We start from the raw sequence: 72,089 nt of genomic DNA on the forward strand, positions 1-72,089 counted from the left end.
TCTGGGGTATCTTCAACATCAATCAATAGAGAAGACATCCCCTCAGGCTATCATAGTTGGCCCATTTCTCAGGAACCCCATTTTTCAAAGATAGCCTTTCAGCAAGGGGGAATCTCTCTCCTTTTACCTCACCAGCATCCATATTCCCTCTGTCCCTTCAACTCTTCCATTCCCTGTTACAAAAATCTTCCTTATCCCCTGTACCTCTTCAATCCCTATAATTCCTTTAACTAAACAGTAGTCATGTGGATGGGAAAAAAGGGGATGACTGAGAATGATAATACTGACCCTTGTGTCTTTTTCTCAAGTGTGATGGAGACCATCAATCCCTCAGTTACTTTATCTCCAAATACCTCATCTGCTTCCTCCTCCTTGAAATGCCCACACAGGTCTCAGGTGTGATTTTTTTGCTTCTTTATATCTTCCATGGTACTAAGGGCTGATCATGCAGAGACTGTGACCTCTTCTCTCTTTACCAAAGAGGCCATTTATTCATTATTAGAGGAACTTACTTCCATCTCCACAACCAGTCCCTTCTGTCCAATCTGATACTTTCTGAATATTCTCATGAGTCTTTTCCTTTCCTTTCCTGAACTCTCTCTCATTTTCCCCTCCTCCCTACCCATCTAGTTTTAGACTCTGTTCTCCTGTTTAATCATATATTAATATAGTATCCTATAGTCCAATTCCTCCCACCCTTTTCTGTGCTCCTCTCTGATTCCATGTCTTTTCTTTATGGCTTGTTGAGCAGGAAATTTCTCAGTGATTGGACCTACAGAAACACTCAAGATTTCAGTGGTAGGAAAGGAAATATTATCATGTCACCTGTCCCCCTTTCAGAGTGCTGTAAGAGTTTAAATTTAGTTTTATGCTAAATATGAGGATTCTAAAGTAATATTGTGGTTGCTGATTTACAAAAAATATTATAGTTTAAGTCAAAATGACTTTTAGTAGCTTTATTTACAAAGAGGTGGAAAGAGTGAAAGTGGGAAAATGTAGATAAAGAGATAGATTCTAATAAGTCTACCAGTCCTTCTCCTGAGAAGCCAGGCTCAGGCTCAGCAAGGCTTCTGCAAGACTCTGTCTCCATGCAATAATCCTCAGTCAGAAGTCCAGGTGGTGTCTTCAGCCAGGGTTCCACCAAAGCAGCCTCCTCCAAAGCCAAGACAGGAATCTCACTCACTTACCCAGCAAGTAGACACAGGATCCAGGGAAAAGGTCTACTTCAAGCCAGAAAAGGCATCTCTGGAACCAATCTCTTCAGAAGTCAGGAAAGGAATGCCTTTAGACCATACTGGTTTCCTCTTTTATCCTCCTTTTTTTCCACGTCACTTCCTTCACTCCCCCTTTTTCACAAAAACTAATGGCAGTCTTTCAATTTGCCTAACACTTCCCAAGAAGGGGGGCAGTGGCCTTTGGAGTTATCACTTACTTAGTAAGTGACTTGTGAACTCTCAAACTTCATGGTAAGTAGGGATACTTTAAGTTCTTGATTTGATTAGCTAAAATAGGCCAGGAAAGAATTAATCCTATCTTCACAGTGCACAGCACATAGAAGTGATTTGGTCCAAATCCCAGAATGTAGGGCATCTCTATAAAAATGGAGAAGATCATTTTGAATACCAGGCACCTAATAACCAAGGGTGGACCAAGCTGGTGAAAGATATCATCACTGTGGGGAATGTCACATTGAGGATATGGAATGTGAAACCTTCAGATGCAGGACAATATGTCTTTTTAATGATTATTCTCATACAGCAGAAACATTCATGGAGTTGAAGGTTATAGGTAAGGCCCTTAATTGAGGCTTATTTTCATGAGATTTGTTTTAAATCATCAAAAAAACATGGCATGCCTACTCACTCTATTCAATAATAAAGATTTAGAAGGGACCAACTTCTTGCTAGGCTTCTGTCTAGGTGCAGGGGAAAGAAAGGTAAAAAATGAAATTATTCTTACCTTGAAAGAACCTGAGATCTAATAAGGATATCTATCATATAATAAAATATCTACAACATAATGTAGAATGTAATAAGAACAAAACTTTTTGAAGGAAGGCTTGAAAGAAGTGGGGAAGAAAAGAAGCATTTCATTGAGGATTTGATATGTATATAACTCAGCAGGACTAACCAGTTCAGTGATTCTTATCTTTGATGGCAAATTAAATCATGCCTCCTTCCCCCATCAGGAACCTTTGCACATTCACTGTTGTGTGTTCTATTTTTATTCCAACCTGGTGTCCTCACTTTCTTTCCCTTATAAGCAAGAGACCCCATCTGTTATTGGCTACTCTAACAAAGGGCCTTTTAGGGACATTTGGGGAATGACGGTATATTCTATTTTTAAGTTGTTGATGATTAGTAGCATCCAGTCTTGTGCCTTAGGCCTCAATGAATCTCATCAGTTTTCTGGGGTACCAGCTCCTTGGGACTGATCTAGAGGACTATCACTGCTAACTAAAACCCCAATTCCCTTCTCCATTGTGGCTCAAGAGTAGATAGATTCCTTTTTCTCCAAGTCTAGCTGAGACTAGTTTGGGGAATCTCCCAGAGTAATTTTAACTCAGAAATATACATAGATTGCCTATCTTGCAACAATTAATGCTTGGTCACAGGTGGTTCATCTCACATCATTCCCTTCCTTCAACTCTATCTGTGGAAGATCCTGGATCAAGCTCTCTAGTACCTAGTTTGAGAGATGACTGGAACTAACCCTTCCTCTGGGCAAATTAGGATTCTGTGAAGATGGGATTAACTTTCCCCTCACCTACTTTTAAATTTATTCCCCAAAAGCATATACACCCTATTTAATACATAAGTGGGGGAGGTCCGCAACCCACTTGCTAAAGTGGGTAACAACTCAGAAACAACTGACTTCCCCCTGGGCAGTCCTAAGCAAAGTTATAAACTGCCATTAGGCCCCATAAAGTGGGCGAAGGCACAGGAAGTGATGCAAAGAAGGGTCTTTAAAAGTGACAAAAACTTCCTGTGACAAGCTTTCTTCACCTTGAATCTGGATTGTGGAGGAGCTGGGACTTTGGCACTTGAACTGCATTTGGTAAGACAGTTCTTGAATTTTCCCCTTCAGACCACCAGGTGGGTGAGTGGAAAGGCTGACTCCTTTCCTGACTTCTGGAGAGATTAATTGTTGGAGCAGGCCAAGCATTCACCACAAACACCCTCCAGTTGAGGGTCCTCTGATGGAGGGTTAATGAGCTCTGCCTGGTTTGAACTGGGCCAAGTAATTATCTAGAGTGATAGGATAGATACCGTCTCTACCCTCTTTCTCATTTCTCTATTTTCCTCTTTCCCTCTATTTTGTAAATAAAGCCACTAAAAAGTCATTTCACTTGAGATATATTAATTTTGGTGACTACATTCTCTTATATTTAGTCTAACCTTAATTTTTAACCCTTACAATTCTCAACCTTTCACAGAATCTTCCTTCCAGGCTCCTAGGTCAGCACCTTTGGCCCCTGGCCCCTGACTGCCCTCTTCTGCCTTGCTCTTGTAATTGATACTTAAGTAACAGCAACAGACCTACTGGATCCAGTATGGTTCCCAAATTCTCCAACTGGTGATGAATTAACCCTTGGTGACACACAGGATGACAAAATAAAAGCTGACTGATTTGGATAAAAAGTCAACCTGGAGTAAATCCAAGTACTTGGAAGGCATTTAAATTGTGCTGTTTCTAGAGTGCAGAACTGAGGGTGTAAAAAATGAATTTTAACTCTGGACTTCAATCCCCAGAAGCCCTTGCTCCAGAATGCTTTGTAACCTCACGTGGGCCAAGAATGAGATGGGGTATTTAACCTGATTGCAAAGGCTTTTGGGCCTCTTTTCTTCCCTGTTTTCCGCTTGCAAGCAGACATGACTCTTTCACAATGTAGGTGAGGTTGTGTGTAGGCCTCTCTCTGGCCTAGTCACGTGCTTTCTTATCCTGTATTTTCTTTAATCCTTAACCTTTAATAAACCTCATAAAAATATAATACTCCTTGCAGAGAGAAACTAATTTCTACCTGCCTCAGTTTCCCCAAATTCCTAAATTTTAATCTTTACAAGGGTCAAGAAGGTCCTACCTATTCCAAATCCTGGATGGATTTGAATTCAGGTCCTCCTGACTCCAGGTCTGGAAATCTATTCATTGTGCTACCTGACTGCCCCCATAGTAAGCACTTAAAAAAATATTTGTTGGTTAATTGATAAGATAAACAAAGACCTGTTCAACAAATACCAGAATGAGAGGGCCACCTTTGAAACTTGAACTGAAGAAGTTTAAGACAAAGAAAAGGAATGTCCACTTCAGAATCAATAAATCTATAACAAAGGTGAATTTTCACTTTTTATAGACATTATTTACATAATCAAGACACTCTGGATTTTGCTCTCAATCCACATGTGAATTGAGAGGGTCTCCAGAGTTGTGTTGGCCTATTAGTGCAGAGGATACCACACACTGCACCTTAAAACTGATCCTCATTGGCTAGCCTCCCATTGCAACTCACCCATTACTTGCAGACTTTCATTCTGCTATCCCAGGTACTCATAATTTCTGCAACAGAAAGGAACCTACACTTCTTGGGAGAGAGAACAAAAACAAAAGATGAATTCAGGGAAAGCCTGAATGAGAGCGATCCCAGTTCTACCTGAAGTCTAGTGATGGGTTTGTACTGCAAAGGCACCAACCCTGTTCCAGAACTATCCAGTCTGGTGGAATGTGACTGGCATCCTAACACTGGTGCAGGCTGGTATCCTCTTTTACTACAGCTGGAAAACCTATCAGAACAGAAGTAACGCCTTGTTAGAAAAGTAGGAGGCAGGGCAGCCAGTCAAGCAGCATTTATTAAGTGCTATATGCCAGACACTGTGCTAGGTGTTAAGAATACAAATTTAAGTAGAAAGAAAGGCACTTCATGATCTCAAGGAATTTATGTTCTAAAGGGGAAAGACAACTAATAAAGCTGAAAATGGGGCTAGGATGGGGATACAGGGGTACTTGCTCAGGGGCATAACCAAAGGAAATTTAGGGTACATCCTGGAGAGGAATGAAACTGCTGACCTGGGCATATTCCTTAAATGGAAGAACTGGGAAGAACAATCCAATCAGAAGGAGAGGCCACAGGAGGGTACTGTACTTCCAATGTATGACTTCCAGGGTTGAAGTGAGGTTTCAGAATGAAGATCTAGGGCAATGTGAAGGAAGACCAGCACTCGGTTAAGAAAGGAAAGAGAAGAGAATAGGGGGAGACATGAACCCTAAAGTTCTTCACCAGAAACATTATGAAGCTTGCTATAGGTCCTCAGGGAACAGACACTGTGGCCTTCAGACTTGGTCAGGGACTTCAGGGATGTAGACATGGAGGCAAGGACTAGTTGAATTATCAGTTAGTTTTGAAAGCTGACTCAGAATCAGTCAATGACTGTCCCAGGCCTCGAGAAGGAAGTAGCCAGGATACCCTGATTTTATTGGTCTCTCTGACTGGAGTGAAGTGTTTAGAACCCTGGCAAGGAATCCACTGAGGGGTTCTGGGCCTGGGCATTCTGTTTCAGATAATTTCCTAGTTGAAAGGACCCATAAGTTGAGAATGGTGATCCTGGCAGTTTTGGGGGTTTTATTTTGATGATCATCCTAATTTACTACATTGTGGATATGCCTAACTGTAGAAGTAATGTTTGTGTTGTCTCTGCTGGATTTTGGAGGTTTCTGTCCCTCTGTGGTTCACCAGTCTTGGATTGGGCAGAAGGGGTAGGGATAGAGTTCAGAATCCTTAACCCCTCTCCCCCTAGTCTCATGCTGAATATCCTAGAAGAAGCAGGGAGTAGCATACCCCTGAATGCTACTGCTGGGCCTATGTATAAGTTGGGAGTGGGATGAAAGGTTAAAAAGAAGGACAATAGTCCAGGTATAAGGATCTGTGCTAGAGGGTGTGGGGGTCTTCTTTTTTGGAAAAAGGAAAGGAAGAGAAATCTCTGCTCTAGTTGGGAACATGAGTGGATGAGAGAGGTGGAAGCTCTGATAGGGGATGTAGAAGGTGGGAGTGCTTGGGGTTGCTTTGATTTTCAGGCATGGATGATCTGAAAGAGTGAGTGAAAAAAGGATCAGGTATATTTAAGATTGCTGCGTTCCTTCCTTTGACACCAATACTCGTGTTTATGACTGTTGAATTTGGATGCAAGCTCAAAGCAAGAGGTGACTAGGACTAGGGGATAGCTTTGTGTTCAGACTACATGAAGAAAGGCTACCCAGAAATCTAGGCAAGCTTCCTTCCTCTCAGCTGCCTCTTAGACATGGTACCAAAGGCCCACATGGCCTCAGAGATTGGGTTTTGGTGAGACCAAATCTCTGTATCTTCCCTCATTCCTCAGCAGATTGAAGGATCTAAGGCCTTGATAAGATCCTCTCTTCTGTCTTTCTCCCTTGTCCCATCCACCACACCCAGCTACATGTTAGACTTTAATATAATGGCTCTCTTGGACCCCCACACCAAAACTCCTCTAATGCTTTAGGTAGGCAGATCTAAAATGATACATAGCCTGAGGTCTCCCCATAACTCCCTACTCTGACATCCTTCTCCCTACTCTTTCTCAGTTGTTTACCCATGCTGTCACATTCCAGGGAAATATGCCAAGACCAACTCCAGGACCATCAAGGTAAGTATTTCTGAGCTCCTATCTCCTACTCCTGGGCTCCAAAAGTCAGGAACATTCTTAAAACAGCCAAGTTTTCAGAAAAGGAAGGCATCAGCTCACATTTTCAGTCTCCACGGAGCCCTGATCCTTCGTCCTATGCTCTCTCTACCCTACCTTTGCACTATTTATAGGGTCTTTTCCTAGGCCACAGGCCTGCTGAGGATATCAGTCTCTTTCTAGAATTATCTCAAGGGAAACTGTCCTTGGCCTAGGAATTGTTTCGCCTCTTATCAACACTAAATTGGTCACTATTCATGTTCAAGCTCCTTACCTTTCTGCTTTCCAAACTGATCCCTGAGCTTTGTAATCTCCCCAAGTTGCTATACTTTGTCTATGAAAAAATCATGAATTGATGGATAGACTGCTAAGTTTCAAATCTGAAAGACTGGGGTTTAAATCTTATCTCTGAACCTCAGTTTCTTCATTCCTAAAATGGTCATGGTAATACCTTCAGTATTTCAGAGTTGTTATGTGACTAAATCAAGTAACATATTTATAGTACTTTTTATATCCTTTAAGTGTTCACTCTAATTATCTTATCCATCTGAGATGCAGTAGTCACATTTTTTTCCTTTTTTTCCCCTTCTACCAAAATACCAGAGAGGTCATAGGATCGTAGCATCATAGATTTAGAGTTGGAATAGACTCATAGACCATCTCATCTGGTATTTTAGTTATAAATGTGAGGAAACACAGGCCTAGGGATGTCAAGGGATTTATCCAAGGTCATTCAGGTAGTAAATATAAAAATCATGTCTCAATACTCAAACCTACTGTCATTAGAGATAACGTTTCCCATCACAGTAGACCACTTATCTATCCTCATTAAAACCCCTCACAATTTTACCATTCCCCAAAGATTCTACATAAGATTTTAGCCATGTACAATAATAGATATCAACAGGAAGGAATAGGGCCATTGTTTCATGTTGATCCCCTCATGACCCATTATATGTTTGCATTTCTGTTCCTTCTCTAAATGGTCATTTAATTATTATTTCCAGTTATGGCTATATTTGAGGGGATGAGCTCTATGGGTTCACTGTTGTATGCAAAGACTTAAGGCTTCCTAGCCTGGTTTTCTTGGACTACCTAAAAGAGCCTGAATCTTTTAATTTCCTCATTTGATGCTTGCTATCCCCTGACTCACTTTTTTTTCTGGCTATATTCTCCTATGAATGGCCATGGCTCATATCCAGGACTGTGTGAGGGCCAAGAATTATTACTGAATCTGTCCCCAGCCCTCTCCTGATGGAGCCCAACATCTAGCAGCTTGCAGGCGGGCAACAAGCATTTGTTAAATTCTTCTTGTACTAAGGCCTGAGGATATACATTCACTGAAAAGTAATTAAGTACCTCTAAGTCTACCCCAATACCAAAATACTTATAGACAACCCCGGTATTTAGTATAATTGCTATCAAAATTTCTTATGGGGCACAGCTAGGTGGCTCAGTTCATTTAAAGCCAGACCTAGAGATGGGAGGTCCTGGGTTCGAATTTGAACTCAAACACTTCTTAGATGTGTGACCCTGGGAAAATTATTTAACCCCCATTGCCTAGCCCTTATTGTTCTTTTTCCTTGGAACCATTATACCATGGTGATTCCAAAATGGAAGGTAAGAGTTTAAAAAAAAATAAGGTTTGTCCTATGACCCTACCCAAAACAGCTCAACTTTTTTTTTTAATGTTTTATGCAGAAGGTACACCTCTGGATACATTAACAGAAAGTGAATAAGAAGCTGCAACAGCCATAGATTTTGTGACCATTTTACCAGGATACATATACCAAGAGTTGTTTGTACAGTGCAGAGTGTAAAAACTGTAAAATGCCTCATTAGCACCCCTACAAAGTGCTTTGTTTTCTGATGAGGCATAGTCTTTCATTTTATTCATTTCATTTTATTCATTTTTCAGTGAATTTATTTTCTCTCCTTTTCACTCATATTGAAGAAAAAAACCCTTGTAAGGAACGTACTTAGTCAAGCAAAACAAGTTTCTACATTGCCTATGTCAAAAAAACATGTCTCATTCTGCACTGGAAACCATTTGATAAGGCTTCATCATCAGTCTCCAGACCAGAATATGATTATTATCATGTTTCTCCAAGTCTTCTACAAATAAAATACCAACCTTACCTTCAAGCAATCATCACATGACATAAATTCAAGGCTCTTCACTATCCTGGATGCAACCAACTATAGTGCTGTGTTCTGTATTCTGGGGGCTTGATTAGCTCAGTGACTATAGCATTGGTCTGTTTGTTCTCCCATACTGTGCCCATACATTCAGTGACTCTCCTTGTCCTCTTCACATCCACGTCTGAACGCTGCACGTAGTGTTGCTTTGTAGTGTTGTGTTTTTGTGAAGTTTTAGTAAAAGTTTGAATTTATTTCAAGCCCTATGCCACCCAAATGTTCTGTACCTTCTAAGGCTTTTGGCAGTGAAGCCAAGTGCCAAATTGTGGTATAGTACTTCATTGGTGAATACCCATACAGAATTTTATATGTTGTTAAAATTATGTAGGTTTAAGAGTGTAGAAAGTGTTTAAGACATATGAAGTGTTTATAAGAGTATGGAAAAGGCTTACAGGAGAGTGGGAAGGGTTTATAAAGCCTTAAAATTGATATAAATAATAAAACAAATATAATGCTGTTACTTTGGAGATTTTCACCTATGATGGAACATAACTCCCACAATAGGTGAGGGATCACTGTCTTTCCTAAGGTAATCAGAGGAAAAGGAAAGAAACATGTGTGTGTGTGTGTGTGTGTGTGTGTGTGTGTGTGTGTGTGTGTGTGTATTTAAAAACATCACACAGCTAGGAAGTATCTAAGGCCAGATGTGAACCTAGGACCTCCCGTCTCTAGGCCTGTCTCTCAATCCACTGAGCCACCCAGCTTCCCCCCACCCCCAATATTTATGGTAGTTCTCTTTTTAGTGGAAAATGAAGGGATGCCCATCAACTGGTGAATAAACAAATTGTAGAATAGGATTGTGATGAAATACTACTGCACTGTAAGAAATAAATAACAGGTTCATTTAATTTAATTTTTTTAAATCTTTACTTTTCTGTCAGAATTGATAATGAGTATCAGTTCCAAGACAGAAGAATGGTAAGAGCTAGGCATTTAGGTTTAAGAGAGTTGCTTAGGGTCACGAAGCTAGGAAGTGTCAGGAGTCAAATTTGAACCCAGAACCTACTGTCTTCAGGCCTGATTCTCTATCCACTGAGCCACCTAGGTGCCCCAGACAGATTAATTAAAAAAATATGGAAAGACCTACATGAAATTTTGAAGAATCAAATAAGCAAAATCAGTGTTATATAGAACATTACATACAGCAACAGAGATATTGTTTGAAGAATGACTTGTGTATGCCCACCTTCAAAGAAATAAGGAAGACATAATTTTATATGAACACATCTTTTTGTCAAATGATGCTTTCTCTAATTGGGAGAGGGAAAGGAGAGAAGCAGTTGCCTGGTTGTTTTAAGGAAACAAACATTTTTTTTTTTAAAAAGAAGGAAATCTAAAATCTAAAGAAACTAAAGCAAAAGGAAGACTGAAAGGAGGTCAGAGATATGAAGTGATGAGTGAAGCTTTGAAGATGAAGGAAACAGACTGAAAGAACAGACAAGACTAGGTACTAGGAAGGTTGAAAGAAGGACAGGAAATTGGAAGAAGCTTAGGGAATAGGGAGGTATCTGAAGGATCAAATAATAGATCAGGAAGGTTGGGGCAGCTAAGAGAAGGCCTACAGAATTCAGGGATAGCCTGAGGGAATAAAGAAGAAGCAAAGCAAAAAGGAAGGTAAAGAAAGCCATGTGGTAAGAAACAATGAATATGGAAAATGCATGCCTTGGAAACAATATTATCAATTCTAAGCAGAAGACAAGGGTTTAAAAAAAATTCAGAGATTCAAGGTGTAATGATGAGGAATAGGAAAGAGAACCATTGGGGTTGAATGGAATGTTGAGGATTGACAGTTGCATGAGACAAGGATGACAGATGGGAAGAACAAGGGCTTCTGGGAAATTCTCCAGAGGAGCAGGGGTTTGAGGGCTGAGACACAGAAGGGAGGGAAAGAGGAGCTGTTTCTCGGGGCCATTCAAGACACCTGTGGAGATATCTGACAGAAAACCTAATATCAAGGGTTCCTGTTTAAACTTCGCTGGTTCCTGTCAAGAAACCTAATTTCTTCAAAGACTTTTCATTCCAGGAACTATTGAGATACTGGACTCAAATTGGTGAGCAGCCCTATTCTACTTCTCACCTGGGCACAAGAAAACCTTGTACTTCAGTAATTAGTTTTATTTAGAAAGTTATTTAGGATATTCAGAACCCCTCTAACCTCGACCCTTTGCCCCAATCAACAATATCTAACAAGCAGTCAGATAGCAAATTCAATCTTGTTTATTTATATCTAGAGAGTAAGCCCATTGGCAGACTCCATCTTGTTGCCAGTTTTCAGGAAGACATGGGGGGCGGGGCTTATGAGCACCCCAAGGCAGCACATATCCAGATTGAGGCCCCTCATACCTCTCCTTGTAGAGAAGATTTCCCCACTGCCCTTGAGGTCTGGCATGGCCACCAAGGACAAACCTTCACCATGGGGAGATCTCCATTTTGTCTCCCTCAAGTAATTCAGGGACTCAGGGAGGGAGTAGTGAGGGAAGCCATTTTCATCAACCTTTTCCTCACTGCTTTCAACCCTCATTTCTCCATCTAAGGAATGTGAATCACCCCCAAATTACAAAGGGAATTAGAAAGACTTGTATATGCAATATATATCCTCTATATTCTTCAGAATGACTCTTTCCCAGACTTTTAGTGTTAAAACAAAGAAATCAAAAGACAAATATGAATTAATTATGGTTGGCCCTTTCCAGGATTGAGTTAAAAAACAATCAAACATTAAGCATCTTTCCATTCATTCTAACCTCTGGTAATTTTTTTCTCAAGCATTTGTGACTCTGGTTATTATATCTTTCCCAAACTTCAGTGAACTCAACATAACCTGGATATTGCAACTCCTTAATATAAGCACCTCTATTTTGTTAGTTCAGGAGGAAGTCCCATTGCCTCTGTGTGGCTCCCCCAAATTATAATCCCAGGGCAATGTCAATATTTGGTTTTTTAGATTATAATCTCCTTGCCCCAATTAAAGATTCTGCATTATAACTACATTGGTGTTTCTATATTTCTTAAGGTAAACACTAATGACTCAAGCCCTCATTTTTTTAGCACATGTACTTTTATTTGCTCTGGTACAAAGTCAGTGTACAGGTAAAGCTCCACCCCTCCAGCAAGAACTGGAACCAACATCATGGAACTGCGAGGGAGTCTATAAAAAAGTCTTCATTCACACCTATGTTGTGGGATAAGAGGGGTAGAAATTAGGGGCGGGGTTGTGGTTCTGACAATTAAAAAAATGAACAAGTATTAAAGTGGATGATGCAAAAAGTTTTTTTAAGCATTACTTAATTTACATGTAAGCAATACCACTGACTCCTCATCTACCCCTTCCTTGTCTGAATTGTTATTAAGTAGCTCCTTTGCCTAAAACAGGGTAGTGTTCATAGAGGAAAGTAACTATCCTCAGTGTTGCATTATACAATACATTATTTGGAATGACTATTTAAAAAACATACAGCCTGAGTCCTGAAGTTTTCCTGACTACTTGGGGAATATTTGACTCCTACACACTTAGATTGCTCATAATCTTAATTGCTCCAGTTTTTAAATCCTAAATCAAGTGCTAAAATAAATAAAGTCATGTCAATCTCATCTCTTTTGGGGGAAATTATTATGTTGTATCTTTTGATAAAACAGCTATAAGCAAAAAACAAAAACAGTTGATTTAGAAGCATATGTGAACTAGATCTAAATAACTCCTGATCTACTAGGCATATGTCTTCAATATATTAAAGAAAGGAAAGAGACCCATATGTATGAAACATTTCTATCAGTTCTTCTCATATTAGCAAAAATACTGGAAACAGAGGATGCTTACATATTAAGGAATGCCAAAACAAATTAGGACATTAACGTAATAGAATACTATTGCACCCTAAGAAATGATGAAATGAATAATAACATGAAACTGGTCAGAACTCAATAAACTAAAGAAGTGAGGAGAATGAGGGGAGAATTTATAGAAATATAATAACATTATAAATGTAGCCCTGGCTTAAAGGGTCAACGTTATATAAAATTGCCTCCTTTTGGGTGGAGATCAATGTCTCATGCTTGAGTGAGGAGTGAGCTGGATTGAGCAAAGTTAGTGAGAGAAGAAATCGCTTTTCCTGTCTGCTTCTTCTAGCCTTCTGGTGAGTTCTTCTGGCTTCCGACTTCAAAAGAGGAAAAAAGCAACCACTATTATGTAGCTAACCAACTTGCTACAATAGAGACTTTGGGGAATTTTCTCTTTGTGTGAGATATGGACTCCTTCTCTCTTACTAAAAATAACAATTATGTAGAAATGATATGAAAGATGTTATGCAAAAGAAATATTTATGACCGAAAAAAAGACAAATTGATCTTGTAGTAAGGGCAAAGTATGGCAGTGGTGTGGTGATGTGGTCCAAGAGGTGGACCTGCTGATTTGTAGCAAGTGTCATTCCCTTTTACTTATTCTTCTTACATTCGTATGAGTGGAACTATTCCTACTCTTTGACACGACTCTCATTCTTATTCACTTACTCAGAACCAATACAGTAAAAGTGCTTCCCCCCCCCCCCCCAAAGTGGCCATGGAAAGCAATGGGAAGAAAAATAGCCAATTTGGTGGATGTGCGGTGGGACATCAGAATTGCTTTAATTTACATTTATCTAATTATTAGGAACATGGATCTTTTTTATGTGCCCATTGATGGTTAGGGTTTCTTTTGAAAACTGATTATTCATAGGCTTTGACCATTTAGCAATTTAGGAAAGGGCTCTTCTTTTTAAAATTTGAATCAGTTCTTTGTCTTGGATGTGAAACTTTCTTCAGAGCTATTTGCTGAAAATATTGTCTCCAGTTATATATTGCCTTTCTCATTTTAGCTGCATTAGTTTTGTCTGTGTAAAACCTTTTGAATTTGATATAATCAAAATTGTCCATTTTATCTTTATGATTCTATCACTTGTTTGGTCATGAGCTATTAACCATAAAGTAGAAAGTAATCTTTTCCTTGTTCTTTAATTTTTTATGACTTTTTAAATTGAATACATATATCCATTTGGAATTTGTCTTGCTATATAGTGTGAGACATGAGGCTATCACTATTTTCTTTCAAAGTGATTTTCACTTTCCCTAGGAGGTAACTGGAAACTTTGATTGTCAAATACTATTCTACTTTGTTTATATGCTTTTAAGTTTATATATACATAATTAGTTCCTCTTATCAATCTCTTTTTTATTTTTATTTTTTAATTTTAATTAATTAAATTAATAAATAATATATTGTTATATTATATGTAATATAATAAATAAATTTTCAATTAAAATTTTTAATTTTTAATTAAAAATTAACTTATGTCAAATGACTTTAAAGAATATTGCTTCAGGATGTCTTTTGAAGAACTTCAGAAAAGATAGGTATACCTCAGGTAGATGCTTTATAAAAGAAAGAAGGAAAGAAAGAGGAAAGTCGAGGTACCTATTATTGCCACCTCTTGCCCTATCATAAGGAAAGAAGAGGAAAGGGTACAAGCAGTGTGCTCAACTTATCACACACCATGGAACAAAATAGGATGTGTTCTGGAATGCAGAGGAATTAAAAAAGGGAACACAGAGAGCTGCCAGGAGCTTTTGGTTTCCTGTTTCTGGAACAGCCTGAAGCTCCAACTTCCTCCTGCTTGGGATCTCTGTCAAGGCAAGGAAAGGATTTGTTTCCTATCCCCTTGAAGCCAAAGCCACCAGTTCTGATATCCAGTGTCCTACCTTGTCATCTACTCCTGTTCCAACCTCCTGAGAGAGTGTTTCTAACTGCTCTGAGCTCTGTGTCCGGTCACCCATCTTGGGCCTAACCAGCCTGGGTTGATCCCTGAGATAAAGGGTCAACCGACCTGATTTAAAGAACTGTATTATCTTGTCAAAACTTATATGGGAGGATTTTTAGTCAGGTAGCAAGATAGCTGGGGGAAATATTAGACAGCCAGAGTAGGGAATGAGGCAGCTTGGAAGAAAACAAAGGTTTGCAAGAGTCATAGAAGGGGGAGAGGGGTTTAGCTAGAATTTTAGATTAGGGAATCCTATTCCTAATCCTCCCATCCAGCTTCCTGTGGTTAAAATAAAACCCTGTTTTTGTTTTTTAAACCTGGTCTAAGAACCAGATAAGTGTACTTGGCCTGTGGAGTGGCTTGTAGGCCTCTCCTCACTGTGCAGTATCAAGAAACCAGCAAACCCTGATATATCACTTCTACCAAGCAACCATCCAGACTTATATACATTATTTCATGCCCCATACTGGACCTCAGTGACACAGAAATGACTAGAATATTTTATTTTTATTTTCCCAATTACATGTAAAAACAATTTTACCACTTAAAAACAATTTCTGAGGTCCAAATATTCTTCCTACCTACTCCCATTGCTGATAAGAAATTATATACATATATATTCTGCACATGTAGCTATGTAAAACATATTTCCATATTTGTCATGTTGTGAAAGAAAAGACCAAAAAATTAAAAAAATAAGACAAATAAGAAACTTTTTAAAAAGCATGCTTCAATCTGCATTCAGACCCCATCAGTTTTTTCTCTGGAGGTGGATAGCATTTTTTATCATAAGTCCTTCAGAATTGTCTTGGATTACTGTATTTCAGAGAAGAGTTAAGTCATTCACAATTGATCATTGTACCATATTGCTATTACTGTGTAAACTGTTCTCCTGTTTTTATTCACTTTATTTTGCATTAGTTGACATAAATCTTTCCAGGTTTTTCCAAAACCATCTTTCTGATCATGTCTTATAGCTTAATAGCATTCCATCATAATCATATACCACAACTTATTCAGCCATTCCCCAATTGATGGGCATCCCCTCTTAATTTTTAATTCTTTGCCACTATAAACAGAATTTTAATATATCTTTGTACATATATGATGTTTTACTTTTTCTTATATCTTTCTGGGATGCAGATCTAGGAGTATTATTAGCTGGGTCAATGGGGATGCAGTTTTATAGCCCTTTAGTCATAGTTCAAAATTTGCCTCCACAGTGGTCAAGATAAGTTCATAGCACCACCAACCACATAACAGTGTTCCAATTTTCCCATAACTCCTCCAACATGTGTCATTTTTTCCAGTCTTATTAGCCATTCTGATAGGTGTATGGTAGTATCTCAGAGTTATCTTAATTTGAATTTCATCAGTAGTGATTTAGAGCATTTTTTCACATGACTATGCATAGCTTTGATTTCTTAGTCTAAAAAATACCTGTTTATATCCTTTGAACTTTTATCAATTAGGGAATGTCTTGTATTCTAATAAATTTGTCTCAGTACACGATATATTCAAGAAATTAGATCTTTATCAGGTAAATTTGTAATAATTTTTTTTCACAGATACAATTATTATGTATTTTCCACTATCCTATTTTCTCCATTTATCTTTCTCTCTCCTTTCATCCTGTCCCTCCTCAAAAAATATTTGACTATGATCACCACCTAGACAAATCTGCTCTCCCTTCTATCAGATCTCTCTCTTATTCCCTTCCCATTCTATTTCTCTGTATTGTAAGATAGGTTTCTATACCCAAATGGATATGTGTGTTATTTTCTCTTTGAGTCAATCATGGTAAAAGTAAGGTTCATATATGAATCTCTGATATTCCCCTCTAATGCCGAAGTTCTTTTGCACCTCTTTTATGAGAAAAACTTATACCATTCTACCTCTCCCTTTCCCCTTCTTCCTTTGCAGCCCTCTTTTGTCATCTCTTATTTTATTTATATTATTATCCCATTATATTCAACTCATATTCTTGCCCTTGTTTTATATATATATATTTCTTCTAAATACTCTAATAATTATAAAATTCTTAGAAGTTACAAGTATGCTCTCTCTCTATTGGATATAAACAGTTTAACCTTATTGAATCTCTTATAATCGCTTCCTTCTTTATCTTTTTATGTTTCTCTTGAGTCTTGCATTTGAAAGTCAAATCCTATTCAGATCTGATCCTTTTTATCAAGAATGCTTGAAAGTCATCTATTTCATTAAATATAATTTTTCCTTTGCAGGATCATACTTTGTTTTCCTGGATAGGTAATTATTAACTCTAATTCTAGCTCCTTCCCCCTCTGGAATATTATATTCTAGTCCCTCCAATCCTTTTATGTAGAAACTGTTAAATCTTGTGTTACCCTAATTATGACTCCATGGTATTTGAAATGTTACTTTCTGGCTACTTGAAACATTTACTCCTTGACCAAGGAGCTTTGGAATTTGCCTATAATATTATGGAAATTTCATTTTGGGATCTCTTTCAGGAGGTGATCAGTGAATATTTTTATTTGTATTTTACCCTCTGATTCTAGGCTATCAGGACAGATTTTCTTAATAATTTCTTGAAATATGATATCTAGGTCATTTTTTATCATGGCTTTGTGCATTTTGAAGTGGACCCAAGCCCTGGGAGACTCCATCTCCCAGGACTCTCTACTGCAACTTCCTCTGACACCTCCCACTTCCTTTGAGGGAGGTGTCAGAGGGAGAATAAAAGAGGAGAGAGGCATGTTTGGGCACCTTTTTTCCCCTAACCTAGGTGGAGAGCTTTGATCCCTGCCTAGCTGATGGAGATCTAATTTTCCCTGGCTTTCCTAAACTTTCCCTTCCTAGCCCTAAATAAGCCTACCAAACTTTCCCTGAAGTCTGTCCTGATTTTATCCTGTTCCCTAGCCTACCTACAAAGAATTCCTGGTCAATTTCCCTACTAAGCAGGTGGGACCCCCCCCCCCATTACCTTCCTTCCCTTTACCTATTTTCCCTCCTTTTTCTCTACCTCAGTTTTCAGGTAGTGCAACTTGAGTAAAATGCACTCTAGTATATTCATTTGTCTTTCATGCAGGTGAAAGAATGTTTGAAATAGCTATGAATTTTTGAGCTTCAAAAGACACCATCAGGATATTAGAGTCTGGAGTCCTTGGAAGAATTTGATAGAAGTCAGACAATGAAAAGCAAAGTACCAAAGAATATAAAGGACTTATCCATCCATGGGTCCTCTAGACACTATATACTATTGCCTTTTATATATTTTATTATAATCAGTTCTATTATAACTCAACATTTGGATTTCCAAAAAAACTCTTTGCTATGTAAAATTGTGTAAATAAAAACTACAAGATTTAGGGGAGAAACCGTTAATTAAAGCCGTAATGCTCAAAAAGTTCATTAGATAGGCATCTAATAAAAATGGCAGCATAGTTTTATATATGCTAAATGGTTAAGAAATATATAAATACTACAATAAAGTAACAGCTTAGGGTGCTCTGTTTAGATTGGACCCCAGATGGCCAACTGGCAAAATCTCAAGCAAAATGGGCAAGAAAGCCCTGGTGCTGGAGATCACATCTAAAGATTTCAGGTGAGAGTTGACCAGTACACTCCTCTGTGATAGTTCCTAAATTTTTGTTTTCTCTGTAATGCAGAAATTTCCCTTTCTTGGCAGCCAGTTCCTCACTGAAGTCAGAAATGTAAAGATCTTTAAATTCACAAGATCCTAGCCAGTTCCAATATAGGAAATTTGTTGACCTGAGATCAGGAAAGAATAAACACAAAAGAAATGAAGGTGGTGTAAACCTCAAAATTTCTTAGACTTATAAATGTTGGAAATTTCACCATTGGGAAATTTCATACTTGAAAAATTTCCTATTGATAGTGGGTCTTGACTATTGGAATGTGAACCCCATTGGCATGGGAGGTTCCTTCTCCTACCTTCTTAAGATTACTTTAGGACAGAAACCTTTTGCTGAACAATGGAAAGGACTTTGACCTATGCTTAAGCATAGAACAGGAATTTCTTTGAGTCATGATTGATTTTAGAATTGATACAATGGAGATACTTGGAATCAATCTCCACCCTATCCAATCCTAACAGGATTGAGTAAGGGCTGCAGCCTAGATCAAAATTTAATTATTCCAATCTCTACCCTACTCAGGTTAACAGGATTTAGAAAGGGCTGTAGCAAAGGAGCAAAGATTTAATTATTTGAAAATATGACCTTCAACAGACATGTGCAAAGCCTCTGGGCGGTCCTGGGTTAAGCTAGAGCCTCCATTGGCACAGGGAAATTGATGGACAGTGATTGGTAGATGTGAGAACTGAGGGGAGGGAACTTGGATGGTTTCCTTAAAGATCAGGGGGGTCTAAAGACTCGGGGTGGTGGTTGAGGAGTTGGCCGGAGCAGTTGCGTTGTGCTCTGAGAAGCTTGCTCTGAGGGAAGCTGAAGGTGGGGGCCTCTGAGACTGTTTCTCCATTTTGGTCACGTGAGTAATAGGGACTGATCTTTTTTCTTTGCCCCAGCTATCTAAGGGCTTGGGCCTTTTGGCCCAGCCTAAACAGAAGGGGTATTTAAGCCCTATTCCCTTCTCTCCCTTTTCTCTCTCTCTATCTCTAATTCCTTTCTTCCTCCTATTGTAATTAAACTCCATAAAAGATTGACTGCAGACTTGAGTTTTCATTAAGGAATTACATAGCTGAATTCCTTGGCGACCTTAAATTAATATATATCAGTCTTTTAAAGTGATTCCCTTGTAACAGTGGCCATGTGATCACAAACACATGGAGGCTGAGTGGGAAATGGGCTGTCACTCTTTCCCCTATATGACTCTACCAATACAATATGAAAGAGTCCTCTAGCTTCAAAGCTGGAATTGAACAGTCAGAGTAGCTTGCTTTTGTTCATAGGATGAGGAATCAGCTGTTTTGATTCAGTAGTCAGTTAGGACCTTTTATCATCATCTAACATTGCAAGCCACTCACTGATGAGTCACCCATGACTGAATGTAGAACTAAACCCTAAACTTCTGAGGTCACTTATGTGAAGATTAAATTTAACTTTCCCCTGATTATAAAAATGAAATTAATGAACTCTCCCCTGATTGTGAACATTAAATTGTAACCCCTGCCTATTTTTAGATTTTAATCACCAAAAGTGTAAACACCACCCTACTTAAAAGTTGAGTAGGGAGATATGCCTATTTTTAGGTTTAATCACCAAAAGTGTAAACACCCTACTTACAGTAGTGGGAAGATCTGCTCATTTTTTAGATTTAATCGCCAAAGGTGTAAACACCCTATTTCACACATTAAGTGGGAGATCTGTGACCCACATGTGAAATAGTAGGTGACAAATCAAAATCAACTGACTGACCCTGGGCAGTCTTAAAAGCAAAAGCATCAACTGTGATTGGGGGAAGTAATGCAAAAAAAAGTGCCTTTAAAAGGGAATGACAATTGCCTGAGGGCAGTTCGACTTGGAACTCTCACTTGGAGTGGAACCTCCTATGAGAGAGAGTTCTACTGGGAACTCTACTGGAAGTTCAACTTGGAGGTTGATAAAGAATCTGCTGACTGGACTGACATGTGGTGATTGAAAAGCTGACTCAACTGCTGGGGTTTTGTTTGTTTGTTTGTTTGTTTTTATGAAGAGACTGGCCTCAGAAAAGACCTATCATCTTGAGAAACTTCCTCGGATCCTCGGCTTTGATGAGGCTGTCTGAAACTAACTCTCCCTGCCCTGTGCAGGGGAGGGGGGGACAGAAAGGGGGATTGGGGGATAGAGTAAATTACTTAGTGCTTAGGCTAGATGTCTTACCCTATCCTTTCTCTGATTTCCTTCTTCATTCTTCTCTATATTTTGTAAATAAATCTCTCTGGAATTAATTAAATTCCTAGCAACTACTCTTAAATAATCAAGTCCAACCCTTCAAAAAATGACCCCCCCTTTCACCCTTACACTTAGAAACAGAAATTACTGAACATGTTGGGAGGTGGGAATTACAAAGGACCTTTTTGCCTGGCTATTGTTGTAGAAATGACTAAAATAAGTAGGAAGCACAAACATAAATAAAACCAAAAGTGAGCAGGAAAAAGGTATATATGCCCCACACCATATTTCAGTTAATCCAATCCCCAAAAGGGTCCCAAGTCTTTATACTTTAAATAATACCTATATGACAGGGAGACAGAAAGCCCAATGTTATATAGGAAATAGCCACACAGAGGATTGGGGGGATGGTTAAAGCTGTGAAGAGACCAAAATACTTTGGTCCATTTTTTAAAACATTTCTTAAAGATATTTTATTTTTTCAATTACATGTAGTAAATTTCATCATGTTTTCTATAATCATAATATCGAAAATATCTCCTTCCCTCTCTTTCTTCTCCACTTTCAGAGATGGTAATCTATTTGAGCTAGCTGAAAGAGTTATTATTATGCAAAACATCCTTCTAAGTTGGTCATTGTGGTAATCATATGAAATAAAAACACAAAAATAAAAACACAAATAGACAAAAGTGAGAAATAATATCCTTTGATCTGTATTCCAACTCCAGTGATTCTTTCTCTGGAGGTGGATGGCATTCTTTGTCATAAATCCTACAAAATTATCCTGGATCATTGTATTGCTGAGAGTAGTCAAGTCTTTCACAGTTGATCCTCATACAATAGTGCTGTTACTGTATATAATGTTCTGCTTCTGCTTATTTTACTTGGTATCAGTTCATGTAGCTCTTTTTAGATTTTTCTGAAATCACTCTGTTCATCATTTCTCATAGCACAATCATTCTCCAATTGATGGACATCCCTCAATTTCCAATTCTTTGACACCACAAAAAAAGCTGCTATAAATATTTTTGTACAAATAGGTAATTTCTCATTTTTATCTCTTTGGGATATAGACATGGTAGTGGCATTACAAGACCAAAGGATTGTTTTATAACCCCTTGGGCATAGCTCCAAATTACCCTCCAGAATTGTTGGATCAGTTCACAACTCCACCAACAATGCATTAGTGTTCCAATTTTGCCACATTCTCACCAACATTTAACATTTTCATTTACTGTCATATTGGCCAACCTGGTATATATAAGGTGATATCTCTGAAATGTTTTAACTCGCTTTTATCTAATCATGAGACCTTTTTCAGAGAAATATAATATAAGGTCTTTCCCCCCAGTTTGTTGTTTCCCTTCTAATCTTGGTTACATTGATTTTGTTTGTACAAAAGTTTTAATTTAGCATATTATGTCATAAAAGGAATTGGGTAGGACTCCTTTGCCTGTTTTCCCAAATAGTTTAAACAGTATTCAAATTAATTATTCTATAAGTGTGTGATAGAATTCACTTGTGAATCCATCTATTCCTGGGATTTTTTTCATTAGGAAGTTCATTGATGGCTTGTTCAATTTATTTTTCTGAGATTGGTTTATGTAAGCATTCTATTTCTTTTTCTTGAAAATATTCATCCATTTAATTTAGATTCCAAGATTTATTGGCATGTAATTGGGCAATTTTAATTTTTGTTACTAGTCATTTGACTTACTTCTTTTCTTTTTTAAATCAAATTAATCAATATTCTATCAATGTTGAGTTTTTTCTTAAATTCAACTCCTTGTCTTATTTATTAGTTCAATGGTTCTTTAACTTTCAATTGTATTACTTACTCCTTTGATTTTTAAGATTTCTAATTTAGTCTTTAATTGAGGATTTTCAATTTGTTCTATTTCCAATTTTTTTAGTTGCATGCCCAATTTGTTGATTTGTACTTATTTTATTGATGCAAGCATTTAGAGATATAAATTTTCCCCTAAGTACTACTTTGGCTGCATCCTACAAACTTTGATATACTCTCTCCTCATTGCCATTCTATTTAATGAAATCACTGATTGTTTCTATAATTTTTCTTTGATCTACCCTTTCTGAAGAATTAGATTATTCATTTTCAATTAATTTTAAATTTATCTTTCCGTGCACCATTATTGATTATAATTTTATTATAATTATGTTACATACATATCACATGCATATAATAATGCATAACTATGATGATGATCTGAAAGGGATGTATTTATTATTTCTGCTTTTCTGCATTTGGTTGTTAAATTTTTATGCTCTAATACGTAATCAATTTTTGTGTAGGTGCCATAGACTGCTGAAAAGAAAGTATATTCCTTTCTATTCCCATTCAATTTTCTCCAGAGATCTATTAAATCTTACTTTTCTAGAAAATAATTCACCTCCTTCACTTCTTTCTTGTTTATTTTTTGGTTCAACTTATCTAGATCTGGAAGGGAGAAGTTGAGGTCCCCCAGTAGTATAATTTTACTATTTCTCCTGTAGTTCATTGAATTTCTCCTTTAAAATTTTGGTGGCTATACCATTTAGTGCATATATTTTAAATTCTGATGTTACTTCATTGTCATTGGTACCTTTTAGCATAATGTAATTTTTCCCTTATCTCTTTTTATTAGATCTATTTTTGCTTTAGCTATGTTTGATATCATGATTTCTACTCCTGCTTTTTTTTTGTTTTTGTTTTTGTTTTACCTCAGCTGAAGCACAATAAATTTTGCACCAGGCCCTTGCATGTCTTCCTGCCTCAAATTTGTTTCTTGTAAACAACATATCACAGGATGTTGGGGTTTTTTTGTCCATTCTGCATTTTGGTTATTGAATAGACATATCCCATTGTGGATATATTGTAACAAGTCATTTGCCTCATTTTGGTTATTGTTTCTATCATTCCCATAATTTCCATAATTGTTATTTTGGAAATTGTTTGTCTTGTTTTTGTTATTTCTAAAATAGTTGTTGTTTCTAGAATAATTATTCCTAAAGTTCCCACCATTAATCCTCAAATTACTGAATATTTGATTCCAGCATCTGCAATTTATCATTAGGTGTCTCTGTGAATCTTAAAAATTCTCAGACCCTACTTCAGAAGATTTAGTTAAGACCATTCCCCATTTTAAACAATGAAGTACTTGATCAGGAATGTGAGAATTCTATTCCACCCATACTTAAGCATACTTTAGGGGAAGATAAAGTTGTAAACTCTTTACTGAACAATAAAAAGTACTTAACTCATACTTATAGTGAGGCAAAAGCCTTAAGCTAAGTCTATTTTTAGATCTAATACAAAAAGGTGCCAAGTACCTATAAAGGTCAGGCAACTTGCAAACTTGCAAGGGGCAAAGAGGTGTGCATGTACTCAGAAGTTTTAGTCTACCCAGAGAAGTTGAGAACTAAAGAAGATGTGAATTAAGAATGGTTAGTCCTGTGAAAACGTCTACTGTGATTGGTAGATGTGAGAACTTAGGGGAGGTGACATAGGAGAAAATTCTCTTTAAAAGGAGTCAGCTTGCCAAAGCTTAATTGAAGGGCTTGGTGGCTGAACTTAGTTGAGCTTCCTGAGCTAAACTGGAGGGTCTCTCTGAACACTAGAGTTTTGCTTGGAACAAATCTTGTGGTGAGTGGATAAAAGACTGACTGATCTTTCTCTTAAGGCTTAAAGCCTAGGCTGGCTTAGCCCTTTTCTCATTGTTTCCTCTTACTCTCTCTCTCCCTTTCATTAATTCCTTAATTTGTATTAAATAAAATCTCTATAAAACCCAGATGACTTGGGTATATTTAATATTTTGGAATTTTCCCATGGTGACCACTATATTTTTGATTTGAAACCATATTTTCATGGTCACAGTTTAAGGCAACCACTCTTTTATCTATAACTGTTTACAACAAACCACTCTTTTAACTGTAACATCTCCTTTTTCTGCACAAGTAACAGATTAGTCTATGGTTTATATATTCTCTTTGGTTTGTATAGTTTTATGTCAGAGCCAAGGCTACACCAAAACTTGTATTTCTTTTTTTCAAATGTTTCAATTTTGCCCTTTAATACTTTTATCTCATCTCTTAATGCATCCACTAAATCATTATTCTCATCATCTTTCCTTTCATGTCCATTATAAACATATACTGCTACTCTCCTTAATTCATCAAGGTCCATATTCATCCAGTTAGGACAACTGGTTTTGAAACAGTACTTGATTACCTTGCAACATTTTTTTCACATATTGCCTCATCAATTGTCTAATATCTCTTTCTCTGATTAAATCTATGTCTATATATCTTCCTCCCAGTTCTATAAGTTGGTCCATGAACTGTGAAGGATTTTCTCCTGTTTCTTCCTTTAACTTTTCAAATTTTGTCCAAGTACTTGGTCTGTCAGAACATGCTCTCATCGCATTAAAAACTGCCTCCCTAACTTTCCACAGTTTTGCATAGACCTGATGATCATTAAAGTCTGAATGAGGGTCATTCTCAGGCCAGTGAACTGTGCTCCAAACCTCATTAGTAAGCCTGATGACCTTATCTTTTTTTCCTTTTTAGTTAGTAATTCATCTAGTAGATGTTCAAAATCAATCCATGTTGGATCAAAGTGCCTGCATATTGTTTCAAGCTTTTATATAATTGCTTTGTGCTCCTACTCAAAAGGATTTCTCTGGTTAAAGCCCTTCATATCATAAGGGGTAAATGGTCGTTGATGCCTAATATTCACTAACTCCTTCTTAGGATTAAAAGGAAACAGGCTAGGGTTTGTATCTTCTTTATTTTGGTTTTTAGTTTTACCTGCTTTGATGGGAGAATTAGAAATAGTAGAAGAGACAGGTTGGGTCAAGAGAGAGATAGTTTCATTTTGTTGCATTATAGTTTTAGTCATTTGAGAGATACTATCTTCAACTTCAGAGAGTGTTTCATTTTGGTAAGCAATAGTTTCTGTCAGTTGAGAGATGCAGTCCTCAAGATATAAAACTAGTCTCTATTAATCTCTCTGTCAGTTGTTTACTTTTCTTAATAAGGATTAAACTAAATACTTGATACAATTGGTACCCCTGAAACAATCCGGACAGCACAAATACTCCCATAAGTGGTACTAACTGGAGACAATCCAAAATTGTGAGATATAAATTCTCAGTGAAGGTCTCTGATAGTGGGAATTGTCTGAGGTAAATTGGCACCACCTCCTTCATTGCCTGTACCATGATATCTAGCACCATGTTTACTCCTCTAATTATTCCTATTATTGATAAGGAAGAGAAGATTAATAGATTAATCAAATTCCTACCTGGCTCACCAGGCTGTGAAGGGTAAAATTTTTGGTAGGAGTTTGAACAAAGGTCAGGAGAGCAGTTTAGTAAAACACAAAACAATTAGTTTATTCTGAGGAAAAGTTTGGATAGGAAATAAAAAGGAGGAAAGTGAAAGAAATCTTATAATTATACCTAAAATCCTAATCCCAACTAAAATTTTCTAAAAATCCTAAATCTATCTATCTTCAAAGGACAATTTCTTCTGCAGAGGCTAGACCTGGCCTACATTCCTACATTCTCTATCTAAATTATATTCACTATCTAACTATGTCACTAATCTAATCAATAAGCATTAATCACTTACCACCTTCTTAAATCTGTTTTTTATATCAACTGTCAGTTACTCCCAATTCCCAACTGTCAGTTTTGTCAGTTAGTCCCAACTGTCAGTCTCAAAGACACAGAGACACACCTGCTCTCTAAGACTCCCAGAGACAAAAGCCCAAAGGTTTAAACCAAAAGCCCCTTCAGTAACATCAGGCCCACCTTTATAGACCAGCAACTAAACACCAACCCACACTAACAGCAACCAACCCCCAATGACCAACTCACGCCCATCAGTCAACTTCCCTACAACTGTTAGCTTTTACTGTCAACAACTGACTCCCCAACTGTCATCAACACACTCTTCTGTCATCAACTGACAACCTGCAACTGAATCTCTCTCATCAGGGGTCTCTTACTGAGAAATCTTTCTGCTCCCTTGCCTCTTAAAGATACAGAGTGAGAGATTAAGAAAACTCCTTTAACAGTTTTGAATCATCCATGACTGGATGCAGCACTATCCCCCAAACTTCCATGTCATTGCCTAGAAATAGTAATAATTACTGAGCATGCTACATGGTGTCAGGTGAGTAAAACAAAGGATCCCATAGCATGTTATTGTTTTATGTAGAAATTACTAAAATAAATAAGAAGCATGACTATAAGTGAAAATAAACAGGAGTGGGAAGTTAGGAGGGGTATCAGTTAAGAAGAGAAAATCTGACAGATCTGCAGACCAGAGACAAAAATCTTGACTATAGGCCTTGACCTTACAAGTCTCACATATTCCCTCATCTTCTCTATATTCCAGTCAAACTGGATTACTTATTGCTTTCTGAACCAGATGTTGCATCTCCCATTAACAAGACTTTTTCTCAAAATCTATTGGTGAATCCAATTCACCCCTTCTTCTTTTATGCCTCTCAGAATCCTTAGTCTTCCTTCAAGGCTAAATTCAAGTATCAATACTCTGTGACACTTCTTTCATCTCCTCCTCCCCCCACTGCCTCACCAATCCACCCCAATATTTTGTGCTCTCTTCCTTAAATTGCTTTTAATCTGTATTGTTCAAGAGAGAGTCAAGGTATTCTGGCTTTCTTGACATCAGAAAAGCCATATTAGAATATTACTTCATTTTAGTATAAATGGGTAGTTATATCTGATCCCTGTTTTTTCTTCTTTTACCCCAGATCCTTAGTAAAAGCAAACCAAATAACTGAGCCTGACCTATCTTGGGTACATGAGGTTCACACTCTATTTAAACTCTAGTTAAATTTTGGAGATTTGGGATTTTAGATGTCTATAGAGCATTCCAATTTCAGATGTCTAATTGAAGATTGGAGCCTGTGAGTCAGCAGAGTATTTATAGCTGTATAAGTAGATTTGGGAATCATTGACACAGAGATGTTAATTGAATCCATATGAACTGATAAGATCACAAAATGAAATAGTAAAGAGAAAGAAGAGAAAGTCAAGGGTCCAAAACAGTATCTTGTGACCATGGCCTGAATAAAGATCCAGCAATGGAGACTGAGAAGGATCAATATGAAAGGGAAGAAGAAAACCAGGGGAGAATGCTTTCCTGACAATGTATAAAGGAATAGAGTATGAGAGAGAAAAGGGTGAATGTTCATTTCAAAGGCTTCAGAGAAGTGAAGAAGGATAAGACTAGAAGAATGATTAAATTTGTCAATTGATAGAGCATTAGTAGCTTTAGAGAAAGTAGTTTCAGTTGAATCATAAACTTAGAAGCCAGACTATATGACTAGGAAAGAATAAAAAGAAAAAAGTTAGAAGTATTTCTAGTCCTCCCGAGACAAACACAGGAACTATATGAACACAACTACAAAACACTCGCCACACAACTAAAACTAGACTTGAACAAATGGAAAAACATTAACTGCTCATGGATAGGACGAGCCAATATAATAAAAATGACCATTCTACCCAAACTTATTTATCTATTTAGTGCCATACCCATTGAACTACCAAAATACTTCTTCACTGATTTAGAAAAAACCATAACGAAGTTCATTTGGAAGAACAAAAGATTAAGGATATCCAGGGAAATAATGAAAAAAAACACATATGATGGGGGCCTTGCAGTCCCTGACCTAAAACTATATTACAAAGCAGCAGTCATCAAAACAATTTGGTACTGGCTAAGAAACAGAAAGGAAGATTAGTGGAATAGACTGGGGGAAAGCGACCTCAGCAAGACAGTATACGATAAACCCAAAGATCCCAGCTTTCGGGACAAAAATCCACTATTCGATAAAAACTGCTGGGAAAATTGGAAGACAGTGTGGGAGAGACTAGGAATAGATCAACACCTCACACCCTACACCAAGATAACCAAGATAAATTCAAAATGGGTGAGTGACTTAAACATAAAGAAGGAAACCATAAGTAAATTGGGTAAACACAGAATAGTATACATGTCAGACCTTTGGGAGGGGAAAGGCTTTAAAACCAAGCAAGATATAGAAAGAATCACAAAATGTAAAATAAATAATTTTGACTACATCAAACTAAAAAGCTTTTGTACAAACAAAACCAATATAACTAAAATCAGAAGGGAAACAACAAATTGGGAAAAAATCTTCATAGAAACCTCTGACAAAGGTTTAATTACTCATATTTATAATGAGCTAAATCAATTGTACAAAAAATCAAGCCATTCTCCAATTGGTAAATGGGCAAGGGAAATGGATAGGCAGTTCTCAGATAAAGAAATCAAAACTATTAACAAGCACATGAAGAAGTGCTCTACATCTCTTATAATCAGAGAGATGCAAATCAAAACAACTCTGAGGTATCACCTCACACCTAGCAGATTGGCTAACATAACAGCAAAGGAAAGTAATGAATGCTGGAGGGGATGTGGCAAAGTAGGGACATTAATTCATTGCTGGTGGAGCTGTGAACTGATCCAACCATTCTGGAGGGCAATTTGGAACTATGCCCAAAGGGCGACAAAAGAATATCTACCCTTTGATCCAGCCATAGCACTGCTGGGTCTGTACCCCAAAGAGACAATGGACACAAAGACTTGTACAAAAATATTCATAGCTGGGCTCTTTGTGGTGGCCCCAAACTGGAAAACGAGGGGATGCCCATCAATTGGGGAATGGCTGAACAAACTGTGGTATATGTTGGTGGTGGAATACTATTGTGCTAAAAGGAATAATAAAGTGGAGGAGTTCCATGGAGACTGGAACAACCTCCAGGAAGTGATGCAGAGCGAGAGGAGCAGAACCAGGAGAACATTGTACACAGAGACTAATACACTGTGGTATAATCGAACGTAATGGACTTCTCCATAAATAGTGGTATAATGTCCCTGAACAACTTGCAGGGATCCAGGAGAAAAAAACACCATTCATAAGCAAAGGATAAACTATGGGAGTGGAAACACCGAGAAAAAGCAACTGCCTGAATACAGAGGTTGAGGGGACATAACAGAGGATAGACTCGAAATGAACACTCTAATGCAAATACTATCAACAAAGCAATGGGTTCAAATCAAGAAAACATCTAATGCCCAGTGGACTTATGCGTCGGCTATGGGGGGTGGGGGGGGAGGAAAAGAAAATGATCTATGTCTTTAACGAATAATGCTTGGAAATGATCAAATAAAATATATTTTAAAAAAAAGAAGTATTTCTAGTAAATGACTTCAAGGATTTTAGTTACAAAAGGAAGGAAAGATGTGGAACAATTAGTAATAGTTGTGAGCAGAAAAGATTGAGGATTTTTTGAGGATAGGGGAAGCATTAGTATGTTTGTAGGACATAAAGAAACACCTAGTAGACAGGGAAAGATTGAAAATAGGTGAAAGAATGGCAGTAAGAGAGGACAGTTTGCTAGACCAGACAGGGTGGAATGGAATTATTTGTGTAGGAAGAGGGGTTAGCCTCGTCAAGAAAGTCATTATTTTAAAAGATAAGGATTAAGGAGGAGATAGCAAAAAGCAGAAGTGTGAATTGATAAGAAAGGGAGATAAATGGGAAGAAAAGATGGAGAGTGGTCTCTCTTCAACATCTCTATTCTGTCCACTTCTAGCCCAGACACAGGTCCCCTGCCTTCTTTAACATTTCTCTTACTCCCAACCTTCCTACTACTGAGCTCAATATTATGTCTCTTCTTTTTTTCATTCTTGCCACTCTGATACTTTCCTCAACTGAGTAGAAGTGCTCCTTGGCTTGTTCCCTCACTGGCTGTCTGCAAAGATAGCTTCATCTGTCATTTGGACAGTTTTAATCCAGGCCTTACCTGTTTTATAAGGAAGTTTCTTAATTTCACTCTATCTTTAAGAACAGAATTTATAAGGAAAAGTTTCGGTTGGAAAGGTTCTCCATTTTCTTTGGCTTTGGAGGGAACAGGAGTTCTGAGGGGGTCTGTGTTAGTCTCTCAGTCAAGAAGATCTGACAGTGAACTTTTGAGAGTTTGGAGTTAAATACTGATTTGAGAAGGAGTCTATATCTGAGGGCTTTTTCTCCTCAGCATTTTGAGGAAGAAAGTTCTGACTCTGCAGGCTTTTCTCCTCAGAACTTTGAGAGAGCAGTTTCTATGTCTGTGTCCCTGTGGCAGACAGTTTCACCATTTGCCACTGAGAGAGAAGAAGAGGTTGTTGGAGGATTAATGATCATAGATTTAGCATAGGTAGATAGTTAGATAATTATAGTCTTAGTTACACAGAGTAGATAACTTTAGGCATGTTTTGCCAGGCAAGAAGATCCTGCTCAAGGAGGCAATTAGTTTTAGGGTTCTTAGTATTTTTAGATTAGGGTTTGGTTTTAGTATAAGATTTAGGAGCTATAATCTCAGTCTCCTTCCTCCTATTTCCTATCCTAACCTCTCCTGAGAATAAATAAGTGTTGGTGGTGTACCAAATTGCTCTCCTTCCATTTATAAACCTCTTTTACAAAATCATTTACCCTCAACACCTAAAATTACCTTGATAGCTCTAGAGAATAGTTAGATGCTCCGAAGGTTCCTGTGTTGCCAGCAGTATTTTATTTGCAATGTAATGGGAATAAATGTTGTAATTATTAGGGATATTATTAGTAATGTCATTTTCCAGTCCTTCCAAAATGGTGTTTCATCAAAAAGAAACCCTGTTAATGAGAAAGAACCTATGAATTGATGGTGAAGGAAAACAGGATGTCTTCCCCCAGCTCTCATGGGGAAGGAGTTGGACAGTCAGTTTCTGGCCCCATGGTGGCACTGGACCCTCAGCTTTCTCCAAATGGAATATGGATATGCCTTATGCATCAAAATCTATTATAGTTGGGGGCAGCTGGGTAGCTCAGTTATTGAGAGTCAGGCCTAGAGATGGAAGGTCCTAGGTTCAAATCTGGCCTCAGACACTTCCCATCTGTGTGACCTGGGCAAGTCACTTGACCCCCATTGCCTACCCCTTATCACTTTGATGCCTTGGAGCTAATACACATTATTGACTCCAAGACGGAAGGTAAGGGTTATTAAAAAAAATCTATTATAGTTAATCCAGAATCAGAAAGGTGTTGGGTCTTCCTACTTTAGGTAAGGATAAAGAAGAGGTCAGGAGAGACATAAGACTCAAGATCACATAGGAATTGACACTTGGTTGTTCAAAGCACTGTGGAGACAAAGAGATTTGGGTCAGTTTTAAAAGAGTATGAGGCAAAATTCAGGATCTGGGCTACAAAAAATAATGTAGCACACGCAGGGTTCAGAGCGCACTGAGAAGGATGGTTGCATATGCATTTAGGGAATCAAAGGGGTCAGGGCATTGTAAACATTAGGGCTCACTGAGGATTCAGGTCAGGATATGGCAAAGGGGTACACAAGTGAGAAATGATCAAGTTTGGGGATAAAGCAGCAAAAAGAGTTCAATTCTGTACTGAGCAAGGATGAGTAAGAACTGGTTGGCCTAAGGGATAATCAGGTTCTAATAACTGGAGCTTTATTATTATCCCATGGTTTCAATCAAAGCATGGTTTGTTGCTCTTTGCGTATTACTTACCTCTGCATCTGAGCTGCATCCACAAGTAAAAAATAGTCATTTCCATCTCTAGTGTAGAAATCAGAATTATAATTCCACTAATCTCAACCATCCAGGGTATTGACCTGCGAAAAGATGCTGAAAAAAAAGCCCAATCCTAAGAGGATGACTGTGATCTTCACTTCTCTGCTGCACCCTTCCTATAACAAGGATGAAGTACAATTTGGACGTTCACATGGATACAGCATCCTGAACAGTTGTAACATATCTTGAATAATATATGAAACATTGTGGTGCTCAAAACTTATCTTCATATGAGTGGTCTGCTCACCTTTTCACTGTGCTTTCTGAAATCCCCATTTCTTTATAAGAACTCTTAAAATATTTACATTCCTTTAAAATCCCTTTCTTGCTTTATTCCCCTATTTTAATACATAAAATTATTTTCATTCTACACATTTTCTTATTCCTTCCATCTTCAGGCATTCAATGAGACCTGATACCTTCAGGGATACTTTATTCCTTGGAGGTCTGTTTCAGTGGAGCTTATACTTAATCTCATGTTTCCCAACACACCGATCTTTGAGTGGGAGTCTATTTAAAATAGTATTTACTCCCATTGCCTCTTCCAGAAGCCCCTTCTGTTGCTATCACTTAGTAATCCTTTCTTTCTTTGAGACTCATTCAATCTAAGTACACAATACAATTAGTTGATAGTTTTCTATTGGCCACCAACTCATTCATCTTCCTTTCTTAAAGAATTCAAAACCTGGCTCATAGAATGTCTTTCCACTTCAACTCTTGTCATATAGATGTTAATGTCAATTAGTAATATGCCTTCAAATGTACTAGATTCTCAGTTCTCAATCTCCTCTGCTTCCATGACTTAATCCTCCACTCCAATTCAGTCACATAAAGATTACATGGGTCACACCCTTAACTTTAGCATCACCCCCAAATTTATATACATGCCATTTTCCCCCTTTGCCTTATTCCTTCTAAGTCTAACCTTTATCTTCATTACGCTGTCTAATTTTTCTACTTCTTAATACTTTTTCCAGACCATCACTGCTGACATGACTTCACGTCCCTCTACTTTATATATTGACTCTGTACTTTAGTTAAATATTAAACTATTGTCTTACCCACAAAATCTGACATTCTTTCAAACCCCCCTACTCTTGTCAAGAATATTATCATTCTTCCAGTCACTCAGATTCAAGACTGTGGTATAATCCTTAACCCCTCATTCTCTCTCATCCCATATATGTAATCAGATGCCAAATCTTAATTCTACTTCCAACCTATCTTTTTGTTAGTCTCCTTCTCTGCTCACATGATCACATTCTAACATGGGTCTTTCTCAATTGTTGTTCACTTTATTGCAATAGTCTCTCAATTGGCCTCTTTAATTCAAGAGTTTCCTCTTTCTAATCCATCTTCCACTCAGCTACCAAAGTAATTTTACTGAAGAATAGGTTTAACCATGTTTCTCTTTGGCACAATAAACTCCAGAAACCTCCCTATTCTCTGTAGGGTCAAATATAAACTCTCTTGTTTGGCATTAAATCCCTTTACAATCTGTCCCCATCTTTAGAAACATATTATGCATGACTTCCCATCATAGACTCTAGGCTACATTGTATAGTTACATTCCTGCTATTCTACCTAGTCTATTTTCCAACTCATATCATTGTATAGATTGTTACCTTAGACTCCAGTGGATTCTCATCTAAACTTTACATTTTAAAATCAAATTTCTTTCAAACATCAGCTCAACTACCACCTTTCACATACTATCTATCCAGATGACATCTAACAGATGCTGGATCTTCCCTCCTTAATTACCTAACATTTGTATGTTTGTTTTTGGTTTCTCTATGCATTTTGTTTCCTTTGATAGAATTTACTCTTCTTGAGGGTAAGGACTTTTATCCTTTTGTCTTTGTATACCCAGTACCTAGTACAAAGTCTGTCATACAATGACCTAATACTTTCTTCTTATTTCTTGATTGAATCATTCAAGTAGGCTAGGCAAAAGTCAAGTTCCAAAGAGTCTGAGTCCTAAAATTCTCATCCTCTCCCTAACCAGACATACCTGAGGAACAAGATAGGAAGCCCTTTCCCTAATTTCCCTTTATACTTACCTAGTACAAACAGCATCAATATTAGAAATACTAAATATGGCACGAACCAAAGTGGAATGTAGATCCAAATGGTTTTTGGTAACAACATATTTGATTCAAATTTTCCACCTAAAACACAATCATACCTAAGTCTCAAGAGTTGTAATGCACACCATTCACATAAAGCCAGAGTAATAATTTGGATCCTTATACCATCTTTCCTTCATCCTACTCTCCCCCACCCCCAACTAAGTACAGACTAGGGCCATGGCAAAGGCCAAAATCTGGGCCCTTCTGGACCCTGCTGCTCCCTGCTCCACCATTGTACTTCATAATACATACTCCTCTCCCTTCCACCATACCTATATCCCCATTCCTCATCCCCATTTCAGATGTAAGTCCCATTTATATGTTAGGCACAACATTAGGCTGCATTGATGAGGATACCAGAGAATAGAAGTGGGATGGGGCCAGTTTTGCTTATGTTTGGATGGATCCTCACAGAATCTCAGAATTGGAAGGAAACTCAGAGACTCATCTTCAACATACTCTTGAATCATAATCTCACCTCAAATGTGGTGAGCCAGACTTTCCTTAAAGACTCCCAGGTAAGAATAGTCAACTATCTCTCATGGAGGTCCCTTTCACTTTTGTATTGCTCTGATATTTAGTTTTTCCATACACTGAGCCTAAACTTGTTCTTTTAAACCTGGTATTTAAAGAGGACAATCTCCTGTGAAAACAAATTTCCATTGAAAGAGGGACCTTCAACTGTCTTTTATCCAGTTCCACCTTGATTTTGAGAAGGCATACCCATGCCATTACTTCTGGCTCCAGTGTATGCATTTCCCCCCCCCCCTTTTTTTTCCTTTGGTAAAAGTATATAGCTCACAAAAATTCCATACAAAGAGAATACCCTTTGATTCTTTTATTCACAGAGCTGGATAGGGAATTCATCCTCCTTGCTTCCAAACATGTGCACAAGTCCAAACCCAAGACCATACATACCTGAGACTTTCAGCTCCATGTTAGCTTCCTCTTGGTGAACACCATCTTCAATGAGACACATATACCTTCCTGCATCCAAGAATCTCACATCCCAGATTTTCAGAGTAATATTCCCATGTATGATAGCTTCTTTCAACAGTTCTGTCCTCCCTTGATAATTGAGGGCCTGATCTCCAAAATGATCCTCCCCATTTCGATAGACATGTACTATCGAAGTGGATTGGAACCAGACCACCTCCATATGCTGAGCACTCTGAGATGGGGACAGGTAACAAGAGAGCTCTGCCTCTCCTCCAAGTGAGGCTTGGATGGGTCCTGTGGGTCCAATCACTGAGAACTGTTCTGTTAATTTAAGCAGAAAGAGGAGATAAGGGTTCAAAGAGGATCATATCAGAGGGTAGAAAGGCTCAGACATCAAGTTATAAAAGGAGAAAAAAGAAAGAAATTTAAAGTAAGATGGGAAGGAAAGGAGTATTGTGAAAGAATTCAGAGAGAGAAGTAAAAAAGAGGAGATAGATTGTGAGGATAATAAAAAGGTTCTAGGCATAATCAAATGTAATAGACTTCTCTACTAGAAGCAATGCAATAATCCAGGACAATTTTGAGGGACTTATGAGAAGGAACACTATCCACATCCAGAGGAAAAACTGTGGGAGTAGAAACACAGAAGAAAAAGAACTGTTTGATCACATGGGTTGATAGGGATATGATTTGTGATATAGAATCGAAATGAATACCCTAATGCAAATATTAATAATATGGAAATAGGTCTTAATCAATGGCACATGTAAAACCCATTGGAATGGCTCATTGGCTATGGGAGGAGTTGGGAGGAAAGAAGAGAAAGAACATGAATCATGTAATTGTGGGGAAATATTCTAAATTGATTAATTAAATAATTTTTAAGTCCTAGCAGGGAAAGAGAAGGAGAAATGGAGAAAATTCCAAGAAAGGACTAGAAAAATATTATGGCTTAGGAGAACAAGGAAAAATACAGTAGCACAGACTCTCTTAAGACCAATCTTCAGAGCTCCTCTTTCAGGCCAAAAGAAACCAGATAAACAGAAGCAAAAACTTACCTGATGACATTTTGGGCATGGAGAGGAACATGAACAATAAGATAATGAGAAACCTAGAGAGACAGTATTATCAGATACTGAGACTTCCCATCATACCTGAGAGAGGAAACAAAGAAGGAATAAGAGAGATTAATGACTATGGTGAGGACATAAACATGGGAGGACAAGAAAGACATAGGAAGTGAAGCAAAGAAGTGTTTTTAAAAGGAATTACAACTTCCTGTGAGAGAGTTCTTCAGAGTTCTGAGTTTGAGTTGGAGGATGGTGAAGAATCTCACTTAACTTGAGACCTTGGACTTGGTGAGACTGTTCTTAAATCTCTCCCTTTGAACTTTTATGTGTGTGAGTGAAAAAGATTGACTCCTTTCCTGGATATTCTGAAGGGACTAGCCTCAGAAGAGGCCTCCCCTCTTGTGAGAGGCTACTTGATGGAAGCCCTTGCTTTATTCATCTCTGGCCCTCAGCTAAAGTCTGAGGCCTTTCTGACTAAAGACTAATTAGCCCTGCCTGGGTTGAGCCAGGGGCTGGAGCAAAGTACCTAGTGTGTTAGGTTAGATATCTTACTCTATCCTCTCTCTGATCTTCTTACTTTCACTCTTTCTCCTTTTGTAAATAAATTACCTTAAAATAATTTGGAATTAAGTAATTAATTCCTGGTGACTATACTCTTAAATAATTTAATCCAACCCATTACAATTTCCCCCTCACAATATACAAGGGAAAAAAACAATAATAAATTTTTTAAAATCAAAAATATATAGTTCACAATCAGTGACTCACTATGTTACCAAAGGAGAAGCACAATACAAACATTTCTCAATGAAAAATGAGATCCATTTCCTTTTTAACTTGGCCATGATCCACAGTGTGAGTGTATATGATTTTCACCCAAGTAACAGTTTTTTTTTTAAATAGTACTACAGTAGCTAATGCACATTCAAAGAAGTACCAAAATCCCTCAAATCACAAGAAGCACATTAGCTTCTCCAGAGGTTACTAATACAGGTTTTGTCCAAATAGTTTACAGAATTTTAAAATGGAATTTTCTCTAGTATGGGTATAGGAAATTATAAATAAAGACAGTGCAACAGAATATTTTAGATTAAGTTAATATGTAAACTTAAAACCAAAAGTAAATATTAAAACAATCAGCAAATGTAATAAGCATGATAGGATACAGTCACTCATTATCTATAGAAGGTGCTCTCTTTACATGTGAGCAATGAATCCAAGAGTCCTTTCCTATAATTTTGATAGCTGTTGGAGTGGTTAAGAGGATTTGGAATGGATCTTCCCATCCAGACTGAGTTGCTCCAATGTGCTGGAAGTTCTTTATATATACCTTGTCACTTGGGTGCAAGTCATGGAGCGAGAAGTCTATAGGTCTTGCTTGAACAGTGTGAATTTTAAAACTATTCCACTCTAATCAGATTGTACTTTAGAAGATCTGATTTAGCTATTTCCTAATCAGTAACAATGGAGATACTTGGAATAACAGAATCAGGTCTTGGAAACTCTACATTTCTCCACCCTGCTTAGTTTAACAAAATTAGGAAGGTCTGCATCAAACTTAAGATTTAATTATCTGAGGAAATGACCTTCAACAGACATGTGAAGAAAAACAGACAGACCCCTGGGCTGTCCTAAGTCAAGCTAAGCAATCATTGGTACAGATGAGACACAGGAAAGTGTCATAAAACCATCCATATAAGACACATCACTTCTTTTCTCTTCCTCTTTCCCTGGAGAAGTGACTCTGACTGAGAGTGTGCTAGGCATTTCTATGTCTTGGAATGTTGGTGGTGAGTTTTGCCCTTGAGCTGATTCAGGTTTGGGCATCTTAGCTGAGCCCCTTTAGAGGTCAGGCTGATTCTTTCCTCCTCCACACTCAAAACCTTACTTTCTAGATCTCCTAATCTTCCCATCCAGTACCAGTCCCTTCCTTCTTCCTTTGTCTTAATCTCCTCCACTATATCAATTAAATCACCATAAAATTTCCAGCTGAGTTTGGGTGTTTCATCAGGATTTTATAAATAAAATCCTTGGCGACCAAATATAATTATTACATTCAGTCTCAACCATAACTTTAACCTTTACAACAGCAGCTTCAAATTTCAGGAGATCTCACAATTTGATCTATAAATCTGTTATATACGAGTCAATAGAAGTATCAGAGAGAGAGAGAGAGAGAGAGAGAGAGAGAGAGAGAGAGAGAGAGAGAGAGAGAGAGAGAGAGAGACAGAGACTAATGATGTATATGCAAGAGAGAAAGGCTTTGACTGCATAGGGCAGGGGTCCCCAAACTATGCCCCCCCAGGCCACATGTGACCCTCTGAGGCCATTTATCCATCCACCACCACATTTCCGGAAGGGAAACCTCTCTCATTGGTGGTCAGTGAGAGGAGCACAGGATGCGGAGTACTATATGTGGCAGCACCACAAAGCACAGTATTACTCATGTACAGTACTACTTCCGGTGACATAATCCTTTGCATGGCACCTTGTTCTGAGAGTAACTGAATGAGGATGAGGCGCCATGCAAAGGATTACGTGGCTGCACAACAGAAGATGTCAGCATGGTGAGCGGCAATCTGGGGTAGGGGATTCTGCACTGTGTATACTGCTTCCCAGTACAGTGGTGGCAGTGATGGGCCTGTGCAAGGTATGACAGGCCCATCACAGCCAGTGCTGCAGCCTCTGATATCCCAGACAATGGTATATATAAGTGTCACAGGCCCAGCACTGCCTCCAGTATTGTATAGCAGTGATCTGGCCTGTGACATCAGTGGTGGACCTCTATTGTGAGAAGCCCACCACTGCCAATGGGTGTTTTATAAGACACCCCCTGGTTTTGGGGGGTCAAATTAATATAAGAAAGTGTCTTATTTTGGGGGAAACACTGAAGTACAATGATCCCCATAGTCCCCCAGATGCACAATATAATGGCCCCTATAGAGATGTTGTGCATCTGGGGGAGTATGGGGACCATGGTACTGTGTAGTAATGTGAAGAGAGACTTTTGGGCAAAGGGAGGTTATAGGGGCCATTATGTTGTGTATTTGGGGGAGTATGGTTGCCATTGTACTATGTGGGAGAAGTGAGGCATGTGTTTTTTGTAGTCTATAATTACAGATCCATAAATACAAGAGGACACACACTACTGGCATGCCTTCTTTTTTCTTGCAGTGGAATCTGATCGCATGGGTTTTACCTATGCAATCAAATTCCTATGTGAGTTCATAGATCGCAGTGTTGTTCACACAGGGTAGTGTGAACTGGAAAGGTGGTGGAGCAACTGGCTCTGTAATCATGCTGGTTCCCGCAGTGCACCAGTGTGAGCCTGAGGTAAAAGTGGAGTTCCACCAATATGGCCACTGGTGAGACTGAAATGATGTGGACTATGAAGGCTGCATTGATGGACACAGATCAGACTCCAATAATGGGCAGTGAAGTCTGTATGCCTCTGTGTGGGCAAAATTATTGTTGGTATATTGTTTTTGTAGGGATATATATATATATATATATATATGTACATATATATATACATATACACATATATAGGTATTTTACTCATAGCAATTTGGAATCCCTAGGAAACAATGACATCAATAAAGAGAAAAATTTACTCAGAATGTAGGATATTCAAAGAACAGTGGAATTGTGATTACTTTTTCATGCAGAAAAGGAAAGAGCTGTATGTTTGATATGCCAGAATATAGTGTCTGTGTTCAAATAATACAATTTGCATTGACACTATCAAACTCAACATAAAGATAAATATGATTGGTTGGAGATGTGAGGAAAGATAAAATATTAAAACTGAAAAATATGTTGACAACTCAGCAAAATACTTTTGTGAAGCAGAAGCAGCTAAATATTTCATCACTGAGAGCATGTTTTCAAGTTACCAAGCTAATAGCGTGCACTGGCAGACCATTCGTAGAGGGAGAATTTGTTAAAGAGTGCCTTCTTTTTATTTGTCCATAAAAGGCAGACTTATTTACTACAGTTAGTCTTTCAGGATCTACAATTACACAAAGGATTGAAGAAATGGGAGACAATTTGCATCAGCATTTGAAAAACTCCATAAGAAAACTTTCCCATTTTCCCTTGGCACTTGACAAGAGCAATGATGTTCATGATTCTGTACAACTTCTAATTTTTATTTGTCAGACAAATGACAATTTTGAAGTCACAGAAGAGCTTGCTGCACTGCAAAGCATCAAAGGAACAACTACAGGAGAGGATATCTATGAAAAGGTTTCCCAAACTGTGAAGGATTTGGAGCTGAACTGGGCTAAACTAGCCAGTGTGACAACTGATGATGCTCCTAGCATGCTGGGGTCTAAGAAAGGAGTAATTGCTTGCATTAACCAAGAGATGGACAAATGTAACCATTCTCATACAATAACCATACCCGGCCTCATCCACCAACAAGCACTGCTATGTAGTAAATCACTGAAGTGGGACTCTGTTATGAAAATTGTGGTATCTTGTGTTAACTTCATTAGAGCTACTGCACTAAACCACAGACAATTTAAGAAATTTCTGTCTGAGCTAAATATTGCCTAAGAAGATGTTCTGTACCACACAGAAGTCCTTTGGCTGAGTTGAGGGAGAGTTTTGAGACATTTCTATGACTTACTTCCACAGAATACAGCTTTTATGCTTTCAAAAAAACAAAGAAGTACCAGACCTCAATGATGCAGAATGGAAATGGCACCTCCCCTTCCTGACAGATATAACAGAGATACTCAACAGTTTCAATGTGCAACTTCAAGGAAAAAGGAAGTTCATCTGTGATATGCAAATCACATGTGAAAACATTTGAAGTAAAATTAGGCCTCATCAAACAAGTGAAGGAGGAAAATTTTTGCCATCTCTCCTTAACTCAAAATCTGTTAGCAGAAAAACTCTTGATTGCATTCCCAAAAGAAACATGCATGGATTCACTGGAAAAGTTGCAAAAGGAGTTCCAATTCAGATTTAAAGAGCTTCATCTCTCCCCTCTGAGACATATTCTAATCTCAGGAACCATGCACTCAACCATCTTTGGCAGCACTTATGTCTGTGAACAGACTTTTTCCAGAATGAAACATCTGAAATCTCCAACCAGATCTAGACTAACTGATGCACACTTGCATCACTTGTTACAGCTAGCAGTGACAAATATGGAACCAGACATTGACCATCTCATTAGCCAAAAGCAGACCCATAGTTCCCATTGAAATACTGGTCAGTTTGTTGATTTAAATTTACTTGTTCTTTATTTTAAATATTGCATTTGTTCCCATTTTTTCCCTTTAAAATAAGATATGTGCGGTGTGCATAGAGATTTGTTCATAGTTTTGGTTTGGTTTTAGTCCGGCCCTCCAACGGTCTGAGGGACAGTAAACTGGCCCCCTGTGTAAAAAGTTTGGGGACCCCAGCTCTAGAGACTATTTCCATTGTGGGATTAGCCTAGATTAGATCAGATTAGAAAGTAAGAATTGAGGTAGAGAGGGTAGAGAGCATAGCCTCAGCTCAGCTAAGGGCCAAAAAGTGAAGAGTCAGATGTAGATACAGATATAGATAACTTTATTAGTGTTTAGGGAAAATCCTCAGTCCACATACATTTCCCCATCCTCAACAACTCCTACAATAAATTTGTTACCTTGAGAAGTGGAGTCAGAGTGATTGCCTACTGGCCTGAGTCAGAGAGAACAGATATTTTCATTCTTTGGCCCTGAGAAGACCATCTTGCCTGATTGGATCGAGTAAAATCCCAGTCAACCATTTATATCATCTTTACAGATGTTATCATAATAATCAAGGCAGAGGGTGATAAGGATCTGATTTAAATGATGACCAGGCAAGTAGAGAAGGAGACTAATATGAAAGAAGTTCTGGAGATAGAGTTCACAAAATTTGACAACTGATTCAACGGAATATATAGAATTAGTGAGAAGTTAAAATTACTCCAAAGTTTTAAACCTGTGTGACTTTTAAGATGATAGTACCCTGGACAGAAATAGGAAAGTTGGGAGAAAGATGGTTTGAGAAGAAAGATGAGTTATGATTTGGACAATTTGAATTTGATATGCCTATAAGATATAAATCAGAGTTTTCATGAACTACATAACTCTGTATTGCAATTTACCAAATAATGTTTCCAATTCTATGCCACTACAGAAAGAACTGGTAAAAATATTTTTATACAAGTGGGTTCTTTTCTCCCTAGCTGAACTTTTGGGGATATAGAACCAGTAATGGCGTATTGCCAGGAGCCATCAAAGACCACGCTGTTTGACACGGCCATATGTGGAAACCAGGGACTGCAAATCAGTCCCCAGGAAGGATGGAAACATTCACTGAAACTCCCCTAAGTGACTTTCCTTATTAACATCCCCTTATTATTGGAATTGCTATACTTATTATTCTTACTTAGACCCAGGAAAAATAGATGAGAGCAGCATGCTTGCAGGGTTTATACAGATGTCCCACTCTATCCCCCTAGAATATTACCAGGAGATCCCACTTACAAAATTAAACCTAAGAATTCTTATATACCCACTTAGATAGGACCCTCTTTTCTAGGCATAAAAACTTCTGGCAAATCTGTGCTCTAAATTCCCCAACCTATATCTGGGTCATGTTGATTCTACCCTCTGACCCTGCACTTAGTAACAATGTTTTGTTGACTATCTCCTTAGGCTTTGTGTCTATTATTAGGTCCTATGGAAACATGTATGTTGAGAATGAAATTGTGTGCCAAGTAGATGTGTGATCATGAGGGTATAAAATAAAGCCAAGCCTCAGTCAAGGTGAACAATTTATCCTGTGAAACCTGTGCTACAGGTTGAATTTGAAAGTTGTGTCCCATTCATCATTACACCAACACCTCCAAGACACTATCCCCTGTGGGAGGCTAGCCCACCCCACAGCAGTGTATGAAGGAAATTATTGAGGGGACTCTGGTCATGAGGACAGAAAGGAAACTCTGGTTCCCCCTTTAGTCAGCCAGTAAAGCTGGCAATAGAGATAAGGAATCATGGGGCAGGAAGCAGGATGGATGTGCCCTTGTCTGTCTCCCTGGGCAGCCCAGGCAAAAGAGTAAAGCTACAGTTAACTCACCGGGTGTGAGGTGTGAGAGTCAGGGGATGGAGAGAAAGCTTGATAAACTGAGACAAGACCTGATTTTTCATCTCATGTAACTGTATTGACACTGACTGGCAAGCCCACATGGCTGCTGCAGAACAGCAAGCTAAATGGAAAAGCTAGAAAAATAATTCTCTCTCTCTCTCTCTCTCTCTTTCTCTCTCTCTCTCTCTCTCTCTCTCTCTCTCTCTCTCTCTCATTCTTTTGTTCTAATTCTTTCTTATTAAATGAAATCATTAAATTCACTGTCTCACAATTTTAATCATCTTACAAATGGTAGGTCAAATGGTATGCCTGGTTCCATACAGCTCTACAGAATAGTTTTTATCAGTTCACAGTTTTACCATCATCAATGTTCCAGTTTTCCAAAATCCCCTCTAATATTTATCATTTTCCCTTTTAGTCATATTAACATCTGAAATGTATGGGTTGGTAGTTCAGAGTTATTTTAATTTTCATTTCTCTAAACAATAATGATTTGGAGCATTTCTTCATATTACTAGAGATTTTAAATTTCTTCCTCTAAGAACTGCCTATTCACATGCTTTGACTATTAATCAATTGGGGAATGCTTTGTATTTATAAATTTGGCTCAGTTTTCTACATATTTGAGAAAAATGAGACCTTTATCATAAATATTTGCTATGAATTTTTTCTCATTTTGTTATTTTCTTTCTAATCTTGGTTGCACTGATTTTATTTGTACAGAAACTTTTTAATTTAATGTAAACAAAATTATCCATTTAATTTTGTCTGTTCTCTATGTCTTGTTTGATCATAAATCCTTCTCATTCATATACTGGACAAGTAAAGTTTTCATGGTATCCTAATTTATTTATGGTATCTCCCTTTATTTCTAGTTCAAGTATTCATTTTGACTTTATCTTGGAGTATTTTGAGCTTTGTTCTATGCCTAGTTTCTGCCATATTGTTTTCCAGTTTACTAGAAGTTTTTGCCAAATGGGGAGGTCTTCCTTCAATAACTTGGACTTTGGGCATTATCAAAAACTAGATTATTATGATCATTAACTATAGTGTATTGATTTCCTAACCTATCCCAATTATCCATTACTCTATTTCTTTTATTTATTTATTTAGAATATTTTTCCATGGTTACATGATTCATTTTCTCTCCTTCACCTCTTCCCTCCTCACCTCCTGGAGATAACAAACAATTCCACTTGATTATACATATATTACTGCTCAAAATCTATTCTCATATTATTCATATTTGTAATAGAGTGATTTTTTAAAACCAAAAACCCAAATCGTATACCCATATAATGAAATGAAATGATAAATCATATGGGTTTCTTCTGCATTTATACTCCCACAGTTATTTCTCTGAATCTGGATACATTGCTCTATATCTTAGTCAGTACCAGATTGCTTTGATGATTGCTTCTTTAGAGTATAGTTTGAAATCTGGTACAGCTAGGCCTCTTTCCTTGGAATTTTTTCATTAATTCCTTCTGTATTCTTTACCTTTTCTTCTTCCAAATGAATTGTGTTATCATTTTTCCTAGTGTTAGGAAATAATTTTTGAATATTATGCTATGGCACTGAATAGCTAAATTAATTTAGGTAGGATTTTTATTTTTATTATATTGGCTCTGCCTATTCATGAGCAATTAATATTTTTCTAATTCTTTAAATCTGATTCCATTTGTGTGAAAAGGGTTTTACAATTGTGTTCATGTAGATTCTGGGTTTATTTTCACAAGTATACTACTAGGTATTTTATATTGTCTTTATTGAGAGTTAAGGGGAAAGTGGGGGAAAGGAGAAAGTCTCACACAAGGAGAAAATTCCCCAATGTCTCTAGTATAGCAAGTTGAGGATAGGAACATGAGAGAAGCTGACATTGCCCATCTCTGCTTTGAAAGTTGGAAGCCAGAAGAACACACTGGGAAGCTAGAAGAAAGATAGGAAAAGAGACTCCTCTCACTAGCCTTGACTAATTCCAGTACACCCATCATTCAAACATAAGACACTGATCTCCATCTACAAGGAAAGAATCACATTCAACCTCGACCTTTTGAGTCAGGGTTACATTTATGTTATATTTCTAAAATTCTTCTCATTCTCCTCACTTCACACCTCATCTGTTCATAGAGTTCTGCCTAGTTTCCTCTGAAGTTATTCATTCATCATTTCTTATGGTGCAATAATATTCTCTGGCATTTGTGCCAGTTTGTTTTGTCATTCCTGAATATGTGAAAGACCCATTTCCAGTTTTTTACTAATATGAAAAGACCTAATAGAAATATTTTGAATGTATAAATCTTTTCCCTCACTTTAATACCTTCTGGTTATATGCCTAATAATAGCATTACTCATTTAAAGGCTATTTAGCATTTAGTAATGTTTTGATCAGAGCTCCAAATTGCTTTCCAGAATGTCTAAATCATTTCATAATTCCACTAGAGCAGTGATGGCAAACTTATGGAACAGGTGCCAAAGATGGCATACGAGCTCTCTATAGGCACACAGACACCCTTCCTCCCCACCCCACCCCCAGAGTTTGCTACTAGAAAGACAGATGTAATAGTTAAAATGGTTGACCTCATAAACTGTAAGTAAACTGTGAGAGTTAAAATAGTTTGGGCCTTAAACTGTAAGAGTTAAAATAGATTGAGGCCATAAACTGTAGTGATTAAAATAGTGGAAGACTTAAATTGTAGTAGATATAAGAGTGGATGAGAAAGTTGTGACCGCAGGAAATATGTTTTCACTACAGTGTTTTGTTTTTAAATCAAATATAAGGTGGTCACCAGGGAAATATTCCCAATTATTCAAATATACCCAAGTCAGCGGGTTTTATAGAGATTTTTACTTAATACAAATGAGGAATTAAGAAAAGGAGAGAAAGAGAGAAAAAAGGGAATAATGAGAAAAGGATAGGCCAGCCCAGGGCAGCCCTGGCCAAGCCAGGCCTAAGCCCTTAAGAGAAATATCAATCAGTCCTTAATCACTCACCACAAGATCTGTCCAAGCAAGGATTCTAGTGACATCAGGCCAGCGTCATCTCAGCTGCCTCCACCAGCTCAGTTCTCAATCTGAAAATCTTCTGACCATCCTCAAGAGATTGTCCTCAAAAGCCTCTCCCAAGAGACTCCATAGACACTGTCTTTTCTTAGGAGACTGTCATCTCCTTATATAGGGAATTTTCTCCTATGTCACCTCCCCTAAGTTCTCCCATCTACCAATCACAGTAGATGTTTTTCAAAGGACAGACCATTCTTAGTTCACACCTGAGTAGACTAATCTTTTGAGTAATTTACATCAGGAAAGCTCTGAGTAAGTGTCTCACTTCTTTGTTCCTTGTAAAATACACAAGTTGCTTGACCTTTATAGGTACTTAGCACCCTTTTTGTATTAGTCCTAAAATAGGCATGGCTTAAGTATGGGTTTAAAGTACTTTTCATTGTTCAGCAAGGAGTTTTATTTTCCCCCTAAAGCAGGCTTAAGTACGGGTGGAGTAGAGGTCTCACATTCCTGATCTAAGTAGCTTCACTGCCCAAATGGGGAATGGTCCCAATGGGGAATGGTCCCAATGGGGAATTTTTAAGGTTCACACAGAGGAACTGGGGTGGAACTGTTCCTCTCCTCCTCTCCACTCTGCCTGATGACATCTTTTCACATCCCCCTCCCCTCTGCACAGCAACCCAATGGGAGTGTATAGAGGTTAAGATGGGTGACTCACAGGTGACAGAGCTGTAGGGGAGAGAAGTGCTAGAACCACTACCCTCCCCCTTACTACACTCACTGAGGACATTCCTCACTTCACCCAACCCTCTACCAGTAGCCCAATGGGAATGCTCCCTCCCTCTCCTGTGTGGGGTAAGGTAAGGGGAGCAATTGATAGGGGGGAGGTAGTGACATGTCACTGGTGGGGATGGGCACTGCACTCATGCTGGAGGGTAGCCTGGAGTTAGGGTCCAGCACTCCAACTCTAAAAGATTGGCCATCACTGTACTAGACTATATCAATGTGCCACATCCCACAGTCTTGAGCAATTGGTGGGGGAGGGGGGAGCAGCATAGCACTAGGTCACTGGAGGGAGATAGGCATGGCACTCTGTTTCTAAAAGGTTGGCCATCACTGCATTAGAATATATCATTGGTCCTTATTTCTTGATTGAATTATTCAAGTAGGCTAAAAACCAGCCAAACAGTTCTATTGCTTTACTTTTTATCTTCATCTTATCCTCTCACCTTTCCTTGCCTCAATTTTAAGGTAAAAATTATCTCTACCTTCTGCCCATTTCTAAGTCCATTCTTTCTTCAAAACTTATCTCAGAGAAACACTGAAAACCTTTCTTGACTCCTTCCTGCAACAAAGAAAAAGAAATTTCCTAAGGGGGGACTATCATTGTTGTGAACTTTGACTTGAATTTGAGCAAAATTTATAACAAGAGACTAACTCCCAGAATCTAGAAGGCACTGTGAAGATGCCTGCAGATACCACATGCTGTACCAAAAGATCCAGAGTAACTTTGAGATATGACAAATTTGAACTTTGAGGGGGTTGAAATGCTTTTGTTTTGAATGCACAGTCTTATGCCAAAGGGGACTGCCCCCTAATTGGCTTTTTGTCAATGTACCTATCATTGGTTTTGTTCCTTTTCCCTTTTACTTTCCTCTTATCCCCAAATTATTGTAATTTTCCTTTTAAAAATGTAACATTTGTGTATACCTTTAGTTAAAGTTATGTTAGTTATGTTTTTATGATCCATTGGGGTGAGAGGTCTACCAAAGGATCACAGTGAGGATTTGTGTTGATTTAGAATCTTGAACCCTAGAGACTACGTTTCCCACAAACCCCTTTTCCTTTTCCTGTTGGTGTGTCTCCATACATGGGAGGAGTTTGGATTTCCTTTTTTCTGCACATGGGGTCTCAAGTTGCATGGCAGAGGAGGGAGGAGTGACTCTGGTTTTTTGCTAGCCTTACTTCCCTATACTTCAAGATAAATATTTAATAAAAATTATTAAATACAATACTTGGAGTTCTGGATATTCATTTTAATCTCTACACAGAACTGTGGAAAAAGCAAGCTGAATTTTTTCAGTGAGGTTTTCAGACTGAGATGATGCAGTAAGAATTATATATATATGTGTGTGTGTGTGTGTGTGTGTGTTTAATATATACTAATATAACATTAATTATACACATATACAAATAATATTAATATAATAATAATATAATTACATGTATATATTAACATAATGTAAAGATTAGTTATCAGGATCCTGAATTTATGTTTAATGTTTGTTTTATATGTCTTTATGTGTGCCCTCATTACAGGTCTTGTTTATGTATCTTTCTAATTGGGCATTCACAAAATATGCTTCAGAGACCTCCATGGAAGGAGGTAATTAATTCTGACTTCTAAACTTGACAGAGTGTTCCATAAATATTCTTTTTCCTTATCTTGGAAGGGCCCTCTGAGAGAAGAAAAAAGATTAGTTTGTAACACACAAAGGGAAATTTTGTCCCATAATTTGACTATTTACTTGGATTTAATATTAAAGACTAATATATGTAACTTTGGAAAATTACTGAGTCTAATAAGATAGTTTGTTATAGTGTAATTTCATGGTGATAATTGTGTATCAGTGAGATATTATCTAAATTTAATTCTTCACAATACCTATAGCTAGAGAATTGTTTATTATCATTAGGACTGATAAGGCATAATGATTTCAGTAAATTTGGGAACTGTTTGATTGTAATTAATAGCCAGTTTGACACCAAGAGGGAATTTTTTATTTTACAAAGGCAAAAAACCAAACTGGCTGCTTAGTAAACATAAGATATTTAAGTGCAAAATTCAGTATGGCAAAGATTATAGCGTATTGTGGAGAACTTTCTCAAAGATTTAAATTTTGGATTTTAAAATGAGATGCTCTTTAATTAATGTACTGTTAAAAATAGCAACAAGTGATTACATGTGAGCATTGGGATTTTAGGAGTTTAAATTTGGTAATCTGTTTATTAATACCTGTTAACACAGGTATTAAGAATTTGGTAGGAGTTCAGGGTAAACATGGCTGCAATCTAGACATGAATTGCTTCCTCGCCCCAGCACCCAATGAAATAGACTACCTCAAAAGAGCATAAAAATCATCTTTGGAAGAATGGAGGGACTCCCCAGTCGCCCCACATAAACAAAGGTACATGGGGTTTTAACATTGCCACACTATAAGAAGGAGGAAAAGCTTGCACAAAAATGTGAACTGAGCCACCCCTCCCCCCCACCTCCCCCACTGAACCAGAGTAGGGGATCAGAGCACTCACCGGGACAGCAAGTGAGTGAGGAATGCCTCTGTCTGGAGGGGCACATCAGGGTCCTTGGGATCTAAAGACTGCTAGGGAATGACCTCTCAGGGTGGTTTCACGGGAGAACCCTGCACACTGCAAAGCGTGAGCATGCAGACCGCAGGGCACCTGCAAACTGCGAACAGTGAGAAGTCTTGAGAGTCTGTAAAAACTGCCTAAGGCCAAAGCATTGCCCCTCGCTGTGGGGGGGGGGCATGGCAGGCTGCCTGGAAACTGACAGGAAATACCAAAGATCCACCCCTCAGAGCGGTTTTATAGGAGATTCTAGTGCACCGGTGATAAGAGGTCACAGATCACTGGGGCAGGCGCGCTGAGCATGGGGGCGGGAACGTGAACAAACCTCTGCTGGGAAGAACTACCCTGAGGCAACCTAAATCCACAGAAAACCCGCCCATATAACCCAGACCTCAGACCAAAAAGGAAAGGGGGAAAATAATCACCAAAGGGATGGCTCACATGACCCAAAATCAAGCCTCCAAGAAGAAAGAGAAAAAAGTGATTATTAAAAACTTTTATGGTGGGAGTACCCAAGAAAAAGAAGAGAAAGAGGATGAAATTCAAACAAAATCAAAACATGCCCCCCAAAATGGAAATTATCCACAAGCTCTGAAAGAACTCAAATTGGAGCTTATCCAAAAGATGGAAACCTTCTGGAAAGAAAAATGGGGAAAAAAACCAGAAAGAGGTCAGCAGTTTGATTGACAAGATATCACAATTGGAGAAAGAATTGGAAGCCTCTAACAAAAGGATAAACCAAGTTGAAAAACAAATCCAGTCCCCAATGACCAGAAATAAGCAACTGGAAGACAGTGAGCTTGCAAAACAGCAAGAATTAATAAAGCAAAGCCAAAAAATTAATGAATGAGAAGAAAACATAAAATATCTCACTGACCAGGAAAACATAGGAAGGAGAGACAACCTGAGAATCATTGCTCTGCCCAAAAAACCAGAGATAAACAAAAACATTAATCCTATACTACAGGAGATTATAGAAGAAAATTGCCCACATGTTCTGGAGCAAGGGGGCAAAATAGAATTAGAAAGGGTTCATAGAATGCCTTCTATACAAAATCCCCAAAAGACAACTCCCAAGAATGTAATCACCAAATTCAAGAGCTTCCAAGCTAAGGAGAAAATCTTACAAGAAACCAAGAAGCGGAGCTTCAGATATAGAGGGGCCCCCATAAGGATCACACAGGACTTAGCAGCTAACATGCTAAGAGACTGCAAAGTATGGAATACAATATTTAGAAAGACAAGACAGCTGGGTCTCCAACCAAGAATCAACTACCCATCAAAACTGACTATATACTTCCAGGGGAAAGTATGGGCATTCAACAAAATAGAAGATTTCCAAGTATTTGCTAAGAAAAGACCAGAACTTAGTGGAAAATTCAACATCCAATCACAGAAAGCAAGAGAAAAATGAAAAGGTAAATATGAAAGAAAGGGAAAGGAGAAAAATCTTATCTTTTTCTTTAAGTCAAACTCTCTTCTATAAGGACTACATTTATATCAAATTATATATGGGGAAAATGTAGAAAATTGTGTAACTCTCAAAATTGTATGCATCATGAGAGTAGTTAGAAGAATCATGGATAGGGAAATATTGGGGCATCAAGAAGATTTGGCAAAAGGGGAGGGAAAGAAAGAAAAAGGGAGGGGGGTTCATTGAGGATACTAAGATTTATTTCAAGAAATAGAGGGGAGAGAAAAAAAACCAAATAGAATAATCTTTCCCACACAAAGATGAACATGGGAAGGGGAGGGGAAGAATTCTCATATGAGAAGGAGGGGAAGAGAGCGCAAAATGGTATTACTTAAACCTTACTCTCAGTGAAATCAACTCAGAAAGGGAAGAACATCTACATCCATTGGGATCCTGAATTCTATCTTATCCAACAGGGTAAGAGAGAAAGGAAAATTAAGGAGGGGGAGAGGGGAGGGAGTATAAAAAGAGAGGGAAGGAGAGGGGGGAGGGGAAGGGAACAAAAAAGGGACGGGCCAGAAAGTGAAGCATATCAAGGGAGGGGACTAGGGGGACTGACCTAAAGTAAATCACTGGTATAAAAGGTTATAGCTAAATAAGAAAGATCAGAATTAGGGGAGGATATCAAAATGCCAGGGAATCCACAAGTGAAAATCATAACTTTGAACGTGAATGGGATGTTCATCCATTAAATGTAGACAAATAGCAGATTGGATTAGAACCCAAAACCCTACCATATGTCGTCTTCAAGAAAAACATATAAGACGGGTTCACACTCACAAGGTTAGAATAAGAAGATGGAGTAAGACCTTTTGGGCCTCAACTGATAGAAATAAGGCAGGAGTTTCGATCATGATATCTGACAAAGCCAAAGCAAAAATAGACCTGATCAAAAGGGATAGGGAGGGTAAATATATTCTGTTAAAAGGGAGTATAGACAATGAGGAAATATCACTAATCAACATGTATGCACCAAATGGTATAGCATCCAAATTTCTAATGGAGAAACTAAGAGAATTGAAGGAGAAAATAGACAGTAAACCATATTAGTGGGAGACTTGAACCAACCACTATCAAATTTAGATAAATCAAACCAAAAAATAAATAAGAAAGAGGTAAAAGATGTGAATGAATTCTTAGAAAAATTAGAGTTAATAGACATATGGAGAAAAATAAATAGGGACAAAAAGGAATGCATCTTCTTCTCAGCACCACATGGCACATTCACAAAGATAGATCATACCCTAGGTCACATAAACAAGACATTCAAATGCAGAAAAGCAGAAATAATAAATGCAACGTTTTCAGATCATAAGGCAATAAAAATATTGATCAGTAAGGGTACATGGAGAGCCAAATCAAAAATTAATTGGAAATTAAATAATATGATACTACAAAATCGGTGAGTTAGAGAATAAATCATAGAAACAATTAATAATTTCATTGAGGAAAATGACAATGGTGAGACATCCTTTAAAACCTAATGGGATGCAGCAAAAGCAGTACTCAGAGGAAAATTCATATCCTTGAGTGCATATATTAACAAATTAGGGAGGGCAGAGATCAATGACTTGGAAATGCAAATCAAAAAACTTGAAAGCGAACAAAGTAAAATCCCCAGAAGAAAACCAAACTAGAGATCCTAAAAATTAAGGGAAAAGTTTCTAAAACTGAAAGTAATAGAACTATTAAACTAATAAACAAGACTAGAAGCTGGTACTTTGAAAAACCAGCCAAATATACAAAGTGCTAGTCAATCTAATTTTAAAAAAGGAAAGAAGAAAGCCAAATTAAGAGCATCAAAGATGAAAAGGGGGACCTTAACTCCAATGAAGAGGAAATTAAGGCAATCATTAAGAACTATTTTGCCCAACTATATGGCAATAAATATACCATCCTAGGTGATATGGATGAAGATTTACAAAAATATAAATTTCATAGACTAACAGAGGAAGAAATAGAATTCTTAAATAATCCCATATCAGAAAAAGAAATCCAATGGGCCATCAGAGAACTCCCTAAGAAAAAATCCCCAGGACCTGATGGATTCACAAGTGAATTCTATCAAATATTCAAAGAACAGCTAATCCCAATACTATACAAACTATTTGACATAATAAGCAAAGAGGGATTTCTACCAAATTCCTTTTATGACACAAACATGGTACTGATTCCAAAGCCAGGCAGACCAAAATCAGAGAAAGAAAATTATAGACCAATCTCCCTAATGAATATAGATACAAAAATCTTAAATAGGATACTAGCAAAAAGACTCCAGCAAGTGATTAGAAGAGTCATTCACCATGATCAAGTAGGATTTATACCAGAGATGCAGTGCTAGTTCAATATTAGGAAAACCATTCGCATAATTGACCATATCAACAAGCAAACCAACGAAAATCACATGATTATTTCAATAGACCCAGAAAAAGCCTTTGATAAAATATAACACGTATTCCTATATTAAAAACACTAGAAAGCATAGGAATAGAAGGGTCATTCCTAAAAATAATAAATAGCATATATCTAAAACCATCAGCTAATATCATCTGCAATGGGGATAAACTAGATGCATTCCCAATAAGATCAGGAGTGAAACAAGAATGTCCATTATCATCTATATTGTTTGACATTGTACTAGAAACACTAGCAGTAGCAATTAGAGAAGAAAAAGAAATTGAAGGCATCAAAATAGACAAGGAGGAGACCAAATTATCACTCTTTGTGAATGACATGATAGTCTACTTAAAGAATCCTAGAGATTCAACCAAAAAGCTAATTGAAATAATCAACAACTTTAGCAAAGTTGCAGAATACAAAATAAACCCGCATAAGTCATCAGCATTTCTATATATTTCCAACACAGCTCAGCAGCAAGAACTCAAAAGAGAAATCCCATTCAAAATCACCTTAGACAAAATAAAATACTTAGGAAACTATCTCCCAAAACAAACACAGGAACTATATGAACAGAACTACAAAACACTCTCCACAAAACTAAAACTAGACTTGAACAATTGGAAGAACATTAACTGCTCATGGGTAGGACAAGCCAATATAATAAAAATGACCATCCTACCCAAACTGTTCTATCTATTTAGTGCCATACCCATGTAACTTCAAAAAAAATTTTTTACTGATTTAGAAAAAACCATAACAAAGTTCATTTGGAAGAACAAAGGATCAAGGGTATCCAGGGAAATAATGAAAAAAAATACAAAGGAAAGGGACCTTGCAGTCCTAGATCTCAGACTATATTATAAAGCAGCAGTCATCAAAACAATTTGGTACTAGCTAAGAGACAGAAAGGAGGATCAGTGTAATAGACTCGGGGTAAGTGACCTCAGCAAGAAAGCATATGGAAACCCAAAGATCCCAGCTTTTGGGACAAAAATCCACTATTTGATAAAAACTGCTGGGAAAATTGGAAGACAGTGTGGGAAAGATTAGGCTTAGATCAACACTTCACACCCTACACCAAGATAAATTCAAAATGGGTGAATGACTTGAACATAAAGAAGGAAACCATAAGAAAATTAGGCAAATACAGAATAGTATACATGTCAGACCTTTGGGAAGGGAAAGACTTCAAAACCAAGCAAGAATTAGAAAGAGTTACAAAATGCAAAATAAATAATCTGGATTACATCAAATTAAAAAGTTTTTGTACAAACAAAACCAATGTAACCAAAATCAGAAGGGTAGCAACAAATTGGGAAACAATCTTCATAAAAACCTCTGACAAAGGTTTAATTACTCAAATTTACAAAGAGCTAAATCAATTGTACAAAAAATCAAGCCATTCTTCAATTGACAAATGGGCAAGGGACATGAATAGGCAATTTTCAGTTAAAGAAATCAAAACTATTAATAAGCACATGAAAAAGTGCTCTACATCTCTTATAATCAGAGAGATGCAAATTAAAACAACTCTGAGGTATCACCTCACACCTAGCAGATTTTCTAACATGACAGCAAAGGAAAGTAATAAATGCTGGAGAGAATGTGGCAAAGTAGGGACACTAATTTACTGCTGGTGGGGTTGTGAACTGATCCAACCATTCTGTAAGGCAATTTGGATCTATGCCCTAAGGGCGATAAAAGACTGTCTGTCCTTTGATCCAGCCATAGTACTACTGGGTTTGTAACCCAAAGAGATAATAAGGAAAAAAACTCATACAAGAATATTCATAGCTGCGCTCTTTGTGGTGGCAAAAAATTGGAAAATGAGGGAATGTCCTTCAATTGGGGAATGGCTGAACAAATTGTGGTATATGTTGATGATGGAATACTATCATGCTGAAAGGAATAATAAAGTGGAGGAATTCCAGAGATTGGAACAACCTCCAGGAAGTGATGCAGAGCGAAAGGAGCAGAACCAGGAAAACATTGTACACAGAGACTGACACACTGTACAATCGAATGTAATGGACTTCTCCATTAGTGTCAATGCAATGTCCCTGAACAATCTGCAGAGATCTAGGAGAAAAAACACTATCCACAAGCAGAGGACAAACTGTGGGAGGAAAAACACCGAGGAAAAGCAACTGCTTGACTACAGGGGTTGAGCGGATATGACTGAGAAGAGACTCTAAATGAACACTCTAATGCAAATACCAACAACATGGAAATGGGTTCGAATCAAGATTCCATATGATACCCAGTGGAATCACGCATCAGCTATGGGGTGAGGGGTGGGGGGAATGATCTTTGTCTCCAATGAATAATGCTTGGAAATGACCAAATAAAATAATGTTATTAAAAAATTAAAAAATAAAAAAGAATTTGGTATATGGCAAAAGATGGAATTTTTAAACAGTGTTATTGGGATAGTTAACAGTTAGTTGATTGGGATGTAGAAATTGTTTTAAAATATGTGCTATTAATAAGAAGGGATTAACATGTATTCAAGTTTAATTTATTATATAATATATATATAATTCAAGTATAATTTATTATATTGTCATAATGGGTGTACACAAAATATGTATGAATTTGTACTATGAAGAAAATTAATTTTTATTCAAAATGTGTATAGTTAATTAGCAAGGGAAATTTGACCAATCAGGGCTCAGTATTATGTTATTAAATATAGATAAAGAATAGTCACCTCTCCTCTATTTATAGTAAGAATAAAGAGGAGAAGCTAGAAGAGGTGAGAGAAATAGTTAATGGAAAAAGGCATGAGTTATGTTTGTTCAGAATATGAGAGAAAATTTTAATTAGTTATGAAGAAATGTTTTGAATTATAAAGAGGCAAATGTGGAGATTTTATTCTTCTTTGAGCAGAGGTTTGAAAGGAAAATTGGAATATAAGGAAACATTGTTAAGGTCCTTTAATCAAAGTCAATTTGGAAGTTGAGAAGTTTTTAATTAATATCTATTAGGAGTGATTTGTTAACAAGGTTTTAAAAACATGCAAATTTTATAACTATTGTAACTTAAAGTGTTAAAAAGGGATGGAAAAAAGGGATATTTTCTTTCTTTCCTCAGCAATATAGTTTTATTAAGAGTGAAGCCAAGCTTTGAGATAAGAACTGATGAGACCTTGGAACTTTTTGCAAAAGTAATTTAACCCCTTCCTTACATACAGGAAAGAGAACAAAGTACTTACAATTATTTTACATTGATATTTAGGGACTAATGTAGCAAAACATTTTAAACAGATAAAAGTTATAAGCTACCTTACCTAAACTTTAGAGATATAACTTGAAAGCCCTGAGATGTTAGTTGACAGCTGGAATAAATTTTGATCTGGTAGTAAGATACACTACAACTAAGGTTAGAGTAACAGGATTTTTAATAAAATTCTAATAAAGCCTGTCAAAATGTTATTTGACCTTTAGATATCAGTCCACTTTGGAAGATTATGTAAAAAGATGTCCTGACATTGGACCATCCCATATGCAGGGTGTAGCAGCCCTCTAATCTAATATCTGCTTCAGCCCATACCGGAAAAGCTCATGAAGATGTTATCTCCCACCTCCTCCTTGCCTTTCAATTTATCGTCATTCCCTGTATTCTCAAAACAGACAATGGCCCCCTCTATATTTCAAAATCTTTCCAACAACTTTCATCTTCCTTTCTAATAAATTTAAAGACAGGAATACACATGACCCTAGACTCTGAGGGATTATTGCAAATAGAAAGACATATGCGCAAAACAAGCTCCCTGCAACAAAAAATGATTTGGAAAGATGTCATTACTAATACATGGCAGCCTCCCACCCCAGTCCTCTGTTGGGGAACAGGATATCTTTGTATTTTTCCTACAGGCATTGACTCTCCCATTTGGGTACCAGAGCAGCTTGTCTGATTTCACCATGACTCCAACCCCCTGCTGCCTTGATCATCTGCCTGACCTGACACAAAGAATGTAACACTACCTCTAGTCGCAACTGGGCCCAAGGAAATAACAGAGCCAATCTACCAACATGGGAACAGATCAAATGACTTGCTGCTGCAGTGGAGGCTACTTTACCACCAACACCCCCTGCAGAAAAACCAGCGATCTTTTGGTGGCTATCATCATGCTCCTTACTGTAACATTTGTAAAAAGATAGACATACTGAGTATATATGTCTAACCTTCCCTTTGTGCAACCTGTGACATGGGATTTCACTGTTTCCCCTCCTTACATTAATCTTACATCTAATTATGTAAAACCCTTAGTATAAGCAGCCATGGTGGGAATGTTTAACTTCTCCGCCGAAGCCCATGAACCATTTCTTTCTCCTTTAATCCTTATCCTGGATGCATCCCCTCTAATATCTCACAATATACACTTCAAGTCTCCTCCCTAAACCTCACCTCCTTAGGACCGACCATATATGCCTCTAGGCAGATTTCTTTTTTTCCCCCATTTGAATAGTTTAGTCAATTTAGAACATTATTGCTTGGTTACAATAATCACATTATTTCCCTCCCTCCCCTCCACCTACCCCTCCTGCAGCCAATCCGCAATTTCATTGGGTATTACTTGTGTCCTTGATCAGAACCTATTTCCAGGTTGTTGTCTGCACTAGGATGTTCATTTAGAGTCTACATCCCCAACCATATCCTTTCGATCCATGTATTCAAGCAGTTGTTTTTCTTCAGTGATTTTATTCCCACAGTGTTTATTCCGGAGGTGGATAGTGGTTTTTTTTGTAGATTCCTCCAAGTTGTTCAGGGTCACTGCATTGCCACTAGTGGAGAAGTCCATTACATTCAGTTGTACCACAGTGTATCAATCTCTGTGTATAATGTTTTACTGTTTCTGCTCCTCTCACTCTGCATCAATTCCTGGAGGTTGTTTCAGTCCCCATGGAATTCCTTCACTTTATTATTCCTTTGAGCATAATAGTATTCAATCACCAACATATACCATAATTTGGTCAGCCATTCCCCAATTGAAAGGAATCCACTCATTTTCCAATTTTTTGCCACCACAAAGAGCGCAGCTATGAATATTTTTGTACATGTCTTTTTCCTTATTATCTCTTTGGGGTACAAACCCAACAGTGCTATTGCTGGATTAAAGGGCAGACAGTCTTTTAGTGCCCTTTGGGCATAGTTCCAAATTGCTCTCCAGATTGGTTGGATCAATTCACAACTCCACCAGCAATGAATTAGTGTCCCTACTTTGCCACATCCCCTCCAATATTCATTATTTTCCTTTGCTGTCATGTTAGCCAATATGCTAGGTGTGAGGTGATATCTCAGAGTTGTTTTGATTTGCATTTCTCTGATTATAAGAGATTTAGAATACTTTTTCATGTGCTTATTAATAGTTTTGATTTCTTTAACTGAAAATTGCCTATTCATGTCCCTTGCCCATTTATCAATTGGCGAATGGCTTGATTTTTTCTACAATTGGTTTAGTTGTTTATGAATTTGAGTAATTAAACCATTGTCAGAGGTTTTTGTAATGAAGATTGTTTCCCAATTTGTTGCTTCCCTTCTAATTTTGGATGCATTAGTTTTGTTTGCACAAAACCTTTTTAATTTGCTGTAATCAAAATTATTGATTTTAGATTTTGTGATTTTTTTTAGCTCTTCCTTGGTTTTAAAGTCTTTCCTTTCCCAAAGATATGACAAGTATACTATATTGTATTCACCTAATTTGCTTATAGTTTCCTTCTTTATATTCAGGTCATTCACCCATTCTGAGTTTATCTTGGTGTAGGGTGTGAGATGTTGATCCAAACCTAATCTCTCCCATACTGTCTTCCAATTTTAACAGCAGTTTTTATCAAATACTGGCTTTTGGTCCCCAAAACTGGGATCTTTGAGCTTATCATACACTGTCTTGCTAAGGTCATTTCCCCCAAGTCTATTCCACTGACCCTCCTTTCTGTCTCTTAGCCAGTACCAAATTGTTTTGATGACCACTGCTTTATAGTATAGTTTGAGAATTGGGACTGCAAGTTCTCCTTCCTTTGTATTTTTTTCATGGTTTCCCTGGATATCCTTGATCTTTTGTTCTTCCAAATGAACTTTGTTATTTTTTTTCTAATTCAGTAAAAAAAAAAGTTTTTTTGGTAGTCAAATGAGTATGGCACTAAATAAGTAAATTAATTTGGGTAGGATTGTCATTTTTATTATGTTAGCTCATCCCACTCATGAGCAATCAATGTTTTCCAACTGTTTAGATCTAATTTTAATTGTGTGGAGAGTGTTTTGTAGTTGTGTTTATATACTTCCTGTGTTTGTCCCAGCAGATAGATTCCTAAATATTTTATTTTGTCTAAGGAATTTCTCTTTCCAATTCCTGCTTCTGAGATGCATTGGAGATATATAGAAATGCTGATGACTTATGTGGGTTTATTTTGTATCCTGCAACTTTGCTAAAGTTGTTGATTATTTCCATTAGCTTTTTAGTTGATTCTTTAGGATTCTTTAAGTAGACCACCCTCTCATCCACAAAGAGTGAAGGCTTGGTCTCCTCATTGCCAATTTTAATACCTTCAATTTCTTTTTCTTCTCTAATTCCTACTATTAGTGTTTCTAGTACAATGTTAAATAATATAGGTGATAATGGGCATCCTTGTTTCACTCTGGATCTTATTGGGAAGGCTTCTAGTTTAACCCCATTGCAGATGATGTTTGATGATGCTTTTAGATATGTACTGTTTATTATTTTTAGGAAGGGCCCTTCTATTACTATACTTTCTAGTGTTTTTAATAGGAAATCGTGTTGTATTTTATCAAAGGTTTTTTCTGCATCTATTGAGATAATCATGTGATTTTTGTCAGTTTGCTTGTTAATATGGTCACTTATGTGGATGGTTTTCCTAATATTGAACTATCCTTGGATTCCTGGTATGAATCCCACCTAGTCAGAATGAATAACCCTTGTGATGACTTTCTGGAGCCTTTATGCGAGTATCCAATTTAAGATTTTTGTATCTATATTCATTAAGGAGACTGGTCTATAGCTTTCTTTCTCTGTTTTTGACCTGCCTGGCTTTGTGATCAGTACCATGTTTGTTTCATAAAATGAATTTGGTAGAACTCTTTCTTTGCTTATTCTGTCAAATAGTTTGTATAATATTGGGATTAGTTGTTCTTTGAATGTTTGATAGAATTCATTTGTGAATCCATCTGGACCTAGGGATTTTTTCTTAGGGAGTCCTTTGATGGCTTGTTCAATTTCTTTTTCCGATGTGGGGTTGTTTAGATAACTTATTTTGTCCCCTGTTAGGCTAGGCAATTTATATTTTTGTAAGTATTCATCCATATCACCTACATTGCCATATTTGTTGCCATATAATTGGGCATAATAGTTTTTAATGATTGCCTCAATTTCCTCTTCCTTAGAGGTGAGGTCTCCCTTTTCATCTTGGATATTGTCAAATTGATTTTCTTCTTTCCTTTTTTTAATTAAACTGACCAGTACTTTGTCAATTTTATTTGTTTATTCATAGTACCAGTTTGTAGTCTTATTTATTAAATCAATAGTTCTTTAACTTTCGATTTCATTAATTTCTACTTTAATTTTTAGGATATCTAATTTAGTCTTCATCTGAGGATTTTTGATTTGTTCACTTTCTACTTTTTAAATTTGCATGCCCAATTCATTGACCTCTGCCCTTCTTAATTTGTTAATATATGAACTCAAGGATATAGATTTCCCCCTGAGCACTGCTTTGGCTAAATCCCATAGGTTTTGAAAGGATATTTCATCATTGTCATTTTCTTCAATGAAATTATTGTTTCTATGATTTGTTCTTTGACTAACTGGTGTTGAAGAATTGTATGGTATAATTTCCAATTAAATTTTGATTTACCTCTCCATGTACCCTTACTAATTATTATTTTTATTGCATTGTGATCTGAGATGGTTGCATTTATTATTTCTGCTCTTTTGCAATTGTTTACAATGTTTTTGTGCCATAATACATGGTCAATTTTTGTGAATATACCATGTGCTGCTGAAAAGAAGGTGTATTCCTTTTTGTCCCTATTTATTTTTCTCCACATGTCTACTAATTTTTCGAAAATTTCATTTGCTTCTCTCACCTCTTTCTTATTTATTTTTTGGTGTGATTTATCTAGTTCTGATAGAGGAAGGTTCAGATCTCCCAGTAAAATAATTTTTCTATCTATTTCATCCTTGAGCTCCACTAGTTTCTCCTTTAGAAATTTGGATACTATGCCTTTTGGTGTATACATATTGAGTATGCATATTTCCTCATTGTCTATACTGCCTTTTATCAGGATGTAATTACCTTCCCTATCTCTTTTAACTAGATTTATTTTTACTTTGGCTTTATCAGATATCATGATTGGGACTCCTGCCTTCTTTTTATCGGTTGATGCCCTATAGATTTGGCTCCATCCTCTTACATTCACCCTATGAGTATCTACCTTCCTCATGTGTGTTTCTTGTAGACAGCATATGGTAGGGTTTTGGATTCTAATCCACTCTGCTATTTGCTTGCGTTTTATGGGTGAGTTCATTCCATTCACATTCAGAGTCATGATTTGTATTTCCCAGCATTTTGATTTCTACTCCTGGTCCTGCCTTTTCTTCTTTCACTATTTCCTTTTACAACAATGTTTGTTTTTAATCAGTCCCTCTAGTTCCCACCCTTATTTTACTTCCCTTTCTACCCACCTCTCTTCTTATTCCCCCACCTTATTTTCCCTGTAGTCTTTCTAAAACTATCCCCCCATCCTCTCCCTCCCTTATACTGCTTCCCTCCCCACCAGTCTGTTTGTTGCCTTTCTACTCCCCTATAGAGCACAAATCTATTTTCTGCCACAATGTATTGGATTGTTCTTCCCTCTTTCGGTCAATTTCATTGCACGTAAGAGTTGAGTATTTCCTATCTCCAACCTCTTTACCCTTCTAGTGTATTGATGTTCTCCCCCCTTCCACCATGAACTTCTTTGTGACATATAAATTTACCCCCATTTGTTTCTTTTCCCATTTCTTTTAGTATTAACTTCTTTTTTTAGCTCTAGTTGTATATATATACATATATATATATATACACATGTATATGTATTTATGCATACATATATCTATATACCTATTTTTGTCTTCTCCTTTCATCTTATACAGTTTGTTACTGTCACCTCTAAGTATAATTCTTCTAGCTGCCCAGGTGATAACAACAGTTTTTAATAGTTACTAATGACCTCTTTTCTTATAGGGATACATAACAGTTTAACTTATTGAGTCTCTTAAAAGGGGGGGGGTGGTGTTTGTTTTATTTTGTTTTTCTTTTTCCCTCTTTTTTAATTACCTTTTGATGATTCTCTTGAGTTCTGTGCTTGGGCACCAAATTTTCTGTTCAGGTCTGTTCTTTGCAAATTCTTAGAATTCTTCTATTTTGTTGAGTGACCATACTTTCCCCGGTACTAATATAGTCAGTTTTGCTGGGTAGTTGATTCTTGGTTGTATATCTAGTTCCCTTGCTTTCCGTAATATCATATTCCATGATTTTCAGTCCTTCAGTGTGGATGCAGCCAGATCCTGCGTTATCCTCACTGTGGTTCCATGGTATCTGAATGACTTCTTGGCAGCTTGTAATATCTTTTCTTTGGTCTGACAGTTCTTGAATTTGTCTATAACATTCCTGGGTGTTGTCAGTTGGGGATTAAGTACAGGAAGTGATCTGTGGATTCTTTCAATCTCTACTTTTCCCTCTTGTTCTAGAATATTGGGGGAGTTTTCTTGGATAATTTCCTGTAGTATTATGTCCAGGCTTTTTCTTTTGTCATGGTCTTCTGGTAGACCAACAATTCTTAAATTGTCTCTCCTCAAATGATTTTCTAAATCCTCTGTTTTGTGAATGAGAGGCTTCATATTTTCCTCAATTTTTTCATTCTTTTCATTTTGTTTTATAGTGTCCTGCTGCCTTGTGAGGTCTCTTAACTCCGGTTGTTGTATTCTGGTTCTTAAAGACTGTATTTCATCCCTGGCTTTTTGGTCATCCTTCTCTTTCTGGTCTGATTTTCTATGGGTTTCATCTTTCATCCTCTTTACCTCATCTTTCATCTCCTTTGTCTCATTTTCAGCTGGTTGATTTTGGCTTTCAAGACACTATTTTCTCATTTTAGTTCAAGTGCCTCTGTTTCCAGATGACTTATATTAGTTTTTAAATTCTTTCCCCAATTATCTTCAGCATCTCTTAATTGTGTTTTGAATTGCATTTTGAGTTCTTCCCAATTCTGTATCCAATTCGCTGGGATTTCTGATTTATCTTTTGCTGATCCCTCCCCCCTCTATTCCGTTCACTGTATAGAAGCTGTCTATTGTAATTTTTCCTTTGCTGTTCCCTCCCCCTCTGTTTCATTCGCTCTTTGCTCATTACCTGTGCAGAAGCTGTCTATTGTAATTTCCTTCTTCTTTTTCTGTTGTTTGCTCATATTTACCCCTTATTTGCTCCCCATATTTGTCTGTGCTCTTGCTCCTCTCATTTTTTTGGTTTTAGGGGCTTCTGTCAGTCTCCCCTCTTGGAGCTTTGACAGAAGACCTCTCAATGCAGTCTTTGGGGGAGGGTTGTTGGAGTTTGAGGTTCCCTGTCCTCTGGAGGCTTTTGATTGGATTAATGTGCAGCAGTCAATGAGGGAGGAGTGTGGAGCCTGGGCTTCCCTGCATTCTGGAGACTTTTGATGGGATTAAGTTCAGCTGGGTTGGGCTGGGTATGCTCTGAGGCCAAAACCTCCTGGAAGGCTGGAGAAAATATGGAGGATCTCCACAGGTCTGGCCAGGCTGCCAGCTCTAAGCTCCCTCTCCAGCTCCTTCCCCACCATCTGTGTTCAGAGCTCCAAGCTTGGCACACTCCTGCCCACCAGGTACACCCTCCAGACCAGCACCTTGCCTGCTCAGAGGTTCCCACTGCCGCTGGAGGCTCAGCTCTCTAGGTGGGTGGAGGGAGGGGTCCTCGCACCTTCCTTCTGCCTTCCCCTTAAACTTGAGTGTTCTCGGATTCCAGCTCTTTTTGCGGGGGAGTGGGCGTACCCTTTTAATTGAGTCCCAAAGGAGGGTTCTTTGGCTCTGTCTTGTTGTCAGGTTTGATTTTCAGTCCCCTAGGTGCATTCAGTTTATGATCAGTAAGGAAGGGTATTCAGAGGTCTGAACTTCTGCTCCTTCTCAGCCACCATCTTGACTCCACCTCTCTAGGCAGATTTCTAATAATTGGCATAACCACACTGAACTCTTGACTCCTCCATCAGGAGTACCACCGAGTGAAAACATTGTTACTTCCTGCTCTCTCCATAACCCATTTTATCAATGGATAATCCTCCTCTTCAGCTACCCATTATTAATTCTACCCAGTTTATTGATTCATCCCTTCCTGGAAATTTTTTGCAACCTGTAACTTTCTCTAAACCTCAAGGGTTTCTAGCCCTCGTATACAGTATAAGACCACCACTCATAGATATTTATGGATAATATTATACTCTCTGTATATGTTAGCCCCAAATGGCTTGAATGTGCCTAAACAAGGACGTGCAATGACCTGCCTCCCAGAACCTTACCTATACCTTGTTGGGAAAGTACAAATCACATTTGTTAATGATTCTTTCCATTACTCATGTTCAAACTGCAAATTGACCAATTGTATTACACTATATCCAACACTCCTAGATCTTAACACCTCAGTTGTTATCATTGTAAGACAGCCTGCTCAATATATCTACCCCTTGGTGCCACTCTCAAGGAGCATATATGATTCAGCAGATCCAACATGAATTAGCACATACACAATGAGCCATAGGTCTCATCACAACTATTGTTTCCCTTGTTATGATGGTTATCTCCACCACTACCTTTGCTATTGCTATCAAACAGGAAATTCACACTACCTCCTACATTAATAATCTTACCATCAATGTATCCAACACTTGGCATGTACAGGAACAAATAGACATAAATAGAGAAGCAAAATTGGACATATTAGAAAACAATCTTCTCTGGTTTGGAGATCTCATACAATCTATCACCCTTAGACAACAATTTGCTTGTCTTGCTAACTATACCACAATTTGTGTCTCCCCACACACACACACACAACCTTTAATGAATCTACCTGGAGGTTAATGAAGTACTGCCTCTTTAATCAGTGGGCTAAATTTAATGATACTGGCTTCTTAGAACAACCACCTGTAGACATTCTACAGATATCCCATAGTCTTGGATAACTTACCCCCCATTCACCCATCTGATTTTATACAAGCCCTCAAGAATATCCATTTAGGCCTTCCCCATCTCCTTACTATAAGAGCAATAAGCTTTATAGCTTTTATGCTTTGCCCTTCCCTGTCTCATGACGATTTTTATGGCATCCTATGGACAGCTGCAAACTGCCCTAATCACCTTAATTTACAGCTCAAACAAATAAAAAGGGGGGAGATGACAGAGACAAACCAAGTTTGGGGCTTGGGAAAACCAGGTAACAGTCCAAGATATGTAAATAACATTCCAGCTCTAAGGACAAAGGTTAGAACTAATCATCTCCCCTACTTTACTAGAAAAAATCTCTTAGAAAGTGGGCACAGATGGCCAGAAAAACAGTCTTGAGAAAAATGTTTTTGTACCCATTTAACTATGAACTTTCTGGGCCCCACATGTAATCACACTCTCTCATTCCTGTGTTTTTTTCCTTTATAAACCCTGCCTCTGTTCAATAAACTTTGCTTGCATTCACTGTCAGCTATGCGACCCTTCTCACTCCAAAAGGTTCTTTTCTCTCTGGTCTTATTTCTTGCTCCTACCTAAGGGACCCTCAGCCCCTGGTCTGAGCCTTCAGGGCTCTTTTCCTCCCTTAGACTCTAACAACCCAAGACTTTCAGCTCCATGTTAACTTCCTCTTGGTGAACACCATCTTCAATGAAACACATATACCTTCCTGCATCCAAGAATCTTACATCCCAGATTTTCAGAGTAATATTCCCATTTGTGATCGCTTCTTTCAACAGTTCTGTCCTCCCTTAGTAATTGAGGGCCTGATCTCCAAAATGATCCTTCCCATTTCGATATATATATATACTACCCAAGTAGATTGGAACCAGAACACCTCCATATGCTGAGCACTTTGAGATGGGGACAGGTAACAAGATAGTTCTGTCTCTCCCCCAAGTGAGTCCTCGATGGGTCCTGTGGGTCCAATCACTGAGAATTGTACTATTCATTTAAGCAAAAAGAGGAGATAAGGGTTCAAAGAGGGTCATATCAGAGGGTAGAAAGGCTCAGACATCAAGTTATAAAAGGAGAAAAAGAAAGAAATTTAAAGTTGGATGGGGAGGAAAGGAGTATTGTGGAAGAATTCAGAGAGAGAAGTAAAGAAAGAGAGGATAGATTGTGAGGATAATAAAAAGGCTTTAGCAGGTAAAGAGGAGGGAAATGGAGAAAATTCCAAGAAAGGACTAGAAGAATACTAGTTGATGGCTTAGGAAAACGTGAAAAATGCAGTAGCACAGACTCTCTTAAGATCACCCTACAGAGCTCCTCTTCCAGGCCAAAAGAAGCCAGATAAACAGAAGCACAAACTTACCTGAGAGCATTTTGGACTTCGTGAGGAGAGAAGAAACAAAGAAGGAAAAAGAGATTAATTACTGTGGTAGGGACATAAACATGTGAGGGCAAATTAGTATGATGGAGAATAAAGACAATGTTTGTGGAAAGGACAGAAAGACCCAGTGAATTACTATGATATAGGACGATTAGTGTATAAGAAAGGATGTAGGAGGATTATGAATGTGACAAAAATATGGGCAATGCCTTTCATGAAAAAACAGGGCACCAGTAACTATAACAAGGACATGGAAGAGTCTTATTCTGAAAAAGATTTCCTATAGTGATTGTGACAAGGAGGATGGTGGGATCTGTGAAAGATAAGAAATTATCATGAGAGTAGAAAGTAGTGATTATTCACCCTGTAGTGTTACCAGACCTCCTTTATGGAAGGAGAATTCTGAAGATCCTTTAAAGATTACTCTCTATCAGCACCTGTTCACTCCCCCTGCCTCATGTCTAAGAGAATCCATTTATGCCTAAGAATATTTTGAATAGGTAGAAATCCAAGAATAATGGTGGTATCAGAGAAAGAAACAAATCACAAATCAAAGGTGTGTGTGGGGGGGTGAGTCTTCCTTTGTTGAACTGATATTAGAGGAGGCTCCTGTGTCCCAGATTTCCCCTTTAAGAAAAAGGCAGGATGTTCTACTACTAGTTCTCTCTTTTTATTGCTCCACACAGGAATTCAGAAGCAACATGTGACATTGGGAATAAAGAAAAGAGCTAAGCTCATTCAAAACTAGAACATGTACCTACTAATCCCAGAACTGGCTTCAAGATATATCCCTTTCTATTAAGGTTCTAACAGTATCCCCCACTCCATCTCATTTCTATGCATGTAGGAAGAAGTAACTCCCTCAAAAATGATTGGCTGAAAGATCCCTGAGTTCCTTGATTCTTGCCTATGTATACAGTGGGATAATTTCTGTCTAGAATAAGAAATAAGTCCCTCTGGAAGAAACAAGGCAAAAGAAGAGGAAAGAAAAGCTGAAAGAAAAAATGGAATAGTAAACTAAAAATGAATAAAATCACAAGAATGGAAGGAAGGGAACAGGCATTCCAGGATATTGCTTATTTCACACTTCTTGAACCCCCCCCCCAAAAAAAAACTGCTAAGAGAAAAAAAAACATTGCATTAAATTATTCTATCCATGAATAAAAACACCAGGTATTATATATTTGATTACATCAAGCCGTTGGTGACTACCTTTCACCCAACTCTCATCAATTCCTCCAAAAATTTGTGTTGTGGCATATACTATAGTCAAAAATAAGTAAGTTAATTGGGCAGTTGGGCTAAATCAAGTGGAGGGTAACTGATAGGTCTCAAATCAATTCATGTGTTGGAGGAGGGTCTACACCAAGCATCTGAAGGCATCACACAGTGTAATGGACAATTGAAAACAATTTGTTCAAAAACACTTAAAGGTAGTTGAATCAGATTCTGTGGAGTACCCCCATGATGCCTCTAGTTCTCTTCAGAAAGTATGACATGACTTTCTCAACTATTATTTTCAGTACTTAATTTGCTAACTATGTTTCTATTTGTCAAAGCATTATGTTCATAAGTAAATGGTGGGAGGTAAAGCTATGCAGGGATTCACCTCTTTCTCTGCAAATCTCAAATGGAACTATTTCTCTCTTCCCCCAATAATTAACAAAATGTCTTTTGGTCTGAACTCCAAAAGAATCCTGTCCATACAACTGAAATATATAATTCAAAGCCCAATGCTTCTTTTGAAGATAGCAAAATAAAGGAATTGTAGTTCATTTTTTGTTTCTGAAGACCAATTACTTCACTGGGTTATATATTGCACTGACTTTTGCATGTATTCGATTTAGATGAAGCAGTAAAATGAGTCAAAATCTCTCTCTTCCAGAGATATACAAATCCAATGGCAAGACAAAAGGTAAAATGACTTATGATGGCCCAATATGTAAGAGATGACCTTGGCATCTTTGATGTCTAATCTAGCTCTAAGTACTCCATAGCATGTTTCAACTTCATTCATAGCCATTAAAAGAAATTGTTGTCATATGCTGCTTTGACTGGGGAAATTTCCACATGCCTGGAGTAGACACTCCTCTAAGTCACCAATGGGTTTGAGGTCTGTCAACTTATTGGGGTGTGCCTGATGCCCATGCTAAAACTTCTTAGAGCCATGGGAGATAGTTGGGTGGCAGATGAACACCAAAGGAGGAAATTAGCTCTAAAATGGATTTCACAAACCTTCTCACCATAGGTTATAGTCTTCAATGAATATCCCAGAACCTGGGAGTAAGCACACATTAGCCACAGTACCATTAATATTCACAAAGATAGATAAACCTCCTACCAATTGTCAGACAGAGTAACTGTATTTATAAATATAACCCTAGCCTGAGCCAAAAGCATCAGCCACCTGTTTTTTGTTTCATGGTCTATTTTGATACATGTAAAAGTTTATTCTTAGGAATAATTTCATAGTATGGTTATTTCTTCCACAAAAAAAATGTAATGTATTTTGGAGCATTGGCAATTTAGTGGCAATTCTAAAGCTACACTACTAATGAATATTGGTACCAAAAACTTTTATTGCATTTTTTAAACCCTTACCTTCTCTCTTGGTATCAATTCTAAGAGAGAATAGTGGCAAGGACTAGGCAAATGGGGTTAAGTGACTTGCCCAAGTTCACACTCAAATAAATGCCTGGAAGGCATCACATAGATGCCCACCAATTAGTACAAAATATAATGAAAGATTACATTGCTTTAGAAAATGATGAATAAATGGGGGAAGGGGCAGCACAACTAGGTAGGTTACCTAGATAGAAAGCCAGGTCTAGAGATGGAAGGTCCTGAGTTCAAATTTGGCCTAGGACACTTCCTATCTGTGTGACCCTGGGCAAGTCACTTAACTCCTAGCCCTCACTGCTCTTCTGCCTTGGATCCAATACTTAGTGCTAATTCTATGGCCAAAGGCAAGGATTTCTGTTTATCTGTTTTTAAAGAAAAGAAAATCCCATAGACAACTATGATTCATGGGATCACAAAAGAGTCAGACATGTCTGAATAACAACAATAATGTATAAATGTAGAACTTGGCCCTCTTAGAGTTTCTGAGGTAGCCCTGAGCAGTGAAAGTTGACTCCATAATTCCAGGACACAAACTCCACCGCCATAGGAGTCCTTCTAAGATTATCAGTTGAAAGTAATTTATCAGATAGCCTTAAGTAGCTTGTGGAATAGAGTATTTTACTAAGGTGGCACGTTAAAAAGAGTTTATACAAAACCCAACTCCTTCTCCTCTCCCCTACGTCTGTGACACATTTTCCCCCATAAAATGACCAATTTCTAGAATAACCTCCCATTCCAGCTAACTCAACACTTTTATATACTACTGAGAATGTATGGTGAAATCATTGGTCACATGTCTGCGTTAATATCACTTCATCAAATGACTTGCAATGATTTTTCACTCATTTATTTTAGTCTTTTGTTTGATTGATGGAAATGTGTTTTCACTAAGTTAAGGGATTTGGCTTAAATGGGGTGACATAGTCTAGATCCTAATCTCACACTCTCCAATAAAGGCTCTTCTCAGGCCTAACTTTATGGATTAATTATCTGTCTTGAGTAAATACAGCTGTGGACTGCTACATACTCAAAAACTCCTTAATAGGATAAAATATATTTTTTTCTGTGTGATATTCAAATTTTTTCACAGCCTAACTACTACTTACCTTTATTGGAGGCAATGAACTTTGATCCCAACTAGTTTGGGTGCAAAAGTAGGTTTCTTTGTTCTCCCCAGGCTGAAGAAGGATCCGGCCTTATCTTATGACAATTTACCTTTCTACCAATGATAATCCCCTATGTCATTAATTACTATGTATTATGTATCTTTGCATATGATAATCAATAAATAGACGAGCCCACAGGCCCAGCCCAGCTTTTACCACTCATCTCTCTTCCTTACTACTATCTCTCTCTCTCTCATGGAGCAGGCTTCTGGCCATGCTCACTCTTTCACCTCTACTGCTCTTAGCCCTATCATTAAGCTGTAATAGTCTGTGCTAATAGCATGGGTTTAAGGATTGTGGCTTGTCTCTATTGTTCTCTAAGCTCATTTCTGATGCCCATGATGTTATGTTGTGGTCTTCTCACTGTCTCATGTATCTATGAAGTGGAAGGCCGGAACTTAAGTCTGTGGAGCTTGATTTATATATGATTGGATGTCTGGTCTCTCTCTTTCCATCCCTCCCAGCTTCAGATCCTGGTTTCCCCCAGAGATAAACCTCTATCTATCTTTCCTTTAGTGTGAGGGCTGCTGGCCAGTCCCTCATGTCACAGAGTAGGAGAATAATATCATCATATCTATGCCTTAGGAAAATCATTTTGGCAACTGTATGAGAGGACAGATTGATGAGAGGAGAGACTGAGGCAACAAAACCAATTTGGAGACTATTGTAATAATCAAGGCAAAGGATGACAAAGATCTTATTTAAGTAATGACCAGGCAAGTAGAGAATGAGTCTAATATGAAAGAAATTCTGGAGGTAGAGTTCACAACAATTGACAACTGATTCAATGAGATATATAGACTTAGTGAGAAGTTAAAATTACTCCAAGGCTATAAACCTGTGTGACTTTTGAGATAATAGTACCCTTGACAGAAATAGGAAAGTTTGGAATAAAGATGGTTTGAGAGGAAAGATAATGAGTTATGGTTTGGACAATTTGAATTTAATATGTCTATGAGAAATCCATGTGGACAGGTCATATAGTTGATGATGTAGACCTGGAGGTCCAGAGAGAAACCAGA

The 72,089-nt window shown here is 37.6% G+C and overlaps 1 protein-coding gene across 3 annotated transcripts; it reads right to left on the reverse strand.

The window, feature by feature from the left end:
- Positions 1–9,483: 9,483 nt before the first annotated feature.
- LOC100016269 (myelin-oligodendrocyte glycoprotein-like) lies at positions 9,484–35,748 on the reverse strand. Of its 3 annotated transcripts, XM_007488639.3 has the most exons (5): positions 35,223–35,739; positions 34,236–34,343; positions 32,110–32,226; positions 31,059–31,219; positions 9,497–12,060 (listed from the first exon to the last, which is right to left on the reverse strand). In XM_007488639.3, exons 1-4 carry the CDS (start codon positions 35,461–35,463, stop codon positions 31,080–31,082), a joined length of 606 nt encoding a protein of 201 aa, XP_007488701.3. In that variant the 5' UTR covers positions 35,464–35,739; the 3' UTR covers positions 9,497–12,060; positions 31,059–31,079. The 3 variants fall into 3 exon arrangements, with proteins under 3 accessions (XP_056678788.1, XP_007488701.3, XP_056678789.1); XM_056822810.1 differs by lacking the exon at positions 31,059–31,219 and having other exon boundaries at positions 9,484–12,060; positions 35,223–35,748; XM_056822811.1 differs by lacking the exons at positions 9,497–12,060; positions 31,059–31,219 and adding an exon at positions 31,243–31,722 and having other exon boundaries at positions 35,223–35,748.
- Between the last annotated feature and the right edge of the window lie 36,341 nt (positions 35,749–72,089).

Source organism: Monodelphis domestica, chromosome 3 (genome assembly GCF_027887165.1).
Source record: "Monodelphis domestica isolate mMonDom1 chromosome 3, mMonDom1.pri, whole genome shotgun sequence".
NCBI lineage: Eukaryota > Metazoa > Chordata > Mammalia > Didelphimorphia > Didelphidae > Monodelphis > Monodelphis domestica.

Bases quoted from the DNA above. Each gene is read 5' to 3' on its own strand.
- LOC100016269 (XM_007488639.3), bottom strand. From the start codon at position 35,463: ATGGAGGTGGTCTGGTTCCAATCCACTTCGATAGTACATGTCTATCGA. The intron at 32,227-34,235 runs GTAAGTATAAAG...CTTTTTTTTCAG, and splicing joins ATTGATGCTGTTTGTACTAG to CATCTTTTCGCAGGTCAATA. The intron at 31,220-32,109 runs GTAAGTAATACG...TCTCATTAACAG, and splicing joins GATGCAGCTCAGATGCAGAG to GGTTTCTTTTTGATGAAACA.